General features: G+C 37.1%; 4 protein-coding genes, 1 long non-coding RNA gene and 1 pseudogene across 10 annotated transcripts; 4 read left to right on the top strand and 2 right to left on the bottom strand.

Moving 5' to 3' along the window:
• The first annotated feature begins 4383 nt into the window (after positions 1-4383).
• LOC105972818 (NAC domain-containing protein 68-like) lies at positions 4384-13283 on the top strand. Of its 5 annotated transcripts, none has more exons than XM_088816774.1 (6): positions 4384-4418; positions 11612-11728; positions 12083-12390; positions 12508-12811; positions 12893-12913; positions 12953-13283. In XM_088816774.1, exons 1-6 carry the CDS (start codon positions 4388-4390, stop codon positions 13213-13215), a joined length of 1044 nt encoding a protein of 347 aa, XP_088672900.1. In that variant the 5' UTR covers positions 4384-4387; the 3' UTR covers positions 13216-13283. The 5 variants fall into 5 exon arrangements, with proteins under 5 accessions (XP_088672900.1, XP_088672901.1, XP_088672899.1 ...); XM_088816775.1 differs by having other exon boundaries at positions 12983-13283; XM_088816773.1 differs by adding an exon at positions 12812-12822 and having other exon boundaries at positions 12508-12760; positions 12877-13283.
• LOC148771050 (uncharacterized) lies at positions 6776-9169 on the top strand. The gene is made up of 2 exons (XM_088816776.1): positions 6776-7574; positions 7842-9169. Exons 1-2 carry the CDS (start codon positions 7268-7270, stop codon positions 8546-8548), a joined length of 1014 nt encoding a protein of 337 aa, XP_088672902.1. The 5' UTR covers positions 6776-7267; the 3' UTR covers positions 8549-9169.
• Positions 13284-39028: 25745 nt separating the features above from the next.
• LOC105972781 (uncharacterized) lies at positions 39029-40131 on the top strand (annotated as a pseudogene).
• Positions 40132-43541: 3410 nt separating this feature from the next.
• LOC105972779 (putative late blight resistance protein homolog R1A-10) lies at positions 43542-47388 on the bottom strand. 2 transcript variants are annotated; one of them, XM_088816778.1, is made up of 4 exons: positions 46431-47388; positions 44397-46316; positions 44136-44231; positions 43542-43985 (listed from the first exon to the last, which is right to left on the bottom strand). In XM_088816778.1, the coding sequence occupies exons 1-2, from the start codon at positions 47002-47004 to the stop codon at positions 44590-44592; spliced, it is 2301 nt and encodes a 766-aa protein (XP_088672904.1). In that variant the 5' UTR covers positions 47005-47388; the 3' UTR covers positions 43542-43985; positions 44136-44231; positions 44397-44589. The 2 variants fall into 2 exon arrangements, with proteins under 2 accessions (XP_088672904.1, XP_088672903.1); XM_088816777.1 differs by having other exon boundaries at positions 44397-47388.
• Positions 47389-47994: 606 nt separating this feature from the next.
• LOC105972796 (uncharacterized) lies at positions 47995-48355 on the bottom strand. The gene is made up of 2 exons (XR_001174185.2): positions 48297-48355; positions 47995-48185 (listed from the first exon to the last, which is right to left on the bottom strand). It is a non-coding gene; the product is annotated as an uncharacterized LOC105972796 (long non-coding RNA).
• Positions 48356-54556: 6201 nt separating this feature from the next.
• LOC148771051 (uncharacterized) lies at positions 54557-56530 on the top strand. Its single transcript, XM_088816779.1, has one exon. The coding sequence runs from the start codon at positions 54572-54574 to the stop codon at positions 56459-56461; it is 1890 nt and encodes a 629-aa protein (XP_088672905.1). The 5' UTR covers positions 54557-54571; the 3' UTR covers positions 56462-56530.
• The last annotated feature ends 6919 nt before the right edge of the window (positions 56531-63449 follow it).

The following is a 63449-nucleotide window of genomic DNA, read 5'->3' on the forward strand; positions in this document are numbered from 1 at the left end:
CTTAAAAAAAAACTTTTAAAAATATATTTATTTAAATGTTAATATTTAAAAAAAATTAATTTTTTTTTTAAATACGTCAATTTTTTTCTTAATACTTAAATGTGTGTATATATATATATATATATATATATATATATATATATATATATATATATATATATATATATATATATATATATATATATATATATATATATATATATATATATATATATAGAGAGAGAGAGAGAGAGAGAGATAAATATATATATACAGATAGATATATATATATATATATACATACAGATATATATATAAATAGAAATACAGAGAAGTATATATATATATTTATATATGTATATATATATATATATATATATATATATATATATATAGAGAGAGAGAGAGAGAGAGAGAGAGAGAGAGCGAAGAGAGAGATAAATATATATATACAGATAGATATATATGTACATACATATATATATATAAATAGAAATAAAGAGAAGTATATATATATATATATATATATATATATATATATATATATATATATATGTATATATAAATATATATATATACAGATAGATATATATGTACATACAGATATATATATAAATAGAAATACAGAGAAGTATATATATATATATATATATATATATATATATATATATATATATATATATATATATATATATATATATATATATATATGTCTGTCTGTCTATGTGTATATATATATATATACATATATATATATATATATATATATATATAGAGAGAGAGAGAGAGAATTAATATTCTTTTTTTTTTTTTTTTTAAAACCGGTTCAAATGGTTAGAACCGCGGTTCTAACCGTCGGTTCCCGGTTCCAAAAATGAGGAACCGGAACCGAACCGGTTTTTTCGGTTCAGGTTCCGGTTCCGGTCAAACCGGTTCCGGTTCGGTTCTAAAACCGTTGACCCCGGTTCGGTTCCGGTTCCGGTTCCGGTTCTAACCGAACCGGTGGTCAGGTCTAACTGCACCCACTGACTCAGCCAATGTTTCTCAGAGTGCTGCTGAGGATGTTGCTCCCTACCAGGATGAAGAAATGCCTGATTTTTCAGGGATGTCCTCTGCCGAGCATGTTGACATTCCCTCTGTTGATGCTCAGGATTTCACTACCACTGAAGAAACACTCTCAGCACCACATGCAGATCCTCTGGAAACTCTTGCAGAAGCAGCTGTTCAAGCAGATGCAGCACCTTCTCAGGTTGATGAACCAGAGAAAAGTGATGACAACTGGGAAGTTCCCCTTGCCACTTTTCGCAAAAAATTGCCATCCTCAGAGTCAGACAGTGACTCATCTGAGGACTCCTCTCAGTTGCAGGAAGATGCTGCCCCATGTGTTGCATCACCTGAGCCAGCATTCATCCCAGATGAACTTGAAGACACTGAAGAAGAGGAATCCTCTGAGGAACAAGAGCCAGACTTGGATGGAAAGGATCTGTCAACTCCTTTTGAGGTAAACAATGCCTTCAGTCCTACTTTTTATTTTGAATCTGATTCAAATGTGAGAATCATGAATTGCCAATTCATTGAGGAAAAGAAGATTTCCAAGGATGAGTTTGATAGACATAGGATCACTGCTTTTCTTGATCAAAGAAAAATCCTTAGTCTAGTTGAGGTTGCCTGTCCTTATGATCCCTCTGTTGTTAAGGAATTTTATGCCAATCTGCAAACCTCATTTTTAAAGAAAAATTCTCCAAACTTTGGCAAAGTTTTTGTACGAAATTCCATTTTCTCATTTTCTCCCAAAATTATCAACTCTCATTTACAAACTCCTACTGTGATTGATGAGGATAATTATGGTGATTTTACTGAGGTCTGTAAGACTTTTTCTGGAAATTGTCTAAAATCTTGGCCTGCTCACCCCAGAAAATTCAAAGTTTCTCAACTCACTGCATTTTATTCTGTCATGTTCAGACTCACAGTGATGAATTGGATTCCATCCAAGAATGTCTCTGTGGTCACTAAACCTCATGCAGTACTCCTGTACAAATTGGGGATGGGATTACCAGTTGATTTTGGAAAGCTTTTCTTTAATAATATAGGTCAGCTTGCCCAGAAAATTTCATCCTCCACTCATCTTCCTTATCATTCTCTCATCTACTCAATTCTACTTTCTCAAAATTTGGATCAAGATGAATCAGAATATCTTCACACTCCACTTGGCATGATCACTGTTTCTCAAAATTTTCTAAAAGCTCCTCATGTCCAAGATCTTCCCTGGAATGGAGATAATTTTCTCTTGGTACTGAATGTGTTGCTCCTCATGTTGACAACATCCCTGACATTCTTGTTTTTGTACCTAGAGATCTCTTGTTACAACAGCTTACTCACTCTCTAGCTCAGATCACTTATCACCAGTCCATGGTGGAAATGCTTCGCAAAGCTCTTTCTGATCAAAAAGGGGGAGAAAAATCTAATCATGAAGCTGAAGCAGGGACTTCTCATCCTTTGGATGCCAGAGGCAGAGAGCAAGGAGCAAAGAATGAAGGTGAAACTCAAGGAGCAGAGGAAAGCAGTGGATCGAGTGCTGATGATGGAGGAGCAGCAGCTGATACTGAGGAGACTTTAGATATTCTACTTTAATTATTGTTATGAACAATAGTTGATTTTGTTTGATTTTGTTCTGACTTTATTTTCCCTCTGAACTTTTAGGATTGCACTTTGGTTGTTTTTCTTTTTGTTTAAATTGTGTTGAACTATTTTGCTGAATTTGTTTTGAATTGATTCTTTCTATATTTTGTTTATTATCAAATTCGGGGGGAGTTCAAGCAATGTCTCAGGGGGAGTTTTAGCTAAAATTTAGTTTTGATCAGAAAGTCAAAAAGGGGGAGTTTGACACACGTGGATTTTTCCACATAAGTGTTTTGAACTTTCTTACTTTCAAACTAAATTTTAGTTATGAATTAGTGGACTAAGTGCTATGACTTAGTGGGCTAAGTAGTGCTTAGTGGGTTTAATTATGGATATCTTTTTAACTTAATAACTAACCTACTAACCCATTATCTTGAGTGCTCTTGTGGTTGGTTTTCTTGCAGATCATGGGCTGAGTAGTGGAAGCTTGGAAAGTCTATAAATACCAAACTCAAGACTCAAGAAATGTAGATTCGAAGAAACAAAAGAAACCGAGTGCTGAAGTTTATTTACGAGAGTTTTAGTGTGTTTCTAGGATCTATTGTACGTACTCCTTATGAGTACATTATTTGAAATCTAGAATTTTTAATATTTCTCTTTTTGTTTCTAGATTTGAATGTAAGAATGATCATGAGAATGATTCATTCATAAGGAAGAAGTTTTCGTACATCTTCCATTTGTATTCTTGGAATACTGTTTGTTTAATATAATTTTTCCGTCCTGTAAAGAGCAAGTTCACAAGTTCTTACTTGTGAACATTTAAATATCTGAGTATTGTCTTTATATAGTTATATTTCCGCTGCATGTTTGTTTAAGTGTCATAACACTTAAGACAACATCTCTGTATTAAACGAACTCGGGACCATAAATTCTTTCACACACCTTCTAGGATTCATAACAATTTGTTCTAATTTACTTATTTGCTATTGAGCTATTTTTTTTCAATTGAAAAGATATTAATCAAATAATTGATGTGTTTTAATTTATTTATTTGTAGTTGGATGATTGTGTTTTGTGTCGGATTTATAAGAAACTTCCTCAGGATCCTTCGACGAAGAAACCGAAAAAAATGAAATTCAACGAGGATTCTTCGACGCCGACTCCGAAAAAATTGAAATCCATGAAAAGCGACGACATTTTCGATCCGGAGCACATTTTCAATCCGGAGCAATTGTCACCAACAGTATCGATGTAATCAATAGTTTTGGTTTTTGTTTATAGTTGGTTTTGTCTATGTTACAGATAATGAATTGAGATTCTATTAGTTTCACATTATTAATTGTTTATTTTTTTCTTTTATTATTAATATTATTGTTATTATTATTGTTTTTTTGGTGAACTCATTTTGCATGTCTGTTTGATCAATTTCATAGTGTTTGATGTTTCGATCAATTTCATGATTTTAGAGAATTGATTTTCTTAATTTGAAAGCCATTAAAAATTTAATTATTGTGATTTTAAAATATCTATATTCACTCATAATTAGAATTGGATAAGTATAATTTATTTTCCACACAAATAATAAATCATTAACCAAACTATGTAATCAAAATTCAAGATAAACTTCAGGTGTGTTTCAAGAACTTAGGACTCTATTAACGCTGAACAAGTACGCTATGTTTTTTACTCTCATAAGAATTATATTGTAATGACATTGTATATGTATATATATGTATGTATATGTTACTCCCTCCAAAAAAAAAATATATCAGAAATTCAAAGAAAAGTGATGGAGTTTCCACCAGGTATTCGTTTCAAGCCTAAGTGTTAGAATCCGAGAGGATTCTATTTCGGTTTTTCAACACGTGTGCGAAAAACGTGTATAAAAACTAGGGAAGTTTCCTTAGTTCTTTAAACTCTTATTTTGTCATTAATTTATTTAATTGCCTAAGTGTTTTATTAACAAGGAATTTATTTGTCTAAGACTTTCCTTGTTTACATAACTCTTTTTTCCTTACGTGAAGATTATATCTAACCTAATGGGCTCTAATTTTGTAGGGCTCTACTAATTCAGCTAAGGAAGTATAAGAAGGGCAGCATCAACGTTTTTATACGTTGTCCCTTTTATTTTGAGAGAAAACTATTTTCTGCTCTTACGTTGCTGCTCCAGAATTCCTGATCTTAAATCGAGAAGAAAATACAGAAAAAGGAGTTTGCTTCTTTCACCGAAAAGAAGATCGGTTCTTCGGGAGGAGAACTCAGAAGATCTCGGGAGGAGGTCGATCCGCCGACTGAGGGACTCAGCGTTGAAGGAATTTCAACCGTGCGGAAAGGGACGTGCTCCAAAGTGAAGATTCACAATTCAGCGTAGGATACAAGAACGGCGTCGACAAAGAGGGAGTCTTTGCATTTTCGATTAAGTCCTATTACTGTATTCGTAAAACTAAAAATTAGTGAATTTCATTTGCAGGTCCCCGTGGATGTAGGGTACAATTGTATCCGAACCACTTTAAAATTTGTGTCTTTTTATTACTGTTCCATTAACTGTTGCAACTCTTCGTAAAACAGTAGAACAGTAGCTAAAACTGAATCTGGGATTTATCGGACACAAATTTATAATTAATTTGCACGAAATAATTCTAACAATTGGCATCAAGAGCCTGTCACTAAATATATCTAGTGAGATTTTGGGAACTGATTACTCTTATTTTGTGCAGATATGAATACTCAACGAGAAGGATCTTCAACTACTCGTCCACCTCTTCTAATCGGCTCCAACTACTCATACTGGAAATAAAAAATGAAGATGTTTATCAAATCCATAGATGAGAGAGCATGGCGCGCCATCATAACTGGTTGGACACCTCCCATGATCAAAGGAGAAGACAAAGAGGAAGTATTCAAACCAGAAGCAGATTGGAGTGATGGAGAAATACTACTCGCAAACTACAACTCGAGGGCCCTAAACGCAATATTTAGTGGTGTTGATGATAATCAATTTAAACTAATAGCGTCATGTGAATCTGCAAAGAGAGCTTGGGAAATTCTTCAAGTCACATACGAAGGAACGTCAACTGTAAGGACATCCAAGTTACAGATGTTGGCCACCAAATTCGAAAATTTGAAGATGGAGGAGAATGAGACGATCACTGACTTCCATGCTAAATTATGTGATATCTCAAATGAATCATACGCACTCGGTGAACCATACTCAGAAAGCAAATTAGTGAGAAAAGCTATGCGCTCATTACCTGAAAGATTCGCTTACCGAATTGCTGCCATTGAAGAAGTCAGAGACGTTGACACGCTCAAACTAGACGAACTCATGGGGAAACTTCTAGCACAAGAACTCAATCATGGTGAAAATCATCGTGAAAAGTCTAGAGAAAAGAAGATAGCCTTTCAAGCAGAAACATCATATGCAACGCCCCAAAATTCGTCAACTCAAGAAGATGAGCAAACAGTTGAAGAATCCTTGGCACTACTATCGAAAAATTTTGGGAAATTTCTCAAAAAGATCGAAAAAAGGGGAAATCTTTCAAGCACAGGGAAACCCGTGAATTTTCAAAATTCTAGGAGAAATTCAAATCAAGATAACTCGGAGGAGTCAAAACCAAGAAGAATACAATGTCGAGAATGCGAAGGCTTTGGTCACATTCAATCAGAATGCGCAAACACCCTGAAGAAAAAGAAGAAAATGTCACTTACTACTGGTTGGAGCGATGAAGAAGAATCTGATGATGACCAAGGAAACAACAATCAAGTCACTAACTTTGTAGCATTCAGCAGCAAAGTTCCTCTGGACAGCTCAGAATCAACTGTTGCTTCAACTGTTGCAACAGACTGTGAAACAGAATCCAGGTATGAAAATATGTGTTCTGATTATAAAAAAAATCTAAACGAAAATTCTTCTTTTGCAGAGGATCCGAACAGCAGCAGTGATGAGGAAGAACCAACCTTGGATGAAGTAAAGGAGGTATATGAAAAAATGTACCAAAAATGGCTCGACGTCGTTAAGGTAAATAACTTCCTGGAAAAGGAGAAGTTTGTGCTTGTAGAGGAAAACAAGACACTAAAGGTAAGAATCTCTACTCTTGAGGAAAGGGTCATATCTAGTGATCAAGAGAAAAATAGTTTGCAGGCTAAACTTACTCAAACTCAAGAAGCAATTGCAAAATTAAACTTGGGTAGAGGTAATCTAGATGAAATCTTAAGCAACAACAAGCCAAACTATAATCGTCTAGCCATAGGAGGGAGTCAGCTACCCAAAGTTGATCTAAAGCGAAAGGAAGATCAAAACAGAAAAATCAACTTTGTTAAACAAGCTTCTGTCTCACAAACAGTTGCAACTGTTGAAGCAACGAAACACAATTCAAAGAAAAGGTTTATTCCCACTTGTTTTTTCTGTCAAAATCCAGGTCACATACGTCCTAGATGTTTCAAATATTTAAAACTTGTGAAAAAGCTTGTGGCTCGTTCTCTTTACTCTGCTAGGGCTGATTATTTTCCTTCACCCTCTCAAAAACCCAAAAATAAAATTGATATTTCCAATAGACCTCAGCAAAAAATTTGGGTTGAAAAGTCCACGTTTAAATGCTTATCTGCGATTACTTCTTTAAAAGCAAGTACTACTAATGATTGGTATTTTGACAGTGGGTGTTCACGACATATGACCGGTGTTAAAGAGTTTCTGAAAAACTACCAACAAATCACCGGTGGAGCTGTTACCTTTGGAAACGGAAAAAAGGGTGAAGTGCTAGGGAAAGGATCGCTAAATCATGAGAATCTGCCAAAGTTGAAGAATGTACTACTTGTAGAAGGACTCACGTCAAATCTGATAAGCATCAGCCAGCTATGTGATCAAGATCTTGAAGTCAGATTCAACAAATTCGCATGTCGAGTATTAGACAAAGACGAGAATTGTGTTATTCAAGGAACTCGATCATCTGACAACTGCTATATTCTTGTCTCTGCTGGTATGAACTGTTTCAACAGTCTGTCAGACTCTACAGTGCTTTGGCACAAAAGAATATCTCATGAATTCTCCGCACCTAAAACACCTCAACAAAATGGAGTGGTTGAACGCAAAAATCGCACTCTGCAAGAGATGGTCAGGGTCATGATGAACGCAAAGGAGATCGCTCATCGTTTTTGGGCAGAAGCAGTTAACACTGCATGTCATATTATAAATCGAGTCTATCTTCGACCAGGTACCACTAAAACTCCGTACGAAATTTGGAAAGGACCACTGGAAGAGGAACCAACAAAGGAATCGGAAAACAGCTCCAGTGTCGCACCAACAGTTCCAACAGTTGATGCAGCCTCTACCAATTCAGAAGAAAGTGACGTCAATTCTGAAACAGGAGACGAAGCTGAAGTCAGGCCTCTCGAATTGGATGATCAAACTCACAAGGAACCCTCAAGAAGAGTAAAAAAGAATCATCCAGTGGATCAAGTCATTGGCCCGGTAGAAGAAGGAATTCAAACCCGAGGCTTTAGCGATGCTGATTGGGCAGGTGATGCAGACGATCGAAAAAGCACAACTGGAGGATGTTTCTATCTTGGGAACAATCTCGTGTCCTGGTACAGCAAAAAACAGAATAGTATCTCGCTTTCCACTGCTGAATCGGAATATATCGCCGCTGGTAGTTGTTGTGCCCAACTCTTATGGATGAAACAAATGGTATGTGATTATGGTATTAGTCAAGATTTATTGCATATTTATTGTGACAATATGAGTGCGATTAATATTTGCAAGAATCCAGTACAGCACTCTCGAACTAAGCATATTGAAATTCGCTACCATTTCATTAGAAATCTTGTAGAGGAAGGAACTGTCTCATTAGAGTATGTCACAATGGAGAAACAACTTGCTGACATCTTTACTAAACCCCTAGATGCACAAAGGTTTGATTCCTTGCGAAATTCGCTTGGAATTTGTATTGTCTGACCTGTGCAGTTGCATAAACTGTTGCAACAGTCTGTGTCCAGACTTGCAACTTTTAAAGTTTTATGGACACATCACGCATACTGCATTTTGTTCATCTAGGTTATGCATTAGACATATTGCATGTGATGAGACCCCTTGTGTATTGGATACTATCTGTACTTTCGAATCTTGTGAGGTAGAACTTCATCATTCCCCAAATGATAGCTACAGAGGTTTTAGCTTATTTACTACCCTTCACAGTCTTGTCATGGTTGAACACACTCATAAGGTAAAGCTGCCGCTCCAAATGAGTGAAAGCTACTCTTGAATTTTCGTTAATTCTATATATAAAATGTCAATCAATTGGTCTGTGAATAGTTCGAAGCCTTTTTGAGTTGAGTCAGTAAATCACGTGGCCGAAAGCTCGCTACAAGGCTCAATTAGAAAGCCCAAGGGACTACACATTGCACGACCATTATAAATTTTATATGCGGTCAGTGAATAGTTCGAAGCCTTTTTGAGTCGAGCCGGTAAACCACATGACCGAACACTCACTACACGACTCAATTAGAAAGCCCAGGGGACTACACATTGCACGATCATAACTATCTCGCTATTTTAATTGCTCTGCTCTTCATGAATAAGCTACCTTTGATAGTGTGTGTATGCTGCCTAATAAGAGTGTTTTTGTGCTTGATTTGAGGATACTAAATTTGCTGTTAGTCTCCTTAGTCTATCTCTTGGAGCTTGCTTTTTGTTAAAATTGAAGATAAACCCCATGGTTTGATAGTCCTAATAGTATCCTATTCACTTGTGTTTATTCACTCATTTTTTTCTCACGTTTATTTTTCGTCTTAGTTATTTGCCTCTGCATGTTAGGCATTTATTTATTTATTTATTAAAAAAAAAAAAAAAAAAAAAAAAATTCCGGGGTGGGTTCGTAATTTTTGGCGGTAATATATTTCTTCGGAGTAACTCACTGTTCTGAGCATTTTTTTCTTCTCGAAGTTTATTTGAACTGTGTTGGGCTTCATATGCGAAAGTTGAGAGTTGCTGTATCTGAATTTGATTTTCATTAATTGAATTTATTGTGAGCATAATTATTATATTTGCAATTCTCTCACTTGACTATTCCTAATTGCTAAACTACCCCTGAGCAGAGCAACAGTCATCCTTGGAGAATCCCGTATTCAATTTTTTTCTCTCCAATTTTTCTTCTTCCCTACTGCTCTGTTTGCTTCTTCTTCTTCTTTTGCAGCAAAACCCCAAAAATTCAACACAGTCGAAGGGAATCAACAACATCGTCATGGGCAAAAGAAAAAAAAAAAAAAAAAAAAAAAAAATTCGGTGGTTCATCCTCGTCGTCCAAACGACGGTCCTCACGGCCGCCTTCGTCGAGAATTTTGGCAATCTGCCACTCATTTTGGTCCCTAGGTTTTCTCCACCGCTGTCGCCGCCAGTCTCACCGCCGTCACCGTTCATCTATTCTCCACCATCTCCTCCACTGCCACACTCGCCGGCTGCCCAATCGTCACCACTACCGTGTGCACCGCCATCGCACCACCCAAACCGGCCTCACCTGCAACCCGCCACCTCGCCGCTCTCGTCGACGCGTTACTCACTCTGCCTCGCCTTCCGCTACTCGCACCACCGCAGGTCACTCTGCACCGGATCCCGTGGTGCCTATCTCTGCTGTCGATGCTTTTAATTCTCGGTTCTTTCTCCGAGCGCATCAAACCCGGTGGCGTCTGTCAAGTGGTTCATGATTTTTATGCCAACCTATCTAGTGGGGTCTCTGATTGTCGAAGTCGTTTTTACGAAAAAGAAACTCGACTATTTTACTGCCCTTGCTCAGAAAGGGGGAGATTATTCTTGAGGGGGAGTTGACAACGAAGCATCAACCCAGGAGGAACCGCATACAGGGGGAGCTGATGCAGCTGCTGGAACTACTACTGATCCAACTGTTGTTGCTCCAACTGTTCCAACAGTTGATGGTACAACAGCTGAAGTTGATACGAATGATGACGAGGAGTTGTTCGTTGATGCTGAATATATTCTGGATTAGTTTTTTTTGTGGTTGTCGAATTCATTTTCTGAACAACGGCCTCTAATAGTCTGCTAGGCTTAACTTTTTTCTTGTTTTGTTAACTGCTGTTTTCTTTAACTGTTCTAACAGTTACTCTATTATGCTGTCTAATGTTTTGTCAGGTATTTGATCAAGGGGGAGGACTTGATTATAATAAATAGATGACAAAGGGGGAGATTGTTAGAATCCGAGAGGATTCTATTTCGGTTTTTCAACACGTGTGCGAAAAACGTGTATAAAAACTAGGGAAGTTTCCTTAGTTCTTTAAACTCTTATTTTGTCATTAATTTATTTAATTGCCTAAGTGTTTTATTAACAAGGAATTTATTTGTCTAAGACTTTCCTTGTTTACATAACTCTTTTTTCCTTACGTGAAGATTATATCTAACCTAATGGGCTTTAATTTTGTAGGGCTCTACTAATTCACCTAAGGAAGTATAAGAAGGGCAGCATCAGCGTTTTTATACGTTGTCCCTTTTATTTTGAGAGAAAACTATTTTCTGCTCTTACGTTGCTGCTCCAGAATTCCTGATCTTAAATCGAGAAGAAAATACAGAAAAAGGAGTTTGCTTCTTTCACCGAAAAGAAGATCGGTTCTTCGGGAGGAGAACTCAGAAGATCTCGGGAGGAGGTCGATCCGCCGACTGAGGGACTCAGCGTTGAAGGAATTTCAACCGTGCGGAAAGGGACGTGCTCCAAAGTGAAGATTCACAATTCAGCGTAGGATACAAGAACGGCGTCGACAAAGAGGGAGTCTTTGCATTTTCGATTAAGTCCTATTACTGTATTCGTAAAACTAAAAATTAGTGAATTTCATTTGCAGGTCCCCGTGGATGTAGGGTACAATTGTATCCGAACCACTTTAAAATTTGTGTCTTTTTATTACTGTTCCATTAACTGTTGCAACTCTTCGTAAAACAGTAGAACAGTAGCTAAAACTGAATCTGGGATTTATCGGACACAAATTTATAATTAATTTGCACGAAATAATTCTAACACTAAGGATGAAGAACTCATCGTTTTCTACTTGAAGCCAAAGGTCGACGAACAGCCTGTCCCTCCTTCTGAAATAAACATCGTCGATTTTTACCAGTACGATCCTCAGACGCTAGCAGGTAAATTAAAAATATGTTTCTTTTTTACGATATCAAATATTCTTAATTGATTTGAATTAACTATTGATCTGATCATGCATGAAAATATTAGTATATTATTCCTGGATTTCTGTTTTTTTAATATTAGGGTTCAAATTAATTGGTACTTTTTCTTTTCTGTTTTTAATTATATATAATTGATTTGAACATATGTTCCTTTTAGGGTTGAATAATCTTTTTGAACATGCATGTGATGCTACGTGAAATAAATATACCAGCTCTTTTTTTTAGGGTTTAATTTTATTCTAACTTAGATTCTTGTATCTCACCAGATGTAAAATTAACATTATTATTTATTATTTATTATTTATGCAGATGAACATCCTTCTCGACTCGGGCAAAAGGAATGGTATTTTTTCACGTTTCGGGAGAAGAAGTATCAGAACGGAAAGAGGCCTAATCGATCGGCTGGCAATGGCTATTGGAAGGCCACCGCAGCAGATAAGCCTATACACCTTGATCAGACGGAACAAATCATTGGTTACAAGAAGAATTTAGTATATTACGAAGGAGATCATAAATATTCACGAAAGACCGATTGGATTATGCACGAGTACAAGTTACCTATTGCAGACCCTACTCCTAAAACAGAAAAACTCCCAGAAGATGAGAATGATATGAGGGTACGTGTTATATTTTGGTTATTTTCCGGCGTAGTCGTAATTTTTTTTTTCCCTCTTAATTTAAATATTTGAAGCTATTTACTGATTGTCGGTTTATTCCCGATTAATTATTTGCAGTTGGACAGTTGGGTGATATGCCGAATCCACAAGAGAGAAACAAAGTCGAACAAGGCTGAATTGGACGACAACAACACACATGTTGCGTTACCACCACCACCACAAGAAATGGATGAACAACGACACCACCAGCACCAGCAGCAGCACCACCACCACCACCACCAATATAATCCTTTTCCACTAGTAGACGATTTTTTCCCGGAAGACGACGTATACTACGGCCAGTATGATTTGCAACCACCACAACAAATGCATTATCAGCAACAACAAGACGGTTTCTTCCAACCACGACAACAAGACGAAGGTTTCCAACCGCAACAACAACAAGACGAATGTTTCCAACCGCAACAACAACAAGACGGTTTCTTCCAACCACGACAACAAGACGAAGGTTTCCAACCGCAACAACAACAAGAAGGTTTCTTCCAACCACGACAACAAGACGAAGGTTTCCAACCGCAACAACAACAAGATGAAGGTTTCCAACCGCAACAACAACAAGACGGTTTCTTCCAACCACGACAACAAGACAAAGGTTTCCAACCACAACAACAACAAGACGGTTTCTTCCAACCACGACAACAAGACGAAGGTTTCCAACCGCAACAACAATCAGACGGGTTTTTCGGTTTCTTCCAACCACAACAAGACGAGGAGTACTCCGAATATGTAGCGAGCTTATTATATTACAGAAGTTTGTCTAGTTAATTAAATTATCTATGCATCTTCAAAATTGTTAAGTCGCATTTTTTTTAATGGATAAAGCCAATTGTAGATTATCCAGGGAATATATATATGTATGTTTAAATTTAACTGTTGAAGCTATGCATATCTATGTATTAATTTTAATATTTGAAATTCAATTTATTCATACACATACTTACAAAATACATACACATGCATAATATGTACCTCAGTAAAACAAGTAGATATCAATGTTGGTATTTCTGATAAGGTAAAATTTCAACCACGGACCACTGTCATATTTTTATAACATGCACAACATTGAAAAAATAATTTTGAAATGGGAATCGACATCCAGGAATATTGGTTATTACTTATTTGTTATACTCACTACAAGAAATTTTATATTTCACAATGACGTTTTTTGTTGTTGAAAGGGTAAAATTTCGTTGCCAATACAATTCAGAACGATTTTTTTTTTGTTGCCATGTTCGTTGCCAAATCCTCGTTGCTGAAAGTTCATGGCAACGAAAATAAAAAATCGTTGTGCATACACTATTATCGGCAACGAATCTATTTCGTCACCCAAAATACATCGTTGCAAATACGTTTATAATCTAGAACGAATTTGTTTCGTTGCCAATACATTTATTATATGCAACAATTTTATTTCGTCGCCAATGTATTTAGTATACGCAACGAATTTATTTCATTGTAAAAGATATGTATGCACAACGAATTTATTTCGTTGCAAAAGATATATAAATAGAAAACAAAATATACCAATATGTGTGCCGACCCGACGCACATCCCCGACCCGACTCACATCCCCGACCCCGACCTATTCGAAATCGGAACTGTTGGGTCGAACTCAGGGCTGGCCCAACGGGCCACAATTGATAAATGTCAAATATATACAATTTTATTTCGTCGCCAATGTATTTAGTATAACGAATTTATTTCATTGCAAAAGATATGTATGCACAACGATATCGGAACTGCTGGGTCGAACTCAGGGCTGGCCTAACGAGCCACAATTGATAAATGTCAAATATATACAATTTTATTTCGTCGCCAATGTATTTAATATACGCAACAAATTTTTTTCATTGCAAAAGATATGTATGCACAACGAATTTATTTCGTTGCAAAATATATGTAAATAGAAAACAAAATATACCAATATGTGGCAAAAGATATGTATGCACAACGAAATCGGAACTGCTGGGTCGAACTCAGGGCTGGCCCAACGGGCCACAATTGATAAATGTCAAATATATACAATTTTATTTCGTCGCCAATGTATTTAGTATACGCAACGAATTTATTTCATTGCAAAAGATATGTATGCACAACGAATTTATTTCGTTGCAAAAGATATGTAAATAGAAAACAAAATATACCAATATGTGTGCCGACCCGACGCACATCCCCGACCCCGACCTGTTCGAAATCGGAACTGCTGGGTCGAACTCAGGGATGGCCCAACGGGCCACAATTGATAAATTTCAAATATATAGAGACATGATAGTAGAAGGATTTGAACCCTGGTTGATTGCAAGTTATAGACCTCTCCAACCGCTGGGCCAATAGTGCAGTTGTGTAAATAGACTTCAAATAAATTTATAATAATTAAATAGACAAGGTAAAATAATTAAAATAGTTATATAAATAATGTAAAATAAATTATATAAATAAATAATATTAGTGTCATAACGAAAACTATATTTATTTTATGTTCAAAAAAAATAAAATTTACAATAAAACAAATAAGATTTTTCTTGTCATATTTTATTATATATAATATGTATATATATAGTTAATGTATTCTAATAAATTTGAGATTGATGAAATTCTAAAATTAATTAATAAATTCAATATTTTATTAAAATATTTATATCGATTTAATAACATATAAAGTAAATTAAAATCAAGAAAAAATAGTTGGTTTTTAAATTTGCAACGAATATATTTTGTTGCCAAATCTCTTGGAGCATTTACAACAAAAGATTTTGTCGTCGTTCGTCACTTATTGGTGACAAAATAAATTTGTTGCCGTTGTAAATGTATTTACTACAATTTTATATCGTAGCAAAAAGAAATGCTCTTTTGCAACAAACAAAATTGTTGTCTTTCATGAAATTCGTTGCAAAATATATATGATACTATTCACAACAATATATTTCGTTGCCTATGAGATTCAAAGGCAACAAAAATATCTTGTTACAAAAACGTTAATCTTTAGCCACAAATACTATATTTCGTTGCTAAAATATAACTATTGGCAACGAAATTAATTTCGTCAATAAAAAAATCGTTGCCTATTTTGCATTTTCTTGTAGTGACTATTTATTTTATTATTAAAGATTAATTAGTAGTTATATCTGTTATGAATTCTTAAGTGTGGATGACCACAATTACTCACCATCATCAAGCACCATTACTCCCACCATTTACTCACCATTATAGGTCCATAACTCCTTGTAACTCATGACCTTTCATGGTCTTACTTGTACTATATATAGTGTTCCATTGTATTGAGTTGGATACACAAGAAGAAGAAGAGAATAATATATTTGATTCTCTCTATATTACTATGTCAATTCATCTTTGCTTTGTTCTTCTTTATTAGTTTCTCAACACGTTATCAGCACGAATGTTCTATTTCCATTTTCGAGTAAAGATGATCCAAAGAAGATAATTACGTCTCAACCATAGAAGATGAAAAGGGAGTTGATTTCAAATATTTTATTGTTGTTTTAAATTGATTAAATATTAATCATCTTAATTTTGTTGTAGGTGAATTTTCGTGCAATTCACGAGTCTGTACTTCGATGTCTGTTTTGGACCTGATACTGTCCGAATTTCAGAAAATTCAAAATACGAAACTTGTAAAATTTTCTGTTGGATTTTCGGAACATTTTAAATCATCGAAATCGGATCTCGATCAAGAGAGATATGCTTAAAATACTCAGTTCTGCCAGAGCTGTCCCTTGTGCGAATTTTGAACATGATGTTCTAAAAATAAAAGGGACGATTATAGGCCTATAGCCTATATTACATACGAGATTAAAATTCTCGATTGAGTATATTAGACTTTAAGTCTAAATGATAAGACTCTCGAACATTTGAGTTAGAGGGTATTCCCCATTTATAGTACTATTCGTTCATGATCAACGTACTATAACAATTTTATTATATATTGAGGCTTGAGGCCCAAATCGAGCACGTGCAATCAAGTGACTCAAAGATTTTAATGATATATTAAAAAACAAAAGCCACTTGCTCTCTAATTTGTGCGACTTGAAAAGCTCGATCAATCGAAAAAGACCTCGAAGTTCCTAAATTTTAGGCTCGAAGCCTAGTTTAAATATGAAAGCTTGAAAGCTTATGTGGAGGAATATTAAATATAAATGCTTGAGGCCCTGAATAAATTTGAAGACTATAAGTCTCAATTGAATACATTAGACTCAAGGTCTAAGCGATGATAATCATCATTGAATATTTGAGTTAATGAGTATTTCCCACTCAAGGTACTATTATTAATTTACGATTACGTACCAATTATAAAGGTTTGAGGCCTAAACCGAGTACATAAATTCAAGGTATAAAACTCAAACCTTGATATTTGAATAATATATTGTACTCGAAAGAACTATTGAGTTTGTTGTTCAATGATGTATATGAAGATTTGAGTTAATTATAGTACTATTATTTCATGACAAGTACTATATAATGATTTATATGAAGCCTTGAGGCTCAAATTGAGTACGTACTTTTAAGCAATAAAATTCAAATTTTGAGATTATATATATATGCACTCGAAAGGACTATTCCTTTGTAATTCAATGATATGAGACATATCACACAATTCGAAATTATTTTTGATAGCTCAAGAAGAAATGTAACTATGAGCGTTGGATCATTGAAGTTAAAAATCCATTTATGTCTCATGATATCACAAAATATTCGTGTTATTGTTATGTGCCTTGAGGACACAAGCCAAATATTTCATAATGAAAATGTGTCTATAAGACACCGAGCAAAATATTATTGTTTCATTTTTCAAGAAACAAGTACTTAATTTGGGGTATGTGTCTTGAACACATAAGTAAAAGTAACATTACATGTAGTTACTTATGAAGAAGAACATAGATAGATATTTGATCCTCTATAATTTGCTCTCTTTAAATCTTGACTTGTTGTTTTGCAAACGACAAGTAAAATATTTCATATTGATATATGTGTCTTGAAGATACATATAATGAAGAATTGTAAGAGAAAATATTCTCTAATTTATGGATCTATATTATGATCATGAAGTGACAACATAAAAACTCAAGTTGCACTCGTAATAGCAAAATAAAGATTTTTAATAGCATATCGTACTATAATACGAGTTGTGAGCTAATACAAAACTCGTTCAATTGTTGTTATTCTTTGAAAGTGAAAACAACAATATTAAAAAAATTCAAAGAGATATGTTGACATGAAAAGCTATCATGGTGCTAAAGCTTATTTACTATAAATTTTATCTCAACATTACAAGTGGAAGAGAGATGAGAAATATGAAAAATGATTGGTCATATCCATTTTATGATAAAGCATGTTGATAAGCTTTATCAAACACCAATAGAAGAGCAAAAGAAATTGTGTTGATTTTGGTGTCACAGTATTGACCAATTCAATTAAAGATTTTGAATCACAAAAGTTTAGTGATGCAAATTTTATTCAAAATCCATATCTATGGATGGATGTATGTGCATGATTTTTTATACTTAGTCAAGATGAGATGAGATGAAATTTCAAACCAAACGATAAAAGGTGGGATCTCATTTTCTTGTTAAAATTCGAAACCTCTGCAACTTCTGATTTTTAAAAATTTACAGTTTAGTCCTTCAAAATTTTCAAAAATTTCATTTTAGTCCCCTAGATTTAAAAAAATTTACGATTCAGTCCAAATGTTTTTCAGAATATGCAGCTCGTTCCTTTCATCATCCGAAATTCTGAATCTATTTCAACATTTTCAACTTTCACAGATTTTTTTAAAATTGCAGCCTAGTTCCTGAAGTTTTCAAAATTTACAATTTGGTCCCTAAATTTTCAAAATATACAGTTTGGTCCCTGAATTTTCAAAGTTTTGAAATTTAACCATTTATGTTCAGAATCTGTTAGATTCTCAAACGAAGTTATATTCAGCCACATAACATGATATCATGTGGTTTGTTTATTATTTATGCTATGCAATCTTTTGCACCCCTAATGGGTGATATTTCTATGGCATACATTGTCAATTGCCATTTTAATGAGACAATTTTCCCGCCGTTAAGGGGGAGATAAGAAGCCGGTTCTTGTATAACGGCGTGAATTATATGAAATGATATTTGTCTCATCTAAATTTGTGCATGGAAATATTTAAGAACAAAAGAAAAAAGAATTTATTTGCAACAATTTTAATGTGTAAAATGCTAGATGCATTTATCGACAAAATAGCAACTTGATATTATAATATATGTTGCAAATGAGTGCAAGAGAAAATGTCTAAAGAAGGACACATTGCACATTAGATTTTTTCATGAACGTCTTAATAAACGAATGTCCTCGTAGGACAAATTTTACATTGTGATTGCATCGTGAATCCCTAAATGGGTGAAAAATGATTACGATACACAGCTAACCAATTATACTTTATACATATAAGAGGGGGAGATATATAAATGTTGGTTCGAATGATTGACACCCTTATAAGTGGTGTGAATACCGTTCAATTCAAGTCTACTAGCGCTAGTAGCATCATACTCTCATCATATTACTTATCTCATTCGATGAAAGGATTCGTCTTAAAGACGATGTTGGGGGACGCCTCAACACTAGTATCCATTACTATGATTTGAGAATTTTTGCCAGTTGTGGTGGCATAAATGAAATACATATTTGGATGAGAAAATCATTGATGATTATATGGTAGCTACCAAGACCATTATAAATCGAACCATTATGTGCCAATAAAGAATTGATTGGCAAATAAATCATGGTTAGCTTGCTCTCTAAGTGAATAGAGAGGCATTTGAGACTATTAGTTCTCAACGTTGTTGTTGTACCGATATAATATCTTAAAGAATTGAAAATTCTTTTCGAACGAATATTCATGTACCAAATTGAATGTTAATATTGAGTTTGAAAATAAAGTGGACATGTAGTCCTCAATACCCCCTCCACATTGTGAAACTCAAAAGCGCGCATTTTGTCCATGTAGGACATTTATATTGAAATAAATAATGAGTTCAAGCACATAAAGTATTATGACAAACTTTATTGATGCAATATAGAATTCTCTATAAGAGAAAAAGACATGGTACATGAAAAGATATGGATCTCTACAAGAGATCGTACCCACAAAGGCTACAATCCCCATTTATATTAATATAATTCTTTAAGGAGAATCCGGTACCGGATTGTGAAATAGTGAGCTCTTGATTGATTATAAAGAAATATGGGGAGTACTTAAGATGTTATCGAATAACTATATGTACAATTATTTCTATAATGTGAAGAGCTTGAAGCTCATAAATCTTAATAGATGTCGACATCTAATTGGTCATTAGTATATGCATTCACAAATGCAATTGACCATGATTATTTGAAATTATTGATGACATGAATTTTACATTGACTTGCGGTCATTACATATAAAGTTGTGAAAGTCTTTAGTGCCAAAGTGGGTAAAATCATTGCGGTAAATTTCAATGCCTTTTGAAAATATACTTTTATGATGCAATCACTTTATGATGGTATTCAAAATTATTTGACATGCACCATATGGATGCAATTACCGCATATTTATATGGATCATAAATTTTTATTTCAAAGAATTGAAAATTCTTGAAGCATATAATAAGAGGTCTCATGAGTTAGACTCTACGAATGATCCATTCAAGAATATGGTATTGTCACCTTAGTTAATACATTGTTTACAGAAGGAATAATCAAATAAATTGATTTCCATTATCATTTGGTGCGAATTAAATCTGTGGAGACTCATGAAGAGCTCACAAAAATGGTCAATTATTTGGTGACATAATTTGAGATGAAAAAATATTGGAAGGGCAAAATGCATCTCGAAAAGAAGATCTATTGAGTGATATTATGTTTGTCCAATCATTGGATATAATTGAAGATATTTTAAGCCCTCGAGAAGATAATGAAGACCTTGGTCTTAATATATGAGGATAATGATGTCGGATTGCACTAACGAGAGTGTGGCTATATCAAGGGAGGTGGCCGAAGAATTATTGAAGATTTCTGAATTACTCGAGAGTTAAAGAAGAAAGACGACATTGACAGTTATTGATGACAAACAAATAACGAGTTTGCAAATCCATACGTCGGCGATCTTACTCCAATATAATGTCTCATGCTGAAATAAGGGGGAGCGTGATCAACAATTTCAACACTGTACTCTTTTTCCTTCGTCCAAGTTTTTATCCTAATGGGTTTTTCTTGGCAAGATTTAAATGGATATGTACTCTTTTCTCCTTCGTTTAGGTTTTGTCCCATTGGGTTTTCCTAACAAGGTTTTTAACGAGGCATACTCCATATATGGTAGACATCCAAGGGGGAGTGTTATGAATTTCTTAAGTGTGGATGACCACCATTACTCACCATCATCAAGCACCCTTACTCCCACCATTTACTCACCATTATAGGTCCATAACTCCTTGTAACTCATGACCTTTCATGGTCTTACTTGTACTATATATAGTGCTCCATTGTATTGAGTTGGATACACAAGAAGAAGAAGAGAATAATATATTTGATTCTCTCTATATTACTATGTCAATTCATCTTTGCTTTGTTCTTCTTTATTAGTTTCTCAACAATATCTTAATAATTTTTTTTAATGTGCATTCAAACTTGGGTCAAGTGATTTCAGGATCTGTGGCTCCATATGTAGGCCACCAAATTAATGAGGGGCAAACAATAATTAAGAGATATTAATTTTGTTCTTTGATGTAATTGCGCTAGCTAGGGGTAAGAGTCGGGTGGATTGGATCAGAAATAACATTTATGAAAAATTTCGCAAAAAATTTGGAAGTACAAAATTAATTCCAATTTCGATTTTAAAAAAAATCGGAATTTTAAAATCCATTCCAATTCCAAAAATCCCGGAAATTTTGGGATTTTGAATTTTATTCGGAAATCTCATAAATTTTAAAATTTCAAAGCATAACGGAAATTTCCATAATTTTTCAAAAATAAGAACATCAAGGTCGATAAAAGTAAAACTAATAACTGCTAAATTTCAGTTAAAAATAAATAAATAAAAATAAACCAAATATCCAATAAAACTTCTAACAACAATTCAATCTGTCAAAATCCCAAAACAAAACTTAAATCAAATTAATGTTTCAGAGAAAAATAAAATAAAATAAAAACTTAAAATATGTATTATAGAATATATATTATTTATAGACTGTATTTTTGGGAAAAAATCGAAGTTTTTTATAATTTTTATTTGAAGGATATTTTTGACTTTTCAGATCAAAAGACACAGAGGTTTTAGCATCCGGCACCCCTGTGTAATGTCTAATGCCTAAAAAAAGCACTAGGTTAAAACAATTAGCACGTACCCCCGGTGTTACAAAAGGCCCCTACGAGCTGATCGTGTGATACACTCGCCAAATATGCGAATGGGGTTCGACTTTTTGATGTGAAAAGACCCAAATACCCTTTACATTATAAATTTCAAAAATAAGCCCCAAATAAAATTTTAATTTTTTCAATTCAATCCCTTCAAGTTTCAGAAAAACCCTCTTCTCCAAAGTCAGGGACTGAATTGCTAACCAAAAAAATCCCAAAAACACCTCCGCCGCTTCTCACCACCAGACCGTTCCTGTAACTTTCGGGGCCCTAAGCATGTTTGGGAAAAATTATACTAATTTTTTTTTTCTTTCTTTAAAAAAAAAATAATTTCCTCATTAAACTACCAACAAAAAGTAATATATTAAAATAATAAATTACATTAAGTAGAAAAAACAAAGTTACTCGATTTTTTTATTATTAATTTCCAGAATTTTTATTCTATTAAAAGATGGAAAAATGAAATGTCATACTAGAAAATAAGGGTTTATTTCTTTTATTTGCTAAATTTTGTGTATGTCAAAAGTTCTTAATACGTCAAAATTAAAAAAAAAATAGAAAAATAAGCCACATTTACTTTTTTCTTAGAGTCGTGTTGTAGCTGCCTCATAAATGTTGGGGATCAGGCATGTGTGCTGCTGCAGCGGAAAACAATTTTTTTTTTTTTTATTTTATTTATATAAACAAACACACACACAATAATAACAATTAATTGCATACCTTTTTGCTTCCAATCACCGACAAACATACTCGCATATATAATTAATTTAAATAACATAAATTAAATCATCATAGCATGCTCGCGAAATTAAATCAAATAATAAACATTCTCAACGAACGATTCACACAAACACAAAATAAATTTCATTGAATTAGTAACAGTTGCTATATTACCAACGATCACATATGTCAACAAATTATAGTCCATGTATATATATTCACGCTATAACTCAATTTCCACACCGAACATCCATATAACACAAAGAGGAGGCCCTAAATTTGATTTTGTTTATCAGGTACATACCTAGGAAGCAAATAGATATAATCCACTTCCCACCAATATGTCTTCATTTACATTTTTTTTATGTTACATCTTTAATTGTTAATTCGAACCTTAATATTTGTTTCTTACAATACAGAAAATGAACCAACCATGTCTCTTGCTTCTATTTTTCGCTTAAGAGACTTACAAGTAACGCAAAACTTGGAACGCTTAAACTAAAAGCTTTACGAGTTGGGAGTGAGATAAGCTACGGGACAGACTTCATTACAAAGTTGCGGGACAGTATTCAATATCCCACCAATATCCCACCAGGGTCTCCCACCAAAGCCCAACCCCGGTCAACAAATCTATAAAAACACCGAAATATCAATACATTGGCAGAAATCTTCCCAAATTCTTGCAAAACTCTGCCACAATATTATTTTTCTTCTTTTTTGCAGTACTCTGCTACATATTGGGGTTTTTGATTATTCGTCAATTCTAGTGATGGTATTTGCGAACTTTCAATAAATAAATTTTTATTGTATAGTTTTTTTGATTTATTTAATGTTAACAGTCATAGTCATGTAATATTCTTCATTTATTTAGAGTTAACATGTTTTAATTTTTGAAAATATAATTTTATTCGATACTTTTCTTTTGAAGAAAATAGGTTAAATACGTTTTGTATCCCTGATATATAGTGTATATAACACTTACCTCTCGATATTAAATATTTTGTATCTTAAGTTTTAAAAAATAATAATAATCTTAATATATTTCCACTTTTATTGGATGGAATAATTAAAAAAAAATCAAATAATTTATTAAAAATTTCAATTGAAAAGTCAATGCCAATTGTAAAATTTTATATTTCTTTTGTATCTAAAAGTAACTAAACTTAAACTATTGGAAAAATATTGATAATAATATATATTGTATAATAATGAATGAAATTTTTTTTAAGAAATTAATGAATTAAAATAAATTTAAAAGTCACTAAAATTAATTATTTTAAGAAATTAATTATTGATTGATTTCTACAAATTTATTACAAATATATTGCACATACATTTTATGAAACGATGTAGAAATTAAAGAATAATTAGTTGTTTGGAATTCATTGATTTTTTAAAATGTTTTCATAGTATTTTTTTTTTTTGCAGATGACCCCATTGTGCTTTCATTTTTGCAGATACCCTCTTTAAGTTTGACACACTAGGTTATATTTGACGGAAAAACTAACGGAAGCTATCCTCCATTAATCACAGGGGGATTATGTGATGATATTACAAGCACAAGAGGGTCATCTGCAAAAAATTGAAACCACACGGGTGTTAAGTGCTACTTACCCTATTAAATATGTACCCAATTTAAGATAATATTTTTAAGGATAAATTACACCTACACCCCGGAAGTATGCTAAAATAACTTTAAAGTCCCTGTGGGTTTGGTAATTACAACCACACCCCTGAAACAATTACGGAGCCAAGATTTCATGTCATGGGGAGCGATATGCACTTTATTTGCTTTTCGCGGGGCCGTTAATGCTACTATAGAAGAAAGTTTATAAATATTGTATAAAATAATAAGGATTTAAGAAATGTTGCAGGAGCTATGTGTTGTCTCAACCACTTTCTTAAACTAATAATCCGTTAGAATCCTAAAGTAATAAATTATCCAATGCATTATTTCGGGGGGGGGGGGGGTGTTAAGTGTATATGTTTACACTTTATCATACCTTTTTATTTGAGCTTTTGGTGTGTTTTAACGATAATTGGTGCGTAAAAAGTTGATTTATTGTATTTTAGGTACAAATTGAAGGGTTGGAAAAGATGCAGAAAAGTCCACACCTCCGTCCACTCCACAGTTAACGGAAGCCTTCATAGCCTGGCAAAAATCTGACCGTTTGCTTCGAGGGTGGATTATCGGAACACTCACAGAGGAAAGTCTTGGACTTGTTGTTGGTCTCGACACAGCTTATACAGTGTGGGAGGCCCTAAAAAATGCATATGCCCAAGAATCACAGGAACGTGAATTCACACTACGGCAACAAATAACGTATTCTCGAAAGGAGGATCACACAACAATCACCGAACACATTAGCAAATTCAAAGTTCTCTGTGACAACTTAGCGGCTATCGGAAAACCTGTTCCAGATCAAGAAAAGGTTTTTTGCCTTCTCACAAGTCTTGGCCCACAATATGAAGTTTTTACCACAACTATGTTGAAACCTCCGAGGCCTGCATACTCAGAATTGGTATCTCAACTCCAGAATTTTGATCAAAGGCGTAGTTGGTTCTCCAACCAGACGGATGGCCCAACTCCTACTGTCCACCCTCAAATGGCTTTTTATGGACAACAACAGCGATACTCAAAATCAAATTCATCAGGCTATCGTGGCTCATCACGGAAATTCACTTCCAATGGACGTGGTTTTCAGGCACAACAACAAAGAGACTCCAACCATGGCAATTCGTCTTCTGCAAATCTCCAACGACGACCTCCACCACCAGGGGAACGCCGAATGACATCTGTGGAAAGGGAAAAATTCCGCGATCAACAATGCCAATACTGTGGGGCGATGGGCCACATTGCTAAGATATTTTGGTGGGTGCCAAAGAATTCCACTCAAAGGAATGAAATTCCACAGGCACTTGCAGCTCTTACATTGGATAATACCATTGCAGACACGGAATGGACCACGGACACCGGAGCCTCCAACCATATGACAGGTAAACCAGGTATGTTAACAAATATCCGTACACATTTTGGTGCTGATTCTGTGTTAATAGGAGATGGTTCTTCTATGCCAATTCTTGCAACTGGTGATTCTTCTTTACGGCAAAAAAATATTACCTTGCCTCTCAATGATGTTTTGTTGGTTCCAAACTTAACAAAAAATTTATTGTCAGTCAGCCAAATAACAACTCAATTTCCAGTTAATTGTGAGTTTTCTAATGTTGATTTTTGTGTTAAGGATCGGGCAACAGGTCGACCAATGATCACTGGGAAACGCAAGGGTGATCTTTATGTCTTGCCCACTTTTCCGGAACTGTATTTCTCTCATCGTTTTAGATCCAGTACTGCAGAAGTTTGGCACCAACGCCTAGGCCATCCCCAATATTCAGTTTTAAGTATGCTTAAAAATAAAGGACTTATTGATGTCGTAGGGACAACAAAATCACAAAATTTGTGTGATAGTTGTCAACTAGGAAAGCTTAGTCGTTTACCTTTTTCTTGTTCAAAACATTCAAGCATTAGTATTTTTGAAAAAATTCATTGTGACTTATGGGGACCTGCCCCTGTTTTATCGATTGGAAAGTTTCGATATTATGCTTGTTTAGTTGATGATTTTTCCAAATATACGTGGATTATCCCCTTACGAAATAAATCTGATTTTTTTGTTGCATATATTGCTTTTGAAAAGTATGTCTTTAGGCAGTTTAATAAAAAAATCAAAATCTTTCATTCCGACGGAGGTGGTGAATTCATCAATTCCAAATAATCGACTCACTTTCGCTCTTCAGGTATTGTTCATCAGGTATCTTCTCCTTATACTCCCGAACAAACTGGTGTGGTTGAAAGACGTCATAGGACTATACGAGAATTAGGAATGACCATGTTATTTCACTGTGGTGCACCTTTATTTTTATGGACAGAAGCTTTTACTACGGCCGTATATCTTATGAATCGTCTACCATCATCTGCTCTTAACTTTCAAACACCTTATTTCATGCTTCATGGAACGCATCCAGTTTATTCGTCACTTCGAGTTTTTGGGTCTAAATGTTTTCCATACACTTGGGATACAAGAAAAAATAAATTTGACCCAAAAACGGTTCTCTGTATTTTTGTAGGATATAGCGACACGTATAAGGCATATAAATGTTTTCATCCTTCAAGCAAAAAAAAATTTATATCACGGTCATGTTGTATTTGATGAATTGATTTTTCCATATAGACCTACTAACACGTCTTGTATTGCAACAGAACAACCGCATACAATGAGTATTTTTGACTCATGGTTGCCACATGCTACTGTTTCTTCTTCACCAGGTATATCTACGGCCGCTTCATTACCTCCTTGTGTAAGTCCTCTACTGCCCACTGCTACAGCTGATCCCACTCCCATCGAGCCACACATCTCTGATGAAAATAGGGAGTTATTCGAGTCCCCAAATATTTCTGCTCCGTCTGTAACAACTTCATCGCCAGAGCCTCATGTGTCTGATAATTTTCCCGAAATAATTGAAGCACCCGAATTGTCTCACACCAATCTTGCACCAGTGAGTCATTCAATGGTCACTCGGTCTAAATTAGGAGTGATAAAACCAAACCCGAAGTACGCCTTAACCACCATCACATCTTCCAGTATACCTCGTGAGCCCCATAATGTCAAAATTGCCTTGGCAAATCCTGGTTGGAGAGCAGCCATGTATGAGGAATTAGATGCACTACATAAGAACGAGACTTGGTCTCTTGTTCCCTGCACACCAAACATGCATGTCATTGGTTCAAAATGGGTGTTCAAGTCAAAACTTAAACCTGATGGCTCTTTAGATCGTCTCAAGGCACGTTTGATTGCAAAAGGGTATCATCAAATTGATGGAGTTGATTACACTGAAACATTTTCTCCGGTTATTAAACCAGGGACAATACGCATGATAGTTACCATAGCTCTTGTTCAAAAGTGGCCTATTCGTCAGTTAGATGTTAAAAATGCGTTTTTGCATGGTTTGATTTCCGAAGATCTTTACATGCAACAACCACCAGGGATGAAAGATCCTCAATATCCGTCCCATGTTTGTAAACTTCAAAAGGCCCTCTATGGTCTAAAACAAGCACCGCGTGCCTGGTTTGACCGATTTAGTTCGTTTCTTATTAAATATGGTTTCTTTTGTAGCTTAGCTGATCCGTCACTATTTATTTTTCACTCCGTTTACGGATCATTATATTTATTACTTTATGTAGATGATATGTTGCTCACTGGATCCACTTTAAAACTTGTTTCCGACTTTGTCCAGGTGTTAAGCAATGAGTTTGCAATGAAAGACTTGGGGCCTATTCATCATTTTCTTGGAATGGAAATTACGTCAACAACGAGTGGACTTCATTTGTCTCAATCACACTATGCACTGACTATACTTGAACGTTCCAATATGGTGGATTGCAAGCCAATGAGTACACCTCTTGAAGCTAAAACGAAAACATCCTCTAAAGATATACTTTTGACAGATCCAAGCTTTTATCGAGGACTTGTTGGAGCTCTACAATATCTTACACTAACTCGTCCTGATCTTTCTTACAGTGTTAATTATGTCTCTCAATTCATGCATGCTCCGACGTTCACACATTTAAAAATGGTTCGACGCATTTTACATATATTAAAGGGACCATTCAAATAGGATTACACTTTTCTTCACGCACTACACTTGATCTTTTTGCCTTCTCTGATACAGATTGGGCAGGGTGTCCTACTACACGGCGCTCAACTACCGGTTATTGTACATTCCTTGGGAAAAATCTTATCTCATGGTGTGCCAAGAAGCAACATACAATTTCTCGCTCCAGCACAGAAGCCGAATATCGTGCCATGGCAAACACGGCGGCTGAACTCACATGGATATCTTTTATTCTGAAAGACCTTCGAGTTCCATTGTCATCACCTCCGGTACTCTATTGCGACAACCTTAGTGCTCTTTATATGACAGTGAATCATGTATTCCATGCACGTAGCAAACATATCGAGCTGGATTATCATTTTGTGCGCGAACGCGTTGCCCGTGGGCTACTTGTCACTCAACATATTTCCTCTGAAAATCAAGTTGCTGACCTATTCACAAAGCCAATGTCAAAAATCGCTCTTCGTTCTTTCCGCAACAAACTTTGCCTTCAGCCCCGGCAAACTTTGCGGGAGGATATTAGCAACGTATCTAATAATCACGGGAGTCGATGGAGAGATAAGGAAGATCAAAACTCTTGGAGAGATAAGGATGAAGACTCTCGTGATTTACCCACAATAAGAGGAGAGAAGTTGGGTGAACTTGGAGACCTTACGGCAACAACTTCAACCCAAGATGATAACTCACTTAGATAAGGCAAATCAAGGATTCATAGTTATCTAGGATTCCTGTCTATTGTATTTAAATACCATATCTAAAGCCTATTTGTTTACGGTGAAAAAAACATACAGCAATAAAGAAAAGCTTTTTTAATATTATTCTTTCTTATGAAAATTAATCTTTGTTTCTCTCTTTTCAAGCATAGATTTATCGTTTATGACTTATTTTATTTGTGTTTTTCCTTTAATCATGAGTAGCTAATTTTCTTATTTCTAGGATTTTATTTGGAACCCTATGTGGGATTTATGAACCCCTTTCTATGATTTTATGCAAGTTTTAATTCCGGATTATTTCTTCTACTTGTTTTATTAAGTTCATGAAACTGGCCACTTTATGCGCTTTTATGTTATTGTTAATCGCATGAATCGGAAGATCGGGTTAATAATTAGAACTGTGGTAGAAGAGCCTTTGTGGTATTAACATAGGAATATAGTTAATCTCTTAGGTAGCCATTATTGAGATTTGTGCTTAATGTTGTGTTCTAGAATTAATTGCATAGGAATATAGTAATTGAATCTAGGGTATTAGAATCGTAATACACGCGGAAGCGGGTTATGATTATTTTAGCATCTCAGGTTAATAATCTGGGTTAATTGCTTGCATAATTGAAGGAATTGGGGGAATAATAATCTCATAGGGGGAAGAATAAAATCCCAGGCTTGTTTTCATTGATTAAATCTTCGTTTTAATTGCTTTCTTGTTTTTGTCTTTTTAATTGCTTTAGTTTAATTTAGCTTATTAATCATCTTTCGACTGTGTAGGGTGGGCTTGATAACAATTGGTAGAATTTAGCGTCTAGGTTTAGATAATTAAATATTCCCTGTGGGTTCGATATCCGGACTTAATTGTCCACTTTATTACTTGTACCAACAAGTTTTTGGCGCCGTTGCCGGGGATTATTTTAATTATTTATTTTATTCTAGCTCTAGATTTGAACAATTTTCACGATTCACCCATTTAATTTTTGTTTTATTTTTTTAGGTACTGTGTATGCGTAGAAGACCCGATCTTGCTAGAGAACCGTTTGATCCCGAAATCGAACGTACTTTTCGAGCGGCTAGGAGACTTCAACGCGAAAACAATATAATGGAGGACGAAGAACGCAGGGCCGCGGGCAATTTACTCGAGGCCAACGGAAACCAAGTCCAAGACCCACCCCCTCAACTTCCAGCACAGCCAGCAGTTCGTCCACGAGCACTTCAAGATTACATAATCCGAACTCTAGACGGATTCCGCCCGAGCATCCAATATCCACCCATTGAGGCGCACAATTTTGAGATCAAGCAAGGCCTCTTGACGATGCTCCAAAATAACGGGTTATTTAGTGGATTGGCAGGTGAAGATCCCCATCTTCACATTGTCAATTTTCTAGATACCTGTAACTCCCACCGTCAAAACGGCATTTCCCAAGAGGCGCTTCAATTAATTCACTTCAAGCACTCCCTACAAGGAAGAGCTCGCCAGTGGTTGATGTCCCAAGCCCCCCACTCTATCTCGTCGTGGCCTCAACTCCTCAACTTTTTCATGAAAGTTTATAGCTCACCCGAGAAGGACGAGAGAATCCGACGAGAAATTCATAATTTCGTCCAAGAGCAAGGCGAGCAATTGTACGAGGCATGGGAGAGATTTAAGACCCTTTTGACGCAATGTCCAACACATGGAGTCGAACAATGGCGGCAAATCCACATCTTCTACCAAGGGATCAACGAGAATGCACGAACCGTTTTAGATGCCTCAACCGGAGGTAATTTTATGAGTCAATCGATACCGGATGCATTTATCATGCTGGATCAAATTGCACAAAATCGGTTTGCCAAGTCAAGCGAGAGGACGATTAGTGGAGCCAAGAAAATTCCCGGAGTGTTAGAGTTAGATGCAATTACGTCCCTTCAAGCCCAAGTGACCCAAATTGCTCAACAAAATCAACTCCTTCTGCAGCACATCAAAGCAAGTCCACCACAACAAGTCCAAGCAATTGATTCTCCATGTTGTGAAATTTGCGGTGGAAATCATTACACGCTCCAATGCCATCAAGATCTGGAGTCACTCAACTACGTCAACAATGCACCTCGCCAATTCCAAAATCAAGGGTGGAGATCACAAGGGCAATATGGAGGAAATCAACAAGGCCAAGGATATCAAAGACCTCAAGGTCAATTCCAAAATCAAGCCCCTCCTCAACAAAGCTATCAAGGCAACAATCCACCGGCCCAAAAATCAAACACGGAGGAGATATTGGCCCAATTCATGACTGCTACTCAAGCCTCGCTGCGGAATTTGGAGAATCAATTCGCTCAATTCGTTGTGAACCAAGAGAAACGTCCGGCGGGAGCATTGCCATCAAATACGGAAGATCCTCGAAAGCAAAAGTTCGAGACGTGCCAAGCTATCGATTTCAAGATCGAGAAAAAGGAAGAAATTCAAGTCAAGCCGCAAGTCACTGTAGCCGAATGGATCGAGCCAATCCCATATCCACAAAGATGGCTAACGAAAAAGATCGAGGTCGAGACATGCCAAGCAGTCACCTTGAAGAACGGCAAGAAATTGGAGGAAGCTCCACGAAAAGAGAAGAGAAACACGGTAATCGAGAAGCCGAAAAAGAATGAGGAAAAAGAATCAACTCATGGAGAGCCACCATCGACGGTTCCTTCACAAGTCCCTCCAATTCCTTATCCTCAAAAGTTTATAAAGAAGAAGCTCCATGCCGAATATCAAAGATTTTTGGACAAGTTGAAGGAAATTCGAATAAATATTCCTTTCATTGAAGCACTTCAAAAGATGCCAAAGTGGGTGAATTTCCTAAAGGACCTCGTGAAGAAAAGTAAGAAATTGCAAGGGAACGAGATGATCCAACTCACGGAGCAAATTAGTGCAATTCTTACTCGGCCTCTTCCACAAAAACTCGGCGATCCAGGTAAGTTTACTATTCCTTGTACTATAGGAGGTAAAAAATTTAGACCGCTCATTGATTTAGGTGCTAGCATTAATCTTATGCCGTACTCTACTTTTAAAAATCTTGGGTTAGGAGAAATTGAACCGACAGCTATAACTCTTCAATTAGCCGATAGATCTTTAGTTTACCCAAAAGGTATTTTAGAGAATGTGCTAGTGAAAGTCAATAAATTTATCTTCCCTGTCGATTTCGTTATACTTGATATAGATGAGGATAGGGAGATACCTCTTATCGTAGGGAGACCTTTTTTAGCCACGTCAAAAACGCTAATTGATTGTGCTAGTGGTGATCTTACAATGACTGTTCATGATCAAACAATCAAATTCAATGTTTTTAGTGCTAATAAAAATCCATGTGATAATAATGATTGTTTTGCTATTGATCTTATGGATTTTACAACTCATGAAAAATTTGATGTTTTGAACTTGGACAATGGGAAAGTATCTTTGAGTGCAGGAGATGATGGCAGAAACGGGAATCGGACGGAGCAAGTTTACGTCATGGACTCAATTTCAACTTCTCCGAGAGAAATTCATACGAGTTTGAGTCTTAACGGCGATGAGAGTGCAAGGAAGATGTTGCCACCCAAAGGCTCGAGCAAGTCACGAGAGAAGGATGAGTCAAGCTATTGTGGTCGTAAGGAGAAAGTCAAAAGGAAATTGCACAAAGGACAATTGGTGTTATTGTGCAAATCACGGCTGTGGTTATTCCCAAGGAAGCGCAAATCAAAGTGGTCGGTACCATGTATTGTCCAAGAGATTCTTCCTCACGAAGTGGTCAAAATAAAAGAGCGAGATTCAAACCGTACGTTCAACGTGAAGCGGAGCCAACTCAAACCGTATTGGGAAGCGAGTGAAGATTTCCAAGTGACTTCGGTCACTTTTGCTTGAAATTAAAGAAGCAACGTCCGGCTGAAGACTTTAAACTTAGCGCTTCTCGGGAGGCAACCCGAGCTTTAATTGTTTTTCGTAGTTTTCTTTAATTTTTCGTTTCGTTTTTATTGTCATAGGCATGCATTCTAATTAATTTATTTGAATTTTAATTTTCAGGGTCGAAAACATGGTCAGGGGGTCCAGACGGCCGTCCGAAATTGCAAGCAAAATCCCAGACGGCCGTCTGGGAAAGAGAAGGCCGCAATTTGCAGCTCTGCCTGTGGGACGGCCGTCCGAAAAATAGCCTAAAAAGTGGGACGGCCGTCCCACAACCAGTGAGGGCAAAAAAAAAAAAAAAAAAAAAAAAAAAAAACCGGACAGCCGTCCGAAAAAGAGCACAAAAACCGGGACGGCCGTCCGAGTTAAAAATAGGGTGTTTTAAATTTATAAAATTATATTTTCTCCCTCATTATTTCCTAAACCCTCCTCTTTTCTTCTCTCAAACTCCCACACACAAATTTTTGAATTTGTTTCGAATTTTTCTTCCAAAATTCACAATTTTTTTTTCTTTTGTTGGTGTTGACAGGGACGTTAGAGAATCGAATCAAATTCTCCAAAATATACTTATTTGAGAGAGCTAGGGAGGAGCACCCCGATCACATCGACTCCGACTGAATCAGGTGTTTTCTATCCTTAAACTTTGGGCTAAATTCGTTGAGGGCAACGAAAATTTTAAGTTTGGGGGTGAAAAAACCGTTATTTTTGTGCTTATTTGTTTTAGTTTGCATGCATTAGGTTTTATTCGTTTTTATTGTTTTTCTCGTTTTTCCGGAAAATAAAAAATAAAAAAAATAAAAAAAATTTGTTTGAGTCGAATGCATCGATGAGTTATGATGATGAGAGATGATCAATGTTTGATGATGAAATTGCTTGTTTTGTGTGACAAGGATTTGATGTTTGTTTAGCTTTCGATTCAACGGAACTTAGAAGCGAATTATTGCTAGGAATCACATTTTGTGCATTGCTTTGGTTGAATGTTTTGTATTTTAAATTTGGAATTAATTTGTGCTAGATCATGCTATGTTCGGTTTTAAAACTCAACTTAGGAAATTTATGATACGAAGTATTGAGTAGTGAGTGATTTGGGATATGATTTGGGACTTATTTGAACCGTTTGAGCCTTTCAAGCCGACATTTTTATCGAAATTATCCTTAGAACCTTGATTTGAGCCTCGGAGAAAAGGTGTTCTTTCTTTTAGCCAATGAGTAAGGTAGAATAGGTGGAGATTCTTGAAAATTACCCCTTGGAGTTCGGTCGAGAAATTTTATAAGGTCCTTCTTCTTCTTCGAAAAAAAAAGGAGAAAAAAAAAAAGAAAAAAAAAAAGAAGACAAATATATATGCTTCTATATATATATTAAAAAAAAACAAAAAAAACAAAAAAAAAAAATAAAAAATAAAAATAAAAAAATAAAAATAAAAAAAATAAAAAAGAAAAAGAGAAGAAGAAGAGACTAGAAGGGAGAAATAAGGACTAGTTGTTGAATTATTTTTGAAAACTCGATCCATTGTCTCAAAAGCAAAAGTGGAGACTTTTGAACTTTTGAGAATCGAGTTTATTAAAGTCCGTAGAGGTGAATTCATTGTTTCAAACGCCTATCTTTCAATTTTTGGCGTAATCACCTGAATTAAAGAAAAATAGCCACATATACCCATAATATTTCCTACCTCGAACCAAAGAGCCTAACAATTGAAAGCCACAAAGCCCCAATGATCCCAATAGCTTAATGTTCGATATTAGTAGACTAGAATAATTTGGTGAGTATTTGGAGTCAAGCATATGCATGTAAGTATAAATTATTTCTATCTTTAATTTGCAAATATTGGATGCTTGAAGCATTTGTATGAATTGTGGTTTTTAGTAATGGTGAGTGACTAAGTGTTGTTGAATTTTGAGCTTGCGAATGCCTAAGAATTGTCATTATAATTACAAGTTCTGAAAACGTGAAGTTGATCATTGATCTATGTGATGAGATGTTATAGTTGAGTTATTTGCTTATTGGTAGATTTTGCTTGAGGACAAGGAAAAGTTCAAGTTTGGGGGTGTGTTAAGTGTATATTTTTACACTTTATCGTACCTTTTTATTTGAGCTTTTGGTGTGTTTTAACGATAATTGGTGCGTAAAAAGTTGATTTATTGTATTTTAGGTACAAATTGAAGAATTGGAAAAGTATGGGGTCAAAACTGAAATTTTGGAGAAAATATGGGCCAAAAGTGAAAAAAATCAAAATTCTGAATATTTAAAGCTCGGACCCCGTCCGAGTTTTAGTTCAAATTGTGGGACCCCCGTCCGAGACTCCGAAGCTGCGCAGTAAAGGGATTTTAATTGCACAAGGAAACTGCCTTTTTCCCCAAGTTCTTCACCCTATATTAGACCAAGCCAAGCACTCAATTGGAATCTTTTGACGCAATTTCAAGAGCAACAAAGCAATAACGAAGACGAAGAATTCGAAGACTCTAAGCATAGATTTATCGTTTATGACTTATTTTATTTGTGTTTTTCTTTTAATCATGAGTAGCTAATTTTCTTATTTCTAGGATTTTATTTGGTACCCTATGTGGGATTTATGAACCCTTTTCTATGATTTTATGCAAGTTTTAATTCCGGATTATTTCTTCTACTTGTTTTATTAAGTTCATGAAACTGGCCACTTTATGCGCTTTTATGTTATTGTTAATCGCATGAATCGGAAGATCGGGTTAATAATTAGAACTGTGGTAGAAGAGCCTTTGTGGTATTAACATAGGAATATAGTTAATCTCTTAGGTAGCCATTATTGAGATTTGTGCTTAATGATGTGTTCTAGAATTGATTGCATAGGAATATAGTAATTGAATCTAGGGTATTAGAATCGTAATACACGCGGAAGCGGGTTATGATTATTTTAGCATCTCAGGTTAATAATCTGGGTTAATTGCTTGCATAATTGAAGGAATTGGGGGAATAATAATCTCATAGGGGGGAGAATAAAATCCTAGGCTTGTTTTCATTGATTAAATCTTCGTTTTAATTGCTTTCTTGTTTTTGTCTTTTTAATTGCTTTAGTTTAATTTAGCTTATTAATCATCTTTCGACTGTGTAGGGTGGGCTTGATAACAATTGGTAGAATTTAGCGTCTAGGATTAGATAATTAAATATTCACTGTGGGTTCGATATCCGGACTTAATTGTCCACTTTATTACTTGTACCAACAGGGGGGGGTGTCATTGTAGTTACAAATACCACAAAGACCTTAAAATTATTTTAGCAGACCTCGGGGTTGCAAGTGTAATTTACCCTATTTTTATTTTAAATATTAAAATATGAAATTTTTGTTAATAGATATTTTTATAATATAGTTTAATTGTTCTTTTGGGTTATTCCATCCAATAAAAGAGAAATTTTGTATGTATTAATATTTAAAATGCAAAATAATAGTGTTTGAGGGGTAAGTATTACAAATGATACTTGAAGGGGTAAGTGATATGTATGGTATACATTATGGGTCTAAAGTCTATTTAACCCTTTTTGTTAAAGACATTTTTTTTTTCAAGCACTCTCCCAAATTACTTTACTTAAGTGGGCCTTGGAGAAATTATCAAAGTATGCAAGTCGAGTTAAGTATCTCCCAATACAGACAAAATTTTCTAAAACTCCAAACATGAAAGTTGTAGAGCGTTCTTCTCTTTTTCCAAGGCATATTTACACTTCGAATTTGGAGGTGGGACGATAGAGTTATGCGTGTTTTGATAAGTGTTCATTTTGCATGATTTTCACTTATCAATTCTTCGAGTTTTGGTCTTCGTTCATCCGAGTTTTCGGCTTTATTTGTATATATTATGCGTTTCTTGTTTTATTTGTATTTTAGGTAAAGAGAAGCTATTTTTGCCGATTCGAAGCGATTTTGGAAGCGAAGCCAAGAACCAAACCAAAAGTGCATTCTCGCGGATTGTGGCAGTGTTTGGTATTCCAAGCATAACTCTCGCATACAACCTCCGATTGAGCTGATTCAAGTGGATCTAGAAAGAAAACTTCAAGGGCTACAACTTTTGTGGAATGCATATTTGTCAATTCGGGCTTAAAAAGCGTGAAAAAAATGTTTGAAGTTAATGTAGAGGCCAGATCGCAATCCAGAAACACCGGATCGCGATCTGGTGGCAAATTCCAGTAGCAGCGAAAAATTGGGGCAGATTGCGATCCGCACCTCCTAGATCGCGATGTGGGAAGGCGGTGCGCAGTTTTCGAGGCTGGCAGATCGCGATCCAAGAAGCCCAGATCGCGATCTGGGCACAGAAATCGAGACAAGATATTTTTGTTTGATATCTTACTATAAATAGAAGGTCTCTTTTTCATTTTTCGATATCAAGACATATATCTCGACCTGTTCTTCGATTTTTCTTCGGTTTTTGCCAGTTCTTCGCGGGAAGCTTCGACGAGGGTTTCGACTCGGGTTTTTCATACGCTTTTCTTTACATTTAGTTTATGATTTCTCGTGTTCTTCATTTTGATGCTATGTTTGTAATGAACTGAGCATTTTCTTTTAGGGAAATGAAACCTTGTATATATAGATTTTGATTCCCAGATCTGTGATCTATTTGTCGTTTTTGGATTATGTTTATGTTTTCCTGTATTAAATGCTTTCGATTGTTAGGCCAACAGTTGAATTGATTCTAAATGGGAATGAACTCGAGAGAGGATTTTTCGTTTGATTTTAGGAAAACATAGCTCGGGTTGTGAAAACGGAGACGTGATGCACCTCGGGTAGCCCTTAAGGACTTGACCTAAATGCTCTCTTAATATCAGGTTCTGAACGGAGACGTCGGACCTATGGGTAGACTCTAACTACATTGGAGGAGACGGGGGTTAGGGTACTTTAGTGTCTGGGTTAGCGAACATAGAATTGACAATAGATTCGGATTTATAGATCTTTATCGATAGTACACCGGTGGATTTTACCCTAGAAGCCATCACACGTCGAAATTCCTTGCTTGTCCTGGCGGGCCGTTGTTTTTATTTTTGTTTCGTTTTAGCTTCATTTCATCCCCCATTCTTTCGTATGTCTAGATAAAGTTTAGGATAGTATAATTATGGTACTTGGTAAGTTTAGGAACTTAATTCCCTGTTGATCGATATCTGGAATTCACTATTCTACAAAACGCGATATTGTACACTTGCGGTAATTTATGCGTAGGTTTTACGCGTATCATGTTTTACAGAGAGATGTCCAATTGTTCGAAGATTGCCGAAATAACTTTGTTTTGCACTTTACTCGTGGAAAATATAAGATATAAAATTCTTACCAAATCCCCCAACTTAAATAATACTCTCCAAAAATTGTAACATTTTGAATAGATATACTATTTTATAACATATTATGTTCATCTGTAATGCATTACCATCCCCAAATAAAAGAATACGAAAGTTTGTCATTTCATTATTATAGGTTTGAATTTAGATTGGACGGCTTATTCAAGTTTGTATTTGTAACTTAAGTCATAATAAGTCATAAAAAGAAGTAATTATGCATTAACTCTCCATTATAACGATTCATGTATACAAAATATATTCAGATTGTGTTTTGTTCAGAGTTTTACAGAAGAATAATTTTTTTATATAAAATCATAGAAAATATATAGAATCAACAGTAAAAGAGTCTGTTACATGATTTTTGAACGTTGGGGGTCTAAAAATACAATTTGTGCGTATTAGTTGGGAAAATGGTGTAGATTTTCCACGTAGGCCAAATTCTTCTTGACAACGACGAAAATAAATCGTTCTTACCCGAGTCACTACAGCTGATAGAGTTTCCCAATTTGACGAAAAATTATACGTCCATTATACGGTGTAAGTGTGTTCGAAAAACTATCCCTCATAATTTCCTTCGATTATAGGCCATTGAAAGACCATGAAAAATTCTAATTACTCAGAAACATATCTTCATTTTTCCCTGGTTCCTATAAACATCTTTGTCGTCATAGCTTTTTTAATTTTTAATATGCATAACTATTACAGGTGATGTAAACTTAACAGTTGTTTTAAATATTCGAATATAGGAAGATCGAATCAATTTGTTTAGCTAGAATCTTTTCTTTCATAATGGATTATGTACATCATTTTAATAAGGTAGTAAAATTATGGAAGGAGATGTTAACTTCACTAGCTCATTTAAGATCTAGAAAAAAAGTTATAATTGCAACAACGACATCTGGAGTTGGCGCTGCAATAATGCCTGGCGGAAATACAGCTCATTCACACTTTAAAATACCAATCGTTGCAAATGAGTCCAGTGACTGCAATATATCGAAGCAAAGTGGTGTGGCTAATCTATTGTATACAACAAAATTAATTATATGGGATGAAGCTCCAATGGCAAAAAGATGGGCTATTGAGAATGTGGATAAGTTATTTAAGGACATAATGGGAAACGATGAGCATTTTGGGGGTAAAGTAGTGGTCTTTCGTGGTGATTTTAGGCAAGTACTACCCGTGGTTTCAAGGGGTACAATTCATCAAACTATTTATGCCATCTTGGTGAAATCAGCGCTATGGCATAACATGATAAAATTTTCTTTGTCGAAGAGTATGAGTGCACAAAAAGATCATGAATTCGGTTATTTCTTACTTCGAGTTGGAAATGGAGAGGAAACCTCTGATATTGAAGGCAACATTAGAATTCTTGAAGAGATGATTGTCAAGTATGACAATGAAGAGGATTCCATGGCACGGCTTATTGATTCAACTTTCCCGAGCTTGAGTAGTAATGTTGAATCCTCTACTTACAAGACAACTCGAGCAATACTAGCATCTAAAAATGAGGAAGTTGATAAATTGAATGAAAAGTTAATTTCTATGTTTCCTGGAGAAGCAAGAACATTTCAGAGTTTTGATGAAGCCATCGATGTTATAAATAATAAATATGAAGAGGATTTTCTCAATTCTTTGACTTCAAATGGCTTGCCCCTGCATAAGTTAGTCTTGAAGAGAAACTGTCCAATAATCCTCCTAAGGAATTTGGACGCATCAAATGGATTGTGAAATGGTACAAGAATGGTGTGTAGGAATTTCAAGTCCAATGTTATTGATGCGGAAATAGTATTTGGCGAACACGTCGGCAAATATGTTTTCATTCGTAGAATACCACTTTCCCCAGTTGAAAATGAGGGCTATCCTTTCAAATTCAAGCGTAAGCTATTTCCTATTAGACTTTGCTTCGCTATGACAATCAATAAAGCACATACCCAACAATTCTTAATATAGGAGTCTATCTGCCTCAACCGGTGTTCTCTCATGGCCAACTATATGTAACACTATCAAGAGGAACTTCATGATCGACAACCAAAGTTCTAATCAAGCCGGATACTAACAACCACACCATTATACAGTTCAGGGCAAATTTGTAACAATGTGGAGTGATTTTTTTTTTTTAAGTTGTGGAGGGATACCCAATGTATTAGTTGCACATTACTTACATTTTCATGATGCATGCATGTGGGGCAATGAATTTTTAATAGAATCTAACGCCTATTTACGAGCATAGTATTCACATATTCACAATATTCTGTATAAAACTATTTGTTCTGTGTGTTAAGTAATATTGGTCAAAATTACTTCTGGCTCACACCATTCTTAAGACTGCCAAATAATAGGATGTTAACACAATATATATTTATTACGACACGTGCAACGCACGTGCACTAGGTGAGAAAGACTTCTGCAGTAAAAAAAACGATGTTAATCCTGAATGGAATGAAGAGATTACATTCCACTTTGATGATCCTAATCTTCCAGTTTATATGCAGGACATGTGCCTCGGATTGAAAAATGTCGGTTCTAGCCAACTCCAACTTCATATCAGATATTCTTCTGCGGATTAATATACATACATAGATGCCAAAATTTTAAATAATTGAGGGAGTGGTTGACAAAATCCATATTTCAGGGATGTAGTTGTGAAATGGCAATAGTTCGGTGAGGTGAGTACAATTTATATGTATATAATTTAGGGGTGTAAACTTATTGGAATTAGCCCTTTCGTAAAAATTCCTATTTTTTTCGGAAGTCCAAAATGGATTGCAGAAGTCAATATTTTGTCGGATTTAAACGTGAAGTTTTCATTCCCAGAGAACTTTAAATACGAAAAACCAAACAAAAGAAAGAAAAAATAAAACAATTAAAAAAAAATCCACGATACGAAGAAACGAGAAGCGACAACAAGATGTGGTCTATAAATCTTCGTAGCCAGGAATATCAATCCACCGCAGCTGAAGTTTGACTTGGCCGGATTCGATATTTCTCAATCCGAGGCACATATCCTGCATTAGATTGTCATCCTTCCAGAAAATGAAACTCTTTTCAGACAGGCAATTGAAGCTTGAAGGCAATATTCTAGTGGTTATTGTACCGTTTGGTAGGGCATTTGGATGCATCTTCGACGCTTGTACAAATGGTCTAATATCAAACTCTGCGTCTCCCATCTTCTCATCCGCAATGAACACGTTTTTGTCGTACACTGTCTACAACCATACGTACACATAGAATCAACATATAGGTATTGCGGTTTCTAATAAGAAAATATATTTCGGTTACGTATGGTTTTTTACCGAATTATTCGGTTCGGTACGGTTCGGTACCGGTAAAACCGAAATATATTTTCTTATTTTAGAAAAGGTACAATAACAATTTAAACTAAATAATTCTTGAATTTGACATTCAAATTTCAATAGCCTGCCCTAAAAACATAAAGTGATTATGAATAGAGGCTAATTTGTAAATAATGAAAAACATTTTCAATCTATAAGTATTTTAGAATATTTTTATAACCTTAAAGTATTTAAAATAAAAGAAAAAAATAAATATATATTAAATATTTCGGTATTTGGTACGGTACGGTATACCGGACACCAATACCGTATACCGTACCGAATCTCGGAATTCAAAAAAAAAAATTACCAAACACCGAACCGAATTTTCATTAAGAAAAAGGCAGAAGATTCAAATCTTGAGATCAGTAAAACTGCATTAGTTAGTATTCAAACTCAAAACAATTGAAAAACAAAAAATCTGATTTTAGAAAGCTCAAATTTGTTCTTGATATATCAAACTGATTTTTTTTTTTAAACTTGTATCTAGTCTAGAACCAGAAGGATCAATAGCACAACCTAATAATTTGTTTTAATTTTATCGCTAACGAAAGAGGCGGCTCACCACAGAAACTTGTTGACTAGGATCTAAAACAGCAACTGTCAAATTCTCATGCCATTCGGGATTAAATTTGTTTGGATATTCTGACAGCAGCAATCATTTATATATATTAAATTGCAATTCGTTTTTGTAAAAAAGGAAAGCATAAAAGATCGAAAATCCATACGAAAAAGAGCACCGAATGGCTATTCTGACAGCAGCATAAGGACTTCTATTGGGGTGATTGCGAGCAGCAAGATTGATACCTCTCTGCACAGAAATTCTGAGCAGTCCAGGCATTAAAGCTCGAATTTGAAGAGCATCGTATCCTACGTTCTCTCGTTGCTCTGATACTTCCTTTGCCAATGTCAAAAGGGAATTTTCGCAGCGGTGTAAGTCGATCACTTGAAGCGATAATATTTCAGCAAAATATGAAGGGAACTCAATCAGGCTCACGATTCCGAGATGTATTTGCTCAAGACATGGGAAATGTGTATTGTCTGATTCCCAAATCTCCAACTCACACTCATGAATCAACAAGTACTTGAGTCGAGCGAATTCCCCTTCATTTGAAATCCACTTTTGCCCTACAGAAGCATTCGACCGCAGTTTGAGAACTTCAAGATTCGGTAAGGAACCAACAATGGACATATCTTCCCATGGAATCTTGCATTCACTTAAGACCAATTTTTTAAGTGAACTTGGAAAGACCAAGCGTACCAAAAAATGCTAGACTAAGTGATCCAATTGTCGGATAAACAATTCCCAACTTCTTCAGATTCGGGATTCGTTTAGTTACCTCTTTAGTACATTTGAAATCTTTGACTATTGAATGTGTTTTTAGATTTTCAAGCATTGTGATTGTTTCGCCACGTGAAGGAGGATCTGCCATATCTCAATAGGGAGAGTCAACTCTCCACCAACAACTAAGGTTTGTAGGCTCCAAAGTCGGGATAATATAAACGACGACATAAAGATCAAACCCGTGCAAGAGACATATCTATCAACCACATCCAATACCCGTAGTAACGGAGACCCACGAGCAGTATAAGTAGACAAATTCACAGAAAAGAAGGTTAAGAAAGACCGAATAGATGCCGTTAGTGTCATATCTTTCCATTGGCCACCATTAATTCTGAGGCGGATCTGGTTAAGCATTGTGGTTACCAGTTTTGAAGGGATTATAAAATTATGTTTCTGAGCTTCTCTCCTACATAGATCACTTAAATAGAGAAATAATCCGTCTTCGACAAAGTTGTTACTTCATGAGCTACTTATTTGGCCTCCCCTGAAACGTGTTGCGTCCAAAAATGCTCAAACCACTCACTCGCCCGCTCGATATATATCCTCTATGATATTCATATGTATGGAGCTTTGGAACTTGAAGATTCACTAACTGCGGCAATATAACCTCCAACGAGTCACCTTCTACTACATTCTTCTCCAATTATTTGGACTAGCCATTTCAATTTTATTAATCAAATTGATGTTACATTTATTTCTTCTTCTTCTATACCTCCTATGAATTAAAAAAATTTACTATACATGTCCGAAATTACAATAAAACAAAATTTCCATTTAAATTTATGATTTCGTTAAACGTATAAATTAGTTTACATTGCAATTTCACTATTTTACTCAATGTTTAATTTGATCCAATCACACCCGTAAATTAGTGGTAGTAGGAACTTCAACCACTCGAGTGAAGTTTGATTTCACCAGATTCTATTTAAGCAATCCACCAGAGCTGAAGTTCGACTTGGCCACATTCGGCATTTTCCAATTTCAGGCACATGTCCTGCATTACTCTCCCATTTTTCAAGACAATGAAACTTTCTTTAGACAGGCAATTGGAGCTTGAAGGCAATATTCTTGTGATTGTTGTACCGTTTGGAAGGTCATTTTGATGCACCCAACTGGCTTCTACTAATGGTTTAATATCAATCACTGCATTACCCATCTTGTTATCCATGTTGCTCAACTTGTTGCGATCATGCACTGTCTACAACCATTATACACAAACTATGAATCAGCATATACACATCACATATTTGAAACTACAGATTTTGGATCTACGAAGAAAAATGGTGAGAAATAAATATTGCAAAACTAGTTGCCAAATTTATTTTTATCTTAAATTAGAGAATCTCACCAGAGAAACTGGACGGCTAGGATCTAAAACGTAAATTGTGAGTACCTCATCCCATATAGGATGAACATCATTTGTCACAATACGAGTCTCCACACTCTGCATCATAAAGATTTATACTAAATTGCAAATTTGTTTTTGAAAATTCGGACGACAAAATATTTAATGCAAATTTGTTATCCTTTTTATCTAAAAGAATATTATGAAGAGGGTGAAAATAACATTAATGAACAAAAAAAAACATCAAAAGTAGGAACACGAAACCTGATCGCCCATCGTGATAACAACATAAGGATCTCCACCACCAACAACAAGATTAATACCTCTCTTCACCCAAATTTTGAGCACTCCAAATATAATATTTGTAACATAAAGAGCATCGTAACCTAGGTTCTCTCGTTGCTTTGATATTTCATTTGCAGATGCCAAAAGGTCATTGCTGCTATAGTGATGTAAGTCAATTACTTGAAGTGGTATTATTTCGGCAAAATCCGAAGGGATCTCCTTGAGGTTTAAGCATCCAAGATGTAGCTCCTCTAGACATGGGAAATGTGTATTGTCTAGTGAATTCCCCTTCTTTTGAAATCCACTTTTGGCCTACAACAGCATTTGTCCACAACGTGAGAGCTTCAAGGTTGGGTAGTGAACCAACAACAGACATATCTTCCCAAGGAATCTTGCATTCACTTAACACCAACACTTTAAGTGAACTTGGGAAGACAATTTCTCCACAGCAACTAGTACCAGTATTTAATTTCAGATTAAGGTATTCAAGTTTATGGAGAAGTCCAAGATTCCTTAAACAATTAGACCCAATTGTCCCACAAACAATTTCCAACTTCTTCACATTAGGGATTCTATTAATGACCGCTTCAGTGCATTCAAAATCTACGACTCCTGAAAGTGTTTGTAAATTTTCAAGAAGTATGATTTTCTGGACATTATCTGGAGGCGGAGGATCGGGCAAGATAATAGAGTTGGCCACAACATGTCGAAGTTGGGGCATCTGCCATATCTCACCTGGCAGTATCAACTCTCCATCAACAAATAATGTTTGTAGGCTCCAAAGTCGGGATATTGAAGACGGCAACATCATCGGACCCATGCGAGAAACATACCTTGAGTTAATCAGCTGTAGAATCTCACCTTTGGGATATATATCAACTACATCCAATACTCGTAGTAATGGAAACCGACGAGCCGTGTAATCAGTTGAAGCCCCTTTAGAGAAGCAAAACAAAGACCGTGTAGGTATCTGTGATGTATATGGCTTATGTTTCGTCCCTTTCCATTTTCCATCATTAATGCTGAGACGTGGTGTGAACTTCATGAAAGTTAAAATATCGGGGTTATAAAGCTTTCTTGCGAACGAGAGAATAAAATTGTCTTTCTGAGCTTCTCTCTTGCATAGGTTACTTAAAACATCATGAATGTTGCAGCCGGTCACTTCTCCCGTAACTGACCTCCAATTGACGGAAATGAGATTTCGATCAATAAGATCCTTCAAGTACTCCTTTCCAATGTCTTCTAAGCTTTTATGCCCATACTGCCTAATAAATCCTTCAGCAACCCACAACCTGACCAGCCTTTCCACTTTGATGATATGATCTTCAGGAAACACGGCAAAGTAAAGGAAACAAGGCTTTAGATGTATAGGCAAGTTATTATAGCTCAACAATAGTATCTTCATGCAGGACTCATCATCTTGATTGTTTACTGCTGAAGTTACATCTTTTTCAATTGACACCCAATGTTCTTCCGTCTTGGACTTTGCAAGAACCCCAGCAATCACAACAAGGGCTAATGGAAGTCCTCTGCATTTTGTCGCAATACTTTTTCCAATTCCCTCCAATTCATCGGGGCAACGTTCTTCTGCAAATATCTTTTCACGGAGTAAATCCCAACTCTGTGATTTTTCTAGAAGATTCAGTTGATAAGGGCTACAAGATCCAATATCTACAGCCAACTTCATCAGCCTAGTAGTTACCAAGATTCGACTTCCATTATTATTATCAGGAAGGAACCTTTTTACCATATCACATGCTTTGATATCCCACATGTCATCCATTACTATCAAATACTTCCTCCCAAATAGAGTTTTGTGCAGTCTGTCTCCTATTGCATCATCATCATCAACGATCTCATGTGCATTTCGATATGTATTGTTGATCTGATGCAAAAGGCCTAGGAGAATCTTCTTATCAGTATATTCCTGGGATACCGTAAACCAAGCACGTAGCTGAAAGTGCTCCACAATAAAGGGATTGTTGAAAACATTAGTGGCAAGGGTAGTCTTACCTATGCCTCCCATTCCAACAATAGAGATGATCCGAAGATTAGATTCGTTGGTGGAGAGAGCGCCCATAATTTCATCCATGTGGTTGTCGAATCCCACCATGTTGTTTTTGCCACCGGCCAGAAGAAGAGGCCTTGATGAAGAAGAAGAACTAGCTTTTGTTGTCGTTAAGTAGTAGTTATTAGGTCGTTGCATATCTTTCTTGAATCTCACCAACTCTTTCTCAATGAAAAGGAACTCTTGTATTGAAATGTCTACACCTTCAAACAAGAGATTGGAGCTTTCTTCTCTATCGGCTGCAGATCTTCCAAGAATTTGGTTCATCACATTGAACTCAATGATATATTCTGCTGCATATGCTGCATCACCGATCATCGTCTCCAAGCCTTCCATCTCTTTGTTGCCTCCACTACTTGTATAATCTTCGAAAAAATCTACCAAAATGTACTCGGCCTTATCTCGTAGAGATTGAATCTGATCTTTATCAAAAATGATATCAAGGGTAGGAGGTGGGTGGAGGAGGATCTGATCAAGAGTATGAGTGAGAGAAACTAAAGCTGCATAAGCTGCAGCCATCTTTTTTCGATAAACAATTTTCACATAATCGATTAGCAGATTATGCTGAAAGAAAATTTGGTGATTTCTTGGAGACAAACAAGAAGAGCAAAGTCAAAATGATAATTAAGCTGGAATGATTAAATGTGGTGTGAATTAAGTTGTCTAATTAGCGACTTAGTCAGCAATTGGCATTTGATAACAATAAGGTCTTCATCATAAACACCTACCAATATGCCCTTTCAGACATTTTAAAATACATGCACACACATATTATTAATGTTTGTACATGTGAAAGAGCCGCGTTTATAGCAATCAGCACGAGATGTATCAGCTACAAAACAAAAGTCAAACAAATATGTTTGTCAGGTTAGCTTGCAAATTGCAATTGTATATATCTTCAATATTATTGTAATTCGGAGAGATTGATTATTTGCACGAATATAAAAGTTGGTTTTCTAACTTTTCAATAATTACATCGGAATTTGAAAACATTGAGCTTAACTTTTGTTTGTAGTAACTGATACAACTTTGTGTATATTTTTCAATATGTTTCCTTTTATTTTACATTTCCTCCCCGCCGGGACCAAATGTAGTGTCTACGACGGTGAATATGTATTCGCATGTGTCTGTTAACTATCAATGCTTAATCTAATTGTGGTATTGAGGCTTTTCCCACTGCGGTCGAATGTCTGAATCTCTTCGAATGAGTATACAATAGAACCTCGATAAATTAATAATCCTGATTAAATAATAGTTTCTCTCGGTCCCGACTGGGTGAAAACGTGTTAAATTATCAACTCGATAATTTAATAATTCGATGAATTAATAGAATTTCCCTAGTCCCGACTGTATTAATTTATAGATGTGTAACTGTATTGTAATGGCCAATTAATTACAAGAACATTTCTTTTTTTTCGTTTTGAAAAAAAAAGGATGCAATTGCCTGATATAAAGCTACTAGAAAAAGGGGAAAAAAAAAAGAAAAAAAAATGAAGAAGAAAAAAGGAATGGATTCAAAGGCGTTTTCCCCTTGTAACACGCCCAGTAACTCTTGATGTTATATGCAATTGTTAATAGTATCTAACGTATAAAATATCGATCCAATGTAACATTATTTGATGCAAATACTAAATGTAAAAAAGCAGAGTCGCGAACATATCTGACTGCTTATGTTGTCTCCCCAAGCATCTAATATAACTCTGATCACGAAAACGAGAATTATCATATATTTATAGAAAAAATAGAATTGTGAGTTTCGAGAACCAGTTATTGGTCCATTTTGTTGGGATCCGACTTAATAAGATAGTTACCTTGTTGAAGTATCTCTCACATTGTGCGGACCAGCTCCAACGGTACACTTTCCATTGCCTATTTACACTGTTAAATTCTATACGTATTATTCGTTGGATAAATTTCAGGCACCCTCACCGAAACATTTAAAATTTTGGCATTCACTTCCCCTGAACTATCAACTTGACAATAAATTCGACACTTATGATTCATATGTAACTTGACAACATCAATGTTCACTGATAACAACAAAAATGACCTATATATATATATATATATATATATATATATATATATATATATATATATATATATATATATATATATATATATATATATATATATATATTGATGATGCTAAAATATAGCTCACCTAGGGTGGTGTAGAAAATGAGCTGGGAGAGCAAAGCAGATCAATAGCTTGACAACTTGATGATCCTGAGGTACCTGCGATCATAGAACACATGAACTAAGCCGGGGGTTGATCCGGCGGAAACCCCTCCGACGCTCAAGTCAGACGTGCTGATAGTAGAAATAGTCCAGAGAATACGTATTGTAGTATTGCTCAGTTAATAGGACGTACCTTATGGAATGAGTTAAAAGGTGTATTTATAGCTTAGTTGAGATTGTCAGGCCCAAACCTTGCTTGAAGGTAATTGGGCCTCGGTGATAGTGGTCTTCGATATTGGGCTCGTGGCCCAGTACGTAAATAATTTGTAGGCCCATTGGGTTGGGCCAATTAGGCATATCATTAAGCCCCCCACTCTCGAGTCGATGTGGGGGCCATGTTGAAATGGGCGACATATCGTGTCAAGAGTAAAAATTGTAGTAGTCGATGGTGTGCGAAAACGCATTGGAGCGTGTGTCGGAGGGGCGTGAAGGTGCGTTGGCGCGTAGCGCAACCAAGTTGTCGCGATGTAAGTTATTTGAGTCGTCGGTGTTGTCCCGCGATGATGTAATAGCTCGGATCAAGTTATCTCCTCGTGGGAGTTGTCTCGTCGTGGGGTAATAGAGTTGATCGAGTTATCTCCTCGTGGGAGTTGTCTCGTGATAATGTAGTAGCACAGAGCGAGTATTCTCCTCGTGGGAGTTGTTATTTATCGACATTGTCAATGTTGTGACGCGTTGCTTGTATGTGTTTACATATAGCTTTGTACGTGATGTACTTGAGGAGGGGATCAGGCTCTTAATATTTTTATATGGGGATCGTGCCCTTTGTTAGACCTCGTGGGTCGTAAATATGTTTGGACCGTGGCCACGTTTTAATGAAGGACCCATCGAAAACAAGTAGATAAATTTGAGTAATCAAGCTGGCCAGGCTATATAGATTCCCATAATATTTCTAAGTGTTTCTAGGGTTGTAATCGTGCTAACTTGAGCTTGCGATTATATAGTGAGTTTCGGGCGAGTTGTCTCCTCATGAGAGTTGTCTCGCAGCGAAGTTGTAGAATCATTGGATGACGCGCGACTGACGAGTGTGCGGATTGATGTCGCTCTGAGCGATCTTTCTCCTCGTGGGAGTTGTCTCGCAGCGAGTCTTATTATCGAGCGAGATGGCTGCACGTGGGAGTTGCCTTGCAACGGATTTGTAGTGTCGAGCGAGTTGGCTCCTCGTGGGAGTTATCTCGCTGATAATGTAGTAGTACCGAGCGAGTTGTCTCCTCGTGGGAGTTGTCTCGCAGCGGGTTCGTAGTACCGAGCGAGTTGGCTCCTCGTGGGAGTTGTCTCGCTGCGGGTTGTAGGACGGAGCGAGTGGTCTCCTCGTGGGATTTTCCTCGCAAGGGGTTGTAGGTCCGAGCGAGTTGGCTCCTCGTGGGAGTTATCTCGCTGAGGGTTCGTAGTACCGAGCGAGTTGTCTCCTCGTGGGAGTTATCTCGCTGAGGGTTCGTAGTACCGAGCGAGTTGTCTCCTCGTGGGAGTTGTCTCGCTGTTGGTTGTAGGACCGGGCGAGTTTGCTCCTCATGGGAGTTGTCTCGCTACGGGTTGTAGTACCGAGCGAGTTGGCTCCTCATGGGAGTTATCTCACTGCGGGATGTAGGACAGAGCGAGTTTGCTCCTTGTGGTAGTTGTCTCGCTGCTGGATGTAGGACAGAGCGAGTTTGCTCCTCGTGGGTGTTGTCTCGCTGCTGGTTGTAGGTCCGAGCGAGTTGTCTCCTCGTGGGAGTTGTCTCGCTGCGGGTGGTAGTACTGAGCGAGTTGGCTCCTCGTGGGAGTTGTCTCGCAAGCCCCCCACTCTCGAGACGATGTGGGAGCCACGTCGAAGAGGGTACCGGATCGTGTCGAGAGTAGATCGGTGTTGTAGTGTTTTTTTTTTTTTTTATCGTTGGCGTGGCGTGGAGAAATATATATATTCTTTTTATCCGTTTGATAGCGAGCACGATTTGGTAGGCACGTTGAAGAGCTCGCGCAATTTGGTTAAGCGAGATGAAACTATCAAGCGATTTGGTGGAGCGCACATAAATTCTTGCGCGATTTAGTAAAGTACGTCAAAATTTTCACGTGATTTGATGTAGAATTTTGAGAGTTGCGCTCGACCTCAGGTATGCGCGTGCTACGAGGTAGGAGAGGCGACACGCATTGTAGGACGCTGATGTGCTAGAGTTCGCGCGCACTTGGGGTCCGTGTGCGCACTAGCCCATATGGGGGTGCACGCGCGCATGTAGTGCATGGGGGGAGAGAGTGTAGAGCTGTTAAACATTTTATGAGGAGCTGATATGGGACTTCCTCGAGAGTGACGCATCATGTTGCTTTATTCCCTTTTTCCTTTGTTTTTTTTTTGTCTCGGGAAGCGTGCCCGTGTGCGCCTCGGGAATCGGGCCCAAATTTGTTTCTCGGGAATCGTGCCTTTTTTTGCCTCGGGAAGCGTGCCCGTGTGCGCCTCGGGAATCGTGCACGTGCGCGCCTCGGGAACCGTGCCCAAATTTTTTTTTTTTTTTTTGTCGGGATACGTGCCCGGTTTTTTTTTTTTTTGTTTTCAGGATTCGTGCCTGTTTTTTTTTTTTTTTTTTTTGTTAACTTTTTTTTGGGCGGCGCAATGCGCGAGCATGACGGGGCGCGGGGCGCAGGCGTGTTGGGCGTGCGGGGAGCGGGGCACAGGTGTGTTGGGCATGCGGGGAGCGGGGCGCCCGGCGAGGCTGTGGCGCAGGGCGCTAGGCGCGCGCCCGGTTGGGGAGCACGGCGCACGGCCGGGGAGCGGGGCGCGCGGGGATGTTGGGGCGCGCGCGGCATCGGTGATGGGCGCGGGGGAGCGGGCGCGCAGAGCTGCTGGGGCGCAAGGGGGAGCGGGGAGCGCGCGCGCGGCACTGTTGGGGCGCGGGGCGCGCGCGGGTGGGCGGCTGGGGCGCGAGGAGGGCGTGCGCGCGCGGGCGGCTGCTGCGCGGGGCGCGCGCTCGCGGGCTGATGGGGCGCGGGGCGCGCGCTCGTGGGCTGCTGGGGAGCGGGGAGCGCGCGCGCGGCATTGTCGGGGCGCGGGGCGCGCGCTTGCTGGCTGCTGGGGCGCGGGGCGCGCGATGCAAGCTTGAATTGTTTTTTTTTTTTTTTTTTTTTTTTTTTTACTTTTCTTTTTTCTTCTTCTTTCTTCTTCTCTTTTTTCATCTTCTTCTTTTTTCTTCTATTTTTTCATCTTCTTCTTTTTTCTTCTATTTTTTCTTCTTCTTCTTTTTTCTTCTATTTTTTCTTTTTCTTTCTTTTTTTTCATCTTCTTCTTTTTTTCTTCTATTTTTTTTTCTTCTTTCTTTTTTTCATCTTCTTCTTTTTTTCTTCTATTTTTTCATCTTCTTCTTCTTTTTTTTTTTTTTTTTTTGGTGGTTGATGTTCACCCCTTGGGATATTCTATTTTTTGAGTTGGGAGATTATACTCGTCTCTTGAGATGTGATGTGAACCCACTTGGGGTTGAAAGGTAAGGGTGATGCCCAACCTTGGGATGGGTTAACTACCCACTATAGGATGAGGCGCTCGAGACCTATGGTCTGAGGTGGATGCACACGGTTGTGTCGTTGCTTCAGTGACAACACGAGTTAAAGTTTTCGCTGTCGTATGCTGAAGGTCCTTATTGGTTATCTGAACCGTTAGAGGAGCAAGTAGAAGTTGATATTGTTGAAGTTTCGGCGATCATACGCTGAATGTCCTCTTCGGTTATCTGAACCGTTCGAGGGGGGGCGGAAGTAGGCCCCCAGAGAGTCGATGACCCATGGCGAACGAAATATTTTGGGGGCACTATAAACCCCCAGGGAGTCGATAACCCTTGGCGAACGAAATATTTTGGGGGCAGATGTAAGCCCCCAGGGAGTCGATAACCCTTGGCGAGCGAAATGTTTTGGGGGCACTGTGTACCTGTTAAGTGTATATTTATACACTTAATTGTACCTTTTAATTGGAGCTTTTGATGTGTTTTTACGATAATTGGTGCTTAATATGGTTATTATTTGTATTTTAGGTGCAAATTGAAGAATTGGCAACTTTTGGGGTGAAAACTGCAAATTCAGAGAAAAAGTGGGCCAAAAGTGAAATAATCAGAATTCTGAAGAACAGAAGGCCGCGCGGCCGTGCGGGTTTTAGATCTTAATCTCACACGGCCGTCCGGATGGGCGTAGGGGCGCAGTGAAGGAAGTTTAATTACACAAGGAAACCCGCCCTATTATATTTTTGCACCCTATTTAAAGGCCACAAGCACACAATTAGACCTATCTTGGATCTTTTACCTTTTATCTTTAATCTTTAGGTTTTTATTTTTCATCTTTCTACACGCGATCAAGGAGCACAAGAACGAAGACGAAGACTTGACGAATCTTCATCCTAGTTCCCCTCTTTGACTTTTATTTATAGCTTTTATGATTTTTATTACTTTTATTATGTTTTTCGTTATGAGTAGCTAAGTTTTTAATCTAGGATTTTGTTGGAACCCTATGTGGGGATTGTGAACCCGTTTTCTTGAGATTATGCAATTATGATTTTATGATTATTTCTTATACTTGTTATGATTGTTAGTGCATGAACTTGATCAATTTATGTGCTTTATCTGTGATTATTGGGATTGACTTGACAGAGCTATTTTGATAATTAGACGGTAAGTATAAGAGCCTTCGAGTAGTTTTCACCGGATGAGTGTGTCAATTGCATGTGGTGTCGTAGACATACAGATATCACCTTAGGTAGCCACTTACGAGACTTGTTAGTTAATGCTTTATTTATAATTGGTTTGCATAGACATATAGTGAATCGTTTATGAATAATAGACTCATAATACACGCGACAGCGGGTTATGAGTAAATTAGTGTCTCGGGTTAATAATCATGAATCATATATTTCATAATTGAGGGGTTTTGGGTGAGCAATTCTTGCATAGGGGGAAGATAAAATCCTAGATCCGTTTCATATTGATATTTTCTCGTAATTAATTGTTTTCTTAATTAGTTTAATTTATTTAGTTAATTAATTTGACAACCTTGCGTAGGCTGGATAAAAATCGTAATTGTTACAATTTGGTACTTAGGATTAAATAATTTGCGTATTCCCTGTGGGATCGACATCCGACTCTCACGAGTCCACTTTTACTACTTGTTTGCGATACGTACACTTGCGTGTGGGTATTTAGCACCCAACAATTTTTTGGCGCCGTTGCCGGGGAATACGGCTAAATTATTTATTTATCCTAATATTAAATTTGAGCAATTTTTCTTACTTCAGCCAATTTTTTTATTTTATTTAATTATTTTTTTTATTTTGTTTTAGGTACTTTTTATGCGAAGAGGACACGACACGAGCTTGCTACCTCTTGATACCGAAATTGAGCGAACGTTTAGGCAAGCCAGGAGAAATCAACGGTTAGCCCAAAACACTCCAGCATCGATGGAAGACGAGAATAATCGTGGGGAAGGTGACCAAAGGCAACCACCTAATGTGGCGAGAGAAATCGTCAACGAGCAAAACCAACGCCAGATAATTAATCCACCACCGCGTCAACGAGCCTTGCACGAGTACACCGTTCCGACACTCAATGGGTTCCAATCAAGCATCCAGCAGCCCCCCATTGAAGCCAACAATTTCGAGATTCGAGCGGGACTCCTCACGATGCTCCAAAACAATGGTCTATTCAGCGGATTAGCTCATGAAGATCCACATCTTCACTTGGTCAACTTTCTCGAAACGTGTGACTCGCACAAGATGAACGGAGTAACGCCCGAAGCATTGCAACTCCGCCTGTTCAAGCACTCCCTACAAGGAGCAGCCCGAGAATGGTTACAAACTCGCGCACCGCATTCCATCTCGTCTTGGGCCCAACTAGCGCAACTCTTCATGAACACATACAATTCCCCAACAAAAACTGAGAGAATCCGGCGAGAAATTCAAAACTTCATACAAGAAGCCGGTGAAGCATTATTCGAGACGTGGGAGCGGTTCAAACAGTTAGTAAGGAGGTGCCCGAATCACGGACTACAAGAGTGGCGCCAACTGCAAATATTTTACGATGGACTGCAAGACAACTCGAGGACAGTGCTCGACTCTGCAGCTGGAGGTATGTTCATGAGTTTGACCTACGACGAAGCATACGAGCTCTTGGAACGAATCGCTAGAAATAAATACATGCAAGCATCGGACCGGTCGAATAGCGGAGCAGTCAAGACGGGAGGAATTTTGGAGTTAGACGGAGTCACTGCAATCACGGCCCAATTGGAGAAGCTATCGAAGCAAGTAGCGGCTTTGCAAGCTCAGCAAGTCCACGCAGTCCAAGTTCCCGACCAACGCATAGAAGAAACGGAGTCTCTGAATTATGTGCATGACACCAACCGACAACAGAGGAACCCGTACTCCAACACGTACAATCCCGGATGGAAGGATCACCCCAACTTTGGATGGGGAGGAAATCAGCAAGGACAAAGGCAAGCACCACCTCAAGCTCCACCCCAAGGAGTTGACCTCGCTGACATCTTAGCAAAATTCATGACGGCGACTCAAGCATCCATTCGGAACCTTGAGACACAAATGGGGCAACTTGCAACCCAACTAAACGCGAGGCCGTCGGGAGCACTGCCGTCGAATACGGAAGATCCTCGAAAGAGCAACATCGAGCAGTGCAATGCAGTGAGTTTGCGAAATGGGAGGCAATTAGAGGAAGTTCCTAAAAAGTCCGTTGCACCACCGCCTATTGTAGAGGAGCCCAAGGAAAAAACCGAGGTCGGGCCAAGCAACACAAAGATCACAGTAAGTGAACCTACTCCCAAGGTACCTTTCCCTCAACGTTTTCAAAACTCTAAGCTTGATATGCAATTTCAGTCATTTTTGGATTATCTTAAAAAATTGCATGTTAATATTCCTTTTGTTGAGGCACTTAAGCATATGCCGAATTGGGTTAAGTTTATAAAGGAACTTGTATCGAAGAAGATGAGGCTTCCGGAGTGTGCAGCAATCATAGACCTCAATGAGCAAAGTAGTGCTATCCTTGCAAATAAAATTCCACCGAAGCTTAGAGATCCGGGCAGTTGTACCATTCCATGCACAATAGGTACTAGGTATTTTGGGAGGGCGTTGTGTGATCAAGGGGCGAGCGTAAATTTAATGCCTTTATCAATTTATGAGAAATTGAATTTAGGAGAAATTAAGCCCACTTCCGTGACCTTGCAGCTAGCCGATAGATCTTTTACTCACCCTTTAGGTATAGTGGAGGATGTATTGGTCAAGGTAGATAAGTTCATACTCCCGGCCGATTTTCTAGTACTAGACATAGAGGAAGATGAAAATATTCCCCTTATCTTAGGACGCCCCTTCTTAGCAACCGGTAGGTCAATTATTGATGTAGGAAAGAGAGAGCTAAGAATGAGTGTGGGGGAAGAAACAGTGATCTTCAAGGTATACCGGGTAGATGAAAAGCCTATTACAGCTAATGGATGTTATCTTCTTGATGAGGTAAGTGATTCTAAACTTTTTCCTGTTAAATTACATGATTTAAATTTTTTTGTGGATACTAATGTGCATGTAGGAGAACAAAAGAAAAAGGTTGAGTTGGTTACAACACCTACTCAAAACACCGTGATAAAAGACGATGTTGGCAAGCCTCATGACATCAAGAAGAATAAATTCAAGGGCAATCCTAAGCGAACCAGTCGAAAGAAGAATCGGATCAACCCATTTATTCAAGACTTTCTCCGAAAGGAAGTAAGGAGATGGGTTCAAAAGCTAAGGAATTGAAGAGCAAGAACAAAGTCTGGCTGAAGACTATAAACTTAGCGCTTCTCGGGAGGCAACCCGAGCTTTCGTTTTTCTTATTTTATGTTATTTTAGATTTTTAGTTTGTTTTTATTTTATTTAAAATAAAAAAAAAAAAAAAAGTTTTGGGGGCACTAATAGGAAGTTTTTATTTTGCAGGGACCTAATTGCAATTATTCACACGGCCGTGCAAGAAAAGGGCAGGAATCTCGCACGGCCGTGTGAGATTTCGGGGAAGCTACTGCCCAAAATAGGAAAAGGGCACGGCCGTGCGGATTTTACACCTAAATCTCGCACGGCCGTGCGAAATTTGAAGAGGCTACTGCCCAATTATGAGAAATGGCACGGCCGTGCGGATTTTTCACCTAAATCTCGCACGGCCGTGCGAAAAAAAAAAAAAAAAAATCATAATTTCAAATCCCCTCTCTCCCCCACTTCGAACCCTAGCCTTCCTCTTTCAAAAATTTCACTTTTCTTTGACAAATTTCACCAGAAATTCACCAACTACACACACATACTACTTAATCTTGGTGGTTTCTTGTTGATTTGCGCAGGGAGGCTTCAAGAAAGGTGCAAATTTCTCCACAAACCCATTCCATCAATAACGCCCACAAGGTGTTCGACGAATTGCCCAAATCAAGTTTGGGGGAAATTTTGCACATCAATTCACTCCTAATCCCTTCCACACGCAGTCTCAAGTCATGGGGAAACGAGGACGTGACGGGGAGGGCACCTCACAAGGCGAAAGCACTTCTAAAGGCAAGGGGAAGGGCAAGAAAAACGCCGTTTAAACAGGTGTTTTCTATCCTTAAACTTTGGGCGAATCACATTGAGGGCAATGTGAATTTTAAGTTTGGGGGTGGTTATATTTGTTAGTTTGCTTGCGCTATTTTTTTTTGTTTTAGTTATCGTTTTATTATTCGAAAAAAAAAAAAAAAAAAAAAATTGGTTCGACGCATCGATGAATTATGATGATGGGAGATGGCCAATGTTTGATGATGAAATTGCTTGCTTTATGTGATAAGGAGTTGGTATTTGTTTAGCTTTCGATTCAACTGAACGTAGAAGTGAATTATTGCTAGGAATCACGCTTTATGCATTGCTTTGGTTGAATGTTTTGTATTTTAAATTTGGAATTTATTTGTGCTAAATCATGCTTTGTTCGGTTTTAAATCTCACCTTAGGACATTTATGAAACGAAGTGTTGGGTAGTAAGTGATTTGGGATATGATTTGGGCATTCTTTGAACCGTTTGAGCCTTTCAAGCCTACCTTTAAATTTTTATCCTTAGAACCTTGATTTGAGCCTCGGAGAAAAAAGGTGTTCTTTCTTTTAGCCAATATGTAAAAGGTGGAAAAGTGGAGATTTTTGAATAATTATCCCTTGGAGTTCGGTCGAAATGTTTTATTAGATCTTTCTTCTTCTTCGAAAAAAAAAAAGAAAAAAAAAAGAAAAAAAAATAGATATATATATACGTGCATCTTTATTTATATATATATCTAAATTCGATTCGAAAAAAAAAAAAAAAAAAAAAAAAAAAAAGAAAAAGAAGAAGAAGAATAGATTAGAAGGGAGAAATAAGGACTAGTGGTTGAATTGTGTTGAAAACTCGATCCATTGCCTCAGGGCAAAAGTGTTGACGTGTGAATTTTGGAGAGTCGAGTTTACTAAAGTCCCTAGAGGTGAATTTATTGTTTCAAACGCCTAGCTTTCAAATTTTGGCGTAATCACCTCAATTCAAGAAAATTAGCCACACATTCCCATATTACCTACCTCGGACCAAAGAGCCTAACAATTGAAAGCCACAAAGTCCCAATGATCCCAATAGCTTATTGTTCAATATTAGTTGAGTAAAATAATTTGGTAAGTATTTGGAGTCAAATATATGCATGTAAGTATAAATTTTCTCTATTTTTAACTTGCAAATATTGGATACTTGAAGCAATTGTATGATTTGTGGTTTTTGGTAATAGTGATTGACTAAGTGCCGTTGAATGTTAAGCTTGCGAATGCCTAGGAATTATCACCATAATTGCAAGTTCTGAAAACACGAAGTTGACCAATCGATCTATGTAATGATATGTATAGTCGTGTTTTGTGTTCTTAATTTGATTTTACTTGAGGACAAGCAAAAGTTCAAGTTTGGGGGTGTGTTAAGTGTATATTTATACACTTAATTGTACCTTTTAATTGGAGCTTTTGATGTGTTTTTACGATAATTGGTGCTTAATATGGTTATTATTTGTATTTTAGGTGCAAATTGAAGAATTGGCAACTTTTGGGGTGAAAACTGCAAATTCAGAGAAAAAGTGGGCCAAAAGTGAAATAATCAGAATTCTGAAGAACAGAAGGCCGCGCGGCCGTGCGGGTTTTAGATCTTAATCTCACACGGCCGTCCGGATGGGCGTAGGGGCGCAGTGAAGGAAGTTTAATTACACAAGGAAACCCGCCCTATTATATTTTTGCACCCTATTTAAAGGCCACAAGCACACAATTAGACCTATCTTGGATCTTTTACCTTTTATCTTTAATCTTTAGGTTTTTATTTTTCATCTTTCTACACGCGATCAAGGAGCACAAGAACGAAGACGAAGACTTGACGAATCTTCATCCTAGTTCCCCTCTTTGACTTTTATTTATAGCTTTTATGATTTTTATTACTTTTATTATGTTTTTCGTTATGAGTAGCTAAGTTTTTAATCTAGGATTTTGTTGGAACCCTATGTGGGGATTGTGAACCCGTTTTCTTGAGATTATGCAATTATGATTTTATGATTATTTCTTATACTTGTTATGATTGTTAGTGCATGAACTTGATCAATTTATGTGCTTTATCTGTGATTATTGGGATTGACTTGACAGAGCTATTTTGATAATTAGACGGTAAGTATAAGAGCCTTCGAGTAGTTTTCACCGGATGAGTGTGTCAATTGCATGTGGTGTCGTAGACATACAGATATCACCTTAGGTAGCCACTTACGAGACTTGTTAGTTAATGCTTTATTTATAATTGGTTTGCATAGACATATAGTGAATCGTTTATGAATAATAGACTCATAATACACGCGACAGCGGGTTATGAGTAAATTAGTGTCTCGGGTTAATAATCATGAATCATATATTTCATAATTGAGGGGTTTTGGGTGAGCAATTCTTGCATAGGGGGAAGATAAAATCCTAGATCCGTTTCATATTGATATTTTCTCGTAATTAATTGTTTTCTTAATTAGTTTAATTTATTTAGTTAATTAATTTGACAACCTTGCGTAGGCTGGATAAAAATCGTAATTGTTACAATTTGGTACTTAGGATTAAATAATTTGCGTATTCCCTGTGGGATCGACATCCGACTCTCACGAGTCCACTTTTACTACTTGTTTGCGATACGTACACTTGCGTGTGGGTATTTAGCACCCAACAGTACCCCTAGGGAGTCGATAACCCTTGGCGAGCGAAATATTTTGGGGGCAGATGTAAGCCCCCAGGGAGTCGATAACCCTTGGCGAGCGAAATATTTTGGGGGCAGATGTAAGCCCCCAGGGAGTCGATAACCTTTGGCGAACGAAATATTTTGGGGGCAGATGTAAGCCCCCAGGGAGTCGATGGCGGTGGTGCCATAGGTGGCTCCACATGTGGAGCAGGTGCTGGTATCGCGTTCGGAGCATTTGCTCCCATCGTGGCGATATATTGGGTCACGGCCTCTGTGGCAGCGCGAGTTGAAGCTTCTGCTATCATGCGTTGAAGCAGATCCTCGGTTATTTGAACCATTCGAGGAGCAGAGAGTGGTGGATCTACGAGTGGTGGGTCCCGAGGGGGGATCACCTGAACCTCGCGAGGCGGATCCATGGGACGTGGAGGAGGTGGCAAGCCAGAGCCTCCACGAGGTGGGAGGTCGTTAGCTGTGTCATTTTCTCTCCGAGCAGACGCCTCAGGAGGATCTTATTGGCTACGTGATCTGGTTTGCATCGTTCCCACAGACGGCGCCAAAATGATGATGCTAAAATATAGCTCACCTAGGGTGGTGTAGAAAATGAGCTGGGAGAGCAAAGCAGATCAATAGCTTGACAACTTGATGATCCTGAGGTACCTGCGATCATAGAACACATGAACTAAGCCGGGGGTTGATCCGGCAAAAACCCCTCCGACGCTCAAGTCAGACGTGCTGATAGTAGAAATAGTCCAGAGAATACGTATTGTAGTATTGCTCAGTTAATAGGACGTACCTTATGGAATGAGTTAAAAGGTGTATTTATAGCTTAGTTGAGATTGTCAGGCCCAAACCTTGCTTGAAGGTGATTGGGCCTCGGTGATAGTGGTCTTCGATATTGGGCTCGTGGCCCAGTAGGTAAATAATTTGTAGGACCATTGGGTTGGGCCAATTAGGCATATCATATATATATATATATATATATATATATGTGTGTGTGTGTGTGTGTGAGTGTGTGTGTGTTGATCCCCAGAAGAGTATTGGATATAAAGTTGGAGTTGGCCGAATTCAGCATTTTTCATTTGGAGGCACATGATGCCGTGTTTCTAGAAAACGGAACTCTATTCGGCTAAACAATTGGAGTCTGCAAGCGGTATCGATGCGCTTATTGTATCATCCGGATGATTTATCCAGTAGTTTTCTACTATTGGTCGCATATCAAACTCCGCAGTTCCCTTCTTTTCATCAATTTTATCGTAATACATTGTAAATAGTCCCACCTTTTCATCGATGTCATATGGTCATACATTAATGTAAATTGTCTCATCTTGTCTTCTATGTCATGGTCATACACTGTCGAAACCCATACGTACATAGATACATACACAGTTAATCAACATGGACATATATTTAAATGAATCAACTAAAGGCAATTTTGATTAATGTAAAGAGCCTCACCACATAAACTGGAAGATTAGGCGTGAAACGTAATCTCTTCATTCCGTTCGGGATTAACATCGTCTTTTATTGTTAAAGTCCTTACCTGGATGATAAAAGGGTCACATCATACCAAAATGCATTTATAAATACTTGAAAATAACATATCATAGGCTGCTACTATTCAGTCAAACAAGTCAAGTCAAAATAAATGATCAGTTCTTTCCATTTGAATTTATTTTCAATATAAAAGCTGTTTTACTTGAAATTCTTCTCAAGTAAAAAGGCGGGAAACACAAAAAAAAAATATGGCAGAGATGTGTGGAAAACCTATTAGCCTATGTCGAAATGAACATAAGATCTGCTGCGGCGATCATGAACATCAAGATTAATTGCTCTCCTAACCCGAATTTTGAGCTCTCCGGAATTACTATTTCGAATTTGAACACCATCATATCCTAGGTCCTCTCGTCGCTATGATATTTCCTTTGCTTATACCAAAACGGAAATTTTGCAGGATTGTCCTATGTCGATTAACTGAAGCGGCATTATTTTATCAAATTCCAAGGGAATCTCCTTCAGCCCAATTTTTGAAAGATGTAGTTATTGTTCAAGACATGGGAAATGTGTATCCTCTGAAAGACTTTTATTTAACTTTATGCGGAAAACTCTAATAACATAATCTTGAAATCAAATTTATCTTAAGAACGTAATCACATAATTGGGATTATCGACATACTGTACGCCATGGATTCCGATAGAGATAATGAACGAGGATGATAGCAATCTACAAGCCAAACCTCCTTTGAATCTCCTTGTGAGAACTTTATTCGTAGGCACACCTTCTTCTCTCTATCTCTCCACTATCACAACTCACTAGTGTTCTGTAATTGATGGAATTCTCAAATTGCGTCTGTTGTTGTGGAGAAGAGTTGTGGATTCTTTTATAGATGAGAGAAGAGGGCCACAATTGATTTGTACCGACATAAGACAAATCCCACCATTATGGTCTTTTATTGCCATCATACGCTTACAAATTGTTGGCGCCAGATTTCTGTTAGTGAAGATTGAGGAAATCCGGCATACATGGAAATTAAAGATTGCCAAATATTTGAGTCCTATTCTTCTAATATTGTTATATAGGACTTAGATTTATTTCCATGTATTATATTCTAGTTAGGTATCTTTTATACTTATCTAGAATAGAAGTAGAAATCGACTAGGACTCTATTACCTAGTTAAATCGATTTCTTAGGGCTCAAGTTAGGTTTAGGGTGGTGAATTCCGTGCATATATAAGGCCCTCAACCTCATATGAGTCTCTATGGAGCTTTAGTCGAAAAATCCCATCATAAAGGCTTTGAAGGATGCAGCCGGTGCTGCAGCCCTGTCTGCACATCAGGTGTGGCAACAAGACGGAGTCTGCACGTCAGGTGTGGCAACATGACGGGTTTCTTCTACCAGGCCATAAAGAAGATCGGCGTTTCGGGAGAAGTGCTTAAAAGATCTCGGGATAGGTCGATCCGCCGTCTAAAGGGAGTTAAGCATTGGAGGGAGTCCAAGTGTGTGGATGGAGGAATTGCTTTGAATATCAACAAGTTTGAGTCGTATGCAAAAACGGCATATAACATAAAGATGGAGACTTTAGTGTTTTTATTAAGTCCAATATTGTACACTTAAATATGAACTAGTTTGCAAGTCCTCGTGGATGTAGGGTACATTTGTATCCGAACCACATTAAAATTCTTGTGTTCTTTTATTCTGCTTTTAGTAGATTAATTTTGTAGACTCACAAGAATCTTGTTACCACATCTAATGTCGTAACAAATAATCTGACTCAACAGAACGAGTGGATTTTGATAGGCATTTAAATCAACACAAATCAATTACCATAAATCAATATTAATTCCATAATTGAATTAATCACATTTAATAAATTAAATTTAAAGGTTAACGGGCTATTGAAATTAAAACGTTAAAATTAAAAACTAACATTCTTACACTTGGCCAATTGAACCGATTAAGAAAAATAAGGTTAAAAAATATTTGACTCGGTGGGTTCTTCGTACAAAACATTTGACACGTGATCACGATTTTAAAAGAAAAT

The sequence above is a fragment of the Erythranthe guttata genome, chromosome 4, assembly GCF_056151865.1.
Source record: "Erythranthe guttata isolate IM_541 chromosome 4, IM_541, whole genome shotgun sequence".
Classification (NCBI taxonomy): domain Eukaryota; kingdom Viridiplantae; phylum Streptophyta; class Magnoliopsida; order Lamiales; family Phrymaceae; genus Erythranthe; species Erythranthe guttata.

Coding starts and splice junctions, on each gene's coding strand:
- LOC148771050 (XM_088816776.1), top strand. CDS start 7,268: ATGACCGGTGTTAAAGAGTTTCTGAAAAACTACCAACAAATCACCGGT. Junction 7,575..7,841: donor CTATATTCTTGTCTCTGCTG/GTATGAACTGTT, acceptor AAATTTGGAAAG/GACCACTGGAAGAGGAACCA.
- LOC148771051 (XM_088816779.1), top strand. CDS start 54,572: ATGAACACATACAATTCCCCAACAAAAACTGAGAGAATCCGGCGAGAA.
- LOC105972818 (XM_088816771.1), top strand. CDS start 4,388: ATGGAGTTTCCACCAGGTATTCGTTTCAAGC. Junction 4,419..11,611: donor ACCAGGTATTCGTTTCAAGC/CTAAGTGTTAGA, acceptor ATAATTCTAACA/CTAAGGATGAAGAACTCATC. Junction 11,729..12,082: donor CGATCCTCAGACGCTAGCAG/GTAAATTAAAAA, acceptor TTATTTATGCAG/ATGAACATCCTTCTCGACTC.
- LOC105972779 (XM_088816777.1), bottom strand. CDS start 47,004: ATGGCTGCAGCTTATGCAGCTTTAGTTTCTCTCACTCATACTCTTGAT.